This window comes from Aotus nancymaae, unplaced genomic scaffold (assembly GCF_030222135.1).
Source record: "Aotus nancymaae isolate 86718 unplaced genomic scaffold, 86718_ANA_hifiasm-v0.15.2.pri h1tg000033l, whole genome shotgun sequence".
NCBI classification, from domain to species: Eukaryota; Metazoa; Chordata; class Mammalia; order Primates; family Aotidae; genus Aotus; species Aotus nancymaae.
The window spans coordinates 45,101,002-45,173,090 of NW_026988447.1; the positions used below are offsets into that span (position 1 = coordinate 45,101,002).

At 37.4% G+C, this 72,089-nt stretch overlaps 1 protein-coding gene across 1 annotated transcript; it reads left to right on the top strand.

Moving 5' to 3' along the window:
* The first annotated feature begins 14,334 nt into the window (after positions 1-14,334).
* QRFPR (pyroglutamylated RFamide peptide receptor) lies at positions 14,335-55,686 on the top strand. The gene is made up of 6 exons (XM_012473081.3): positions 14,335-14,674; positions 44,333-44,491; positions 48,057-48,118; positions 51,781-52,016; positions 54,334-54,431; positions 55,149-55,686. Exons 1-6 carry the CDS (start codon positions 14,335-14,337, stop codon positions 55,547-55,549), a joined length of 1,296 nt encoding a protein of 431 aa, XP_012328504.2. The 3' UTR covers positions 55,550-55,686.
* The last annotated feature ends 16,403 nt before the right edge of the window (positions 55,687-72,089 follow it).

Consider the following 72,089-nt stretch of genomic DNA (forward strand, 5'->3'; position numbering starts at 1 on the left):
GTCCAGGTGTCTATACATAATACAGTCAGAAGGGAGTTTTTAATCTGAAACTTTGTGAAAATTTACTTAAGAAGCATTTCTATAGCTTCTTAAGTAAATTTAAGAGATTTAAATCTAGAAGAGATTCTTCTAAATGATTTACAAATATGAAGTTATTTAATCCTCATAGCACATTTTTGAGAGAAAGTGTTTTTATTGTCTCATTTTGCAGTTGAAGAAACTGTGTCCAAGAGGATGGTAGAGCCAGGATGAAACCCTGGGCATCTGAGTCAGTTGTACCATGACACCTCTGGCATGGATCTACTGAGTCTCACTGTAAATATAATCTGTGATGAGAATTACACACATTTAGTCATGCATGTGATATATAGAAGATAATTCAGTGGGTGTAAATCATCTCTACCTCCTTCACATTAAAGAACTGGTGATAGGCTTTAGCCAGTGTGGCTAAAATCTCTTCCCCATCCAATGCATTGGTTTCTTCTCACTTCAGAGTTTCTAATACAGGTTAGAGAAAATGCCTCTGCCTTTCCCTGTGGTTTCAAATTTGGTCTTCAAAGCATCATGCATTAAATTTCTTCAGAAAAGATTTCTTCCAAAAAGATTTCTTCCTACCAAAACACTGCATGAAATTCTGGCTGCCTGCCTTGCTCACTAATGTCAGGAACTCTGTACATCCCAACCCTCAAACCTGAACACCTTGTGTCTCCCTGTTATTTTGTGGCTGTGGTCTTTCTGCAATCATCAGATTGTTCCATGCTAATAGGCAAAACACTCCCTTTGGTGGAAGAACTATTTGCTATTCAGACTGAATTGGAAACTGATTTTCCATTCTATGGCTCTGGCATTTTCTGGAAAATGGAGCATTAGTAACTGTTTTTGTAACAGTCCCTCCCTAAGGGAGAATGTTTAAACTAGTGTTGTGTAGGCTACACTATCGTGGAAATATAAGTAATTATGTGTTACCCTCATTATGTTTATAATCTGCATGAGCCTTATTCTGCATGAGCACATGCACCATTCTAAGAAGGGCAGCCTTTTCTCCTCTGAGGCTCCCTTGACAAAACATCTGCTCAATCAGTCTCTTGCTCCATCTATTCAGTAATTATTTATTGGTTTGCACCATTTATTGGTTTGCACCTTCTTGCAAAAAATCCATAGAACAAGTATTATGGATTCAACACTGTCACCTCCCAAATTCAAGCCACAGAGCTGATTCTCTCCATTGGTTCTACATCTGTAGTTTGATTAGCTGCCCTTAGCGGATATATTAGATTCATTGTCTATTTTGTTATGAAAATTATCTGTTTAATTCAATAATAGTCTCTATTACTTAAAGCAAAGGAGTAGTTATTTATTATACATTAGCAGCTCTCAAACTTAATTACCCATTAGAGTCATCTGGGGATCTTTTACCATCTCTGATGCTCATACTACATTCAAATTTGTTACATTGCTATCTCACAGGTTGAGATTCAGATATTATACTTGTTGTAGTTCCCCAGACAATTCCAACATGGAGCTGAATTTTGGAACTACTGACTTACCGGGAGATTTTTTAAATGATCCTATTATTTAACAGGACATAATAGGAGTATTTGTTACATTATTCTACACTGGTCTATTACTATGTCTTCTTTTATCTGCAATATCTGCATTTTATCATCATTTTATGAATATAACCTCATTTAATCCTCACTATGACCCTATTGTTTTGTCCGTATTATAGTTGATGAAAATAAGGGGCAGAAATTAACTTATCTAAAGTTATCCATATTGTAAGTGACAGCCATGATTTTTGTTGTCCATACGACTCTTAACCCCTATGCTAGTCTGCTTCCTATTAAATTTTCCTATTGTTAAATAGAGTAGCTGTAGTAGCAGCAGCAGCTGGCATTCACAGAGCACTTACGGTGAATGAGCCACACTTCTAAGTGCTTTATGTGGAGGACAACATGAAACTTCCTGAATAAATGCCAACTCTTATTAGTAACTGCTTAATTTGATTCTATATTCTATTGTTCTGCACTCAGAAAAAACCTCCTTTCCTCTCACCCGCAGTTGCACTACCATGGAATTGGAAATTGCTCTCCAGTGTTTCTTCCCTGTGCTGCTGGCATTCCTTCCTCATGCTCACTGCCTTCCCGACATTCCTCATTTACCTCCCTCAGCTTTCTTGACACCCAGTTTCCACAAAGAAACAAACTGTTCATGAGCCCTCAAGACCAGAGGAAGAGTTTGCCTTTTTCTGGTGTGTGGTGGGAGGAAGAAAGGATTCTCCTAGCCATAGGCCCTGAGAAGGGCAACTTCGGATTGCCCCTCCTTCTTGGAATCTATTGCCACTCTGCCTTGTCATGACCAGCTGGGTTCCCTGACAGGAAACTCTTTTGAGGTCCTGCAGCTGGACCCACTTAATTGCACCTGGTGCCAGTGGATCACAGTGCGGGCCCAGGGACCATTCCTGTACCACAAAAGACACCAGAGTCACTCAGTATAAAGTGGGTGTACACATGCTCATTGATCACAGTCTGACCTTTAGCCCACCCTTGAGTACACTGTTGACTTATTTCTGTGGCCACACTCTATATCTTAGTATTAAGAATTGTGTCTGTTTTTCTCTTCACTCTCACCTCACATTCATGCCTCTGACCAGGCCCTGACCTGAGATAATGGCCTTGTCCTACTCCCTTAAGCTCCACTAAGGTCTGTCATCTAAGCCTCTAATTCCAGCCCCCAGCCTGGACTGGCCACCTGCCACAGAACTCCTTGACACCCAGTGCCTAGTCTTGCCCTCTGCCTATGGCCCCAGGTGCTCTGATTCCATTTACCAGTCTCTCCGGGTGTTTTGCATGTCATTACTTACTGTTGAGACTTGTCCTGTGACCTTCTCTACCCTGGGCTTCTGGTGTATTTCTGGTTATGAGTCTTTTCTAACATGACCTGTCCCAGTGCCATTTGAGCCTGAGTTTTGGCAGCCTTCTCTCCACTGGTGCTGGTGTTTGTGATGAATTATTTATATCCACATGGGAGCTTGTTTATTGCTGAGCTATGTCATAGGTTTCTAGCAGTTTTCCCCACCAGTCTCAGGATGGCTGGCACAGACTGCTCCTTTACTAAATGTCCAGGTTTTTTCAGTGAAAACATTTAAAAACTGTATTCAAACAGGACAAATCTGTATGCAGGCACACAATATTCCTTAGATCATCAATGGGCATCATCCCTTCCTACACATCCCACTTCCCTCATCTGTCTCCACGATCGCTGACGTCCTCCATCCCAGGCCCATCCTTCCCTGTAGCCCTGGGTGCCCCTCCTCATAGCCCTCATCTGTCAAGTTCAATATCCATTCAGCAAACATTCTGCAGGCTGTGGCTGCATATTGTGCCACCTGAATCACTTTTTAATTAAATTAGAATCTCTGCAGGTGGGTCCTCGGCATTGGCGGTGTTAAGACCTCCTCAGGTGATTCTAACGTGTCTCCAAGCCTGAGAACTTCTGACTTAGGAAAATTAGGCCTCAGTCTTTTATGTGAAATTGAAAGGCTCTGCCATCCAGGATTAAATTGCATCTACTTTATCATTTTATTCCTAATATGCAATATAGCATGTGGCATATCTTGGGAACAATGTGTGTTTGATTAATAAATAAATAGATATCCCAAAATGTGTTTATGACTTTTCTCTAAGGCTGGAAGCTAGGATTTCTGTCCACTAAACCCAGTTGACTGAAAGTTAAAAACAAATACATTCCAAGCACGTTCACATCCAACTATAAAAATTTTAAATTTTGACATTGTTGACCCCTCTACTTTTATTTAAAAGTTGCAAAATTATCTCGATTTATATATAACTTTATTGTAGGAAAAATAGAAAACACTTGTAACCAAAACAAAGAAACTAAAAAAATCTGTACTTATACCATCTAGAAATAAACTGATGTTAATCCTTTACTGTCTCTTCATTTACTATGCATATGTATTCTTGAATATATTACATTGAATCATCATCTTATTTACTCAGCAATATATCATATGAAATCTTAATCTTATTAATACATAACTTGTAGACAAGTCAGCTAACCATTAGGGAGGTGAAAACTTAAATGCAAAATCCCATAAAAAGACTGTGATATGGTTTGGCTGTGTCCTCACCCAAATTTCATCTTGAATTCCTGCATATTATGGAAAGGACCTGGTGGGAGGAAATTGAATCATGGGGGCAGGCCTTTTCTGTGCTGTTCTCATGGTAGTGAATAAGTCTGATGTTCTGTGCTGTTCTCATGGTAGTGAATGAGATCTGATGGTTTTATAAAAAGGAATTTCCCTGTACAAGCTCTCTTCTCTTGTCTGCTGCCTTGTGAGATGTGCCTTTCACCTTCTGCCATGATTGTGAGGCCTCCCCAGCCACATGAAACTGTAAGTTCAATAAATCTCTTTCTTTTGTAAATTGTCCAGTCTCAGGTATGACTTTATCAGCAGCATGAAAACAAACTGATATAAACTCTAAGAAGACCTTTCTAAAATTCAGCTACAGTATCTCTTTTGTGCTTCATTAATAATCAAATCCTTAAATAATATTTGTGTTTGAAAGAACAAACCTTAAGTCCGGTGAAATAAAGATATTCCCCAATAGAGGATAAGGAGGGAGCAAAAACAAGAATTTTAATAAAAATGAAAACACTAGGAGTTTTGAGTGTTAAAATTATAAAATTATTTTAAACTTATTGTTGCCTTTTGCTTTTTGCAAAAGAAATCATAATAGCTAATTTCCATCAACAACTTTTTGTTAGACATTGTGCTAAAATTTTACATTGATTATTTTGTTTACTTCTCAAAACAAACCATTGCATAGGTGTTACAATGCTCAGGTTTTGGTAGAGGAATTTGAGGCTCAGAGGTGAGGAAAGTCATTTGCCTCCTGAGGTTAATGTGACAGCTGGGACTCATGCGTAAACAGGTATCCCATTCTGCTGTTAGTCCAGCTACACTTAAAAAAATGTAGCTACTTTGGCAAAACTCGTTGTTACTAAAAACTTGTTTTGATAATCTCCCTCCCTTTATTAAGTCATTCTAGAAATCTACTAGAACGGGCTTCAAATTCACTGTTTAAAATCCCCACTTTCCTTCTTGGGGAAATTGAGAGTTTATCCGTGTCTAGTCTTCGATGTTTTTCTTGGACGTCTGATTTCCAAAAGATTTTTGGTGATGGTTCTTCAGACATGTTGGTTAAATTCTCTTCATGCCTTAGTTGTTGATCAGCAACACAGTCTGTTGCTGATCTCCATGGAGAATTGTAAGGATTCACTTGAACAGTGAAACAACACAGCTGAGCCCCTTAGCTTTCATAACGAATTCACTCACTGGAAGACACGTTATGTCCAAAGCACATGGATCTCTTTTTAATCAACAATAGAGACTACCTTATTTATCTCAATTTAGAACTATTTTCCATATGGCTCCTGTCCAAAGCCTAACAAAGATAATTGATGTTCAGGGGTGGTAGTTTATGAAATATGAAGGGTTAGCTAAGTTTCCTCTTATCAGGTCAAACCACTAGAAACTGAGATACTGTACCTGTGTTATCTTATTTGTCTTTCTATAGAAATCACTTTATAAACTATGACTTGAGTTATGCCTTCAGCTTGCATTAAGTTTGCTATTAGGAATGGCTGTTAGCAATTATACTTTTATAGAAAGCCCATGGTTATTAAAGATACCATCCATTATGTATTCTAGTGTTTCTTATACGAAGACTAATGTGGTAAATTTTTTCTCAGAGGTCAAAATCAGAAGAAAGTTGTTCTCTTTTGACAGTATGCTTCCTTTCTTTTTTAGATAATGAGGATTGCAATTCTCCCTTATATTTTTCTTTTGGCTGTGACTGCATAGCTGTCAGAAGCTGACAGCTAAGTCTTCTAATCCGTTACTGTAGTGCCCCATAATCTAGGTTTGCTGATATAATTATCTGCCTAGCTTTTATCATGACCAAACTCATGTCTCCTCCTTCTCCCTCTCCTTCTTTTTGTTCTGTTTTCATGGTTTATACTTTCTTCATTGGTAGTAAAGACAGTACGGACTTGAAGGTCTGACTGCCTGGAATTTTGAGAAACAAATTACCAGTTTTTAGCTGTGTGACCTTGACTAAGTTTCATTATATTCTCTATGCCTCACTTTTTCATTTATATAAAGAGGCTATAAAAGCACCTACCTCATGTGATTGTTATGAAAATTAAATAAAACAATGGAGACAAAGTATGGTTTAAAAGATACTACTTTTGCATATTTTTCTTTTTAAAAATTGTGATAACATGCACATAATATAAACAGGGTATACTGTACATTTACCATCTTAGCTATTTTTAAGCATTAAGTACTGTACATTTGTTGTTTAGCAAATCTCCAAAACCCTTTTCATCTGCAAAACCAAAACGTTATACTCCTTAAACGAGAACTTTCCATTCCACTCTCTTCTCAGTCTTTAGGAACCACCATTCCCTATGATTTTGACTATATATAAGTGGAATCATAGAGCATTTGTCCTTTTGTGATGGCTTATTTCACTTAGCATAACACCCTCAAGGTTCATCCATATTATAGAATGTCAGACTCCCCTTCCTTTAAAAGGTTGAATATTATTTCATGGTATATGTATACCTCATTTTGTTTATTCTCTAATCTGTCAATGAACACTTGAGTTGCTTCCACCTTTTGCCTGTTGGGAATAATGTAGCAATAAACATGGGTGTACAAATGTCTCTTCTAGATGCTGTTTTCAATTACTTTGGGTACTCTGAAGTAGAATTACTGAATTATATGATAATTCTATTTCTAATTTTTTGAGGAACGACCATACTATTTTCTGTAATGGTGCCCCCAATTTACATTCCCCCCAACAGTATACAGTGGTTCCCTTTTCTTCACATCCTTGCCAACACCTGCTATCTTTTGTCTTTTTGGTAATACCCATCCTAAGAGGTGTGAGGTGACATCTCATTCTGGTTTTGATTTGCATTTCCTTAATAATAAATAATGAGCCTCTTTTTGCGTGCTTATTGCCCATTTTTATATCTTATTCGGAGAAATGTCTATTCAAGTTCTTTGCTTATCTCTTAAGGGGATTGCTGTTGCTGTTGTTAAATTGTAGGAGTTATTCTTTATTTTGAGTATTAAAGCCTTATTAGATATGTGATTTACAAATTTTTTTCCATTCTATAGATTTCCTTTTCACTCTGTTGCTTGTGTTCTTTAAGGCATAAAAGTTTTAAATTTTTATATGATCCAAATGATCTATTTTTACTTTTGTTGCCTGTAGTTTTAGTGTCATATCCAAGAAAGTATTGTTATATCCAATGTCACGAAGGTTTTCCACTATGTTTTCTTCCAAGCATCTTATAGTTTTACCTCTTATGTTTAGGTCTTTGATTAATTTTGAGTTAATTTTTGTATGTAGAAGGTAAAGATTCAAATTCATTATTTTGCATATTAATATCCAGCTTTCCCAGCACCATTTGCTGAAAGACTGTCCTTTCCCCATTAAGTGGTCTTGGTACCATTATCAGAAACCATTTGACAATGTATGTGAGAGTTTATTTCTGGGGTCTCCACTTGATTCTCTTTGTCTATATGTCTATCTTTATGTCAGCATCATACTGTTTTGATTACTATAGCTCTGTGATGAGTTTTAAAACTGGGAAATGTGAGATCTCCAACATTGTTCTTTTTCAAGAATGTCTTGAATATCTTTTCACCCATGCAAAGAAAAAAAATTGTTTTGGTCATTCAGGGTCCCTTGAGATTCCATATAAACTTTAGCATAGGCTATTCTATTTCTGCAAAAAATGTAATTGGGATTTTGATAGGGATTATATTAAATATGTAGATTACTTTAGGTAGTGGTGCCATTTTAGCAACATTATGTTTTCCAATCTATGAACACTGAATATCTTTCCATTTATGTATGCATTTTTAAATTTCTTTCAGTAACATTTTGTAGTTTTCAGTATACAAGTTTTTTCCTCTTTGTAATGTATATTTTTAAGTATTTTATTGTTTCTGATACTATTGCAAATGAAATTGTTTTCTTAATTTCCTTTTCAGATTGTTCTTTTCAATGTATAGAAATGCAACTGATTTTTGTGTGTTGATTTTGTATCCTGTAACTTTGCTGGATTTGTTTATGAGTTCTAGTAGAATTTGCTTTTAGACTACTTATACCTTTAGCAAACATCTAGTTAACTCCCCATCTCTGACAATTTGGTAATCTTTTCTAAGGAAGGTTTGATCATTGTAACATCTCACTGACAAGATAAAGTATAGAACAGTCTCATAAAATTACTAGTTGCCTCTTCTTTTGTATTTATCCAGATACTTTCTTCCATGTTCTACCCTTGAGGGTAAAGAGCTCTTTGGTAATTCTCTTTCACCCTGTTAGCTTGTTTATTTTGGAAAATAGACCCTCTGTCACTGTTGTCTTCTAGTCATGAGAATTGCCAATAAGCATCAGAGGCCAATCCTGCCTTTCTGGCTTGCTCTATCCCTATCTCTAACATAACCATTTCTACTTCTGTGCCTTTGGAGAGGCTGCTCACTCAGTGTGAGATAAGTGACCTTTTCTTTTTCGTATATCCTTCCTTTGAGGCCTGATTCACACTCCACTTTCTCCACATAGCATGTTTGGATTTACCTTTGCTTGAATTTCCAGAACATGTCCTTTCTGTGTCTGCATATGGCACTTATCACCTTAATTGAGCTATGAATATTTCTGCCCATTCTGTCCCTCTAACAAGATGGGATTGGCAAACTGCTTCTACAAAGGGTCACGGAGTACTTATTTTCTGCTTTGAGAACCATACAGTCTCTACTACAAATATGCAACTGTGCCATAGTAGCATGAAAGCGGCCAAAGATGATACGTACATGAATGAGCATGGTGTGTTCCAGTAAAATGTTTTTATTTTTATAGGCACTGAAAGTTGAATTTCTTACAATTTTATGTGTCATGAAATATATTCTCTTTATGATTATATTTTAATGACTTGAAAATGTGAAAACTATTCCTTGCCCATGAGCTATACAAAAATAGGTAGTGAACCATGTTTAGCCCAGGCTATAGTTTATTGACCCTGAACTAGATAATGAACTACCCAAAGGCTGGGTTGTGTTGCGTGCCCTTGTGGGAGTTACCCCTTAAGGGTGGGTCTGTTTCTTCACCATACTATTGTTAATGATGAACACAGTGCCTGGCATTCGGCAGACATTCAAAAATGTTATTAAATAGAAGAATAAATATTCATTTACTTAGCTAGTTTTCAAACAATAAGCAGTTATTTCAAGAACTGGTCATGAAGAATTTCTAGGGGGAGAAGGAAAGGTCAGGGGTACTGGTAGTGTCTTGTGAGATTAGCCTAGGGTTATTTTAGTAGGGGCATTTTCACTGGATAGAGAATTGGATGAATGAGATGTGGGTGGCTGAGATGAAGTGGGTTGGGAGGTTGAAGAGATGAGGGTTGAAAAGGTGTAGACAAGTCGTGAAAATGAAGACTGGTGCAATATCAATGGAAGGAGGAAGACCCAAAAGAGTTTAAAACTTTAAAGGCAAATGTCATTTTTTTGTATACTTAGCTCCAATCAAACTTTAACTTCAATCATGCATTATTTCAAAGAACAATTCTCATAATCTGGCTCCATAGGCTTTTCAAATATCCTAGGGAGTCACTAAGAGAGTTGATCTTTGCTTTTCAGACTTCCCTATTTCCCCTATACTCCTTTACTTGTTTTGAAGAGTCCTGAGTAGAACTGGAAGAGTTCAACACTATTGCTGTCTGTAGTAATGTATATCCACATAAAGCATAAGGAATTGAATATAGTCATACAAGACCTGCTCTGGTCCTAAGAAAGTCCTGAGATTTCTTCTCTGGATCACCCAGGGCTAGAATCAGCCTGCAGATATGGTGCTGACCTTCTTTGATCCTAATACTAAGGACCAGGAAGAGGCACGGATGTCTTCCATCTATGTGGCTCCTACAGAGGGTTATGACTGGACATCTTCTCTTAGGTTTCTTTCAATAGTTACCATGTGAACACATTCTTTACAGATGCCCTTGGAGCATATACCAATATAGATAATATCCTTGGCCATAAAACAAACCTCAGCAAATTTAAAAGAATTGCAATTATAAAGAAAGTATTCTCTGGCCAAAAGGGAGTCAAACTAGAAAACAGAAAAATAGCAGAAAGATGTTAAAACACTTGGAAACTAAATAACACATTTCTGAATAACCCATGGGTCAAAAAAAAAACATGTAAAAGGAAATTAAAGAGTACACTGAGCTGAATGAAAATGTAAATACAACATATAAAACATGTGGGACACAGTTAATCCAATGCTGAGAGAGAAATTTATGGCACTAAATGCTTACATTAGGAAAGACGAAAAGTTCCAAGTCAATAATTAAAGTTTTTACCTCAAGAAACTAGAAAAAGAGTAGCAAAATAAACTGAAAGCAAGTAGAAGAAAATAATAAAGAGAAGAGCAGATAATCAATGAAACTCAAGAGAAAAAAATAGAGTGAAAATCAGTGAAGCCAAGAATTGATTCTTTGTGAGGTGCAATAAAATAGCCAAACCTCTAACTAGATGAAAAAATAGAGAGAGAAGGCAAAAATTATAAAATAAGGAATGAGACAGGGGATACCCTTCAGACATACAAAGGATATTAAAAGAATACTATTAGCAACTCTACACACATAAACTCAAAAGAAATTGATCAATTCTTAAAAAATAAACCTCACCCAATATGGAATAGAAAATTCGAATATCACTATACTATTAACAAAATTAAATCCAACATTTAGGAGCTTCTATAATGCTCACATGGCTTCATTAGAGAATTCTACCAAACATTTAAAGAAGAATTAATACCAATGCCATATCATCTTTTCCAAAAAATAGAAAAAGGGAGAATGCTTTATTACGTGAATGCCAAAATACAAAAAGAAAAGAAATTACAGACCAATAGCCCTCATGAAGATAGACATACAATTCTTTAAAATTTTAACAGAATTTAGCAATGTGCATAAAGAATTATATACCATGATTAAGTGGGGTTTATTTCAAATATTCAAGGCTGATTCAATATTCAAAAGTCAATCAATGCAATCCACCATTTTAACAGGCTGAAGAAAAATATCACGTGATCGTATTAATTGATGCAGAAAAATTATTTGACAAAATTTAACAACATTGATAGAATCTCTCAACAAGTTGAGAATAGAGAGTAACTTTCTCAAGTTGATAAAGAATATCTGCAACTAACATCATACTTAATGATGAAAGAAGACTGAATACGTCCTCATAAGATTAAGAACAAGACAAGGATGTCCACTCTCCATTGCCATTTAACATAGTAAGCTGTGTTCTCCAACCATTCCAGTAAGGCAAAAATAAAAATAAAAATAAAAAACAACCAAACAAAACAACTAAAACAGAAAACAAAGAGCATGCAGATCAGAAAGGAAGAAATAAAACTGCCTCTCTTCTCAGATAATATGATTGCTTATGTAGAAATTCCAAGAAATCTATCAAAAAAAGCTTCCGTATTAGTCCATTTTCACTCTGCTGATAAAGACATATCCAAGACTGGGCAATTTACAAAAGAAAGAGATTTGTTGGGCTTACAGTCCCACATGGCTGGGGAGGCCTCACAATAGGGGGGAGGCCTCACAATAGGCAGAAGGCAAAAAGAAGCAAGTCACATCTTACGTGGAAGGCAGCAGGCAAAGAGAGACCTTGTGCAGAGAAACTGCTGTTTTTAAAACCATCAGATCTCATGAGACCCATACACTATCATAAGAACGTCATAGAAAGACCCACCCCCATAATTCAGTCATCTCCCACTGGGTCCCTCCCACAACATATGGGAATCATGGGAAGAGCTACAATATGAGACTTGGGTGGGAACACAGAGCCAAACCGTATCAACCTTCTAAAATTCAGTGAATTCATCAACATTGTAGGAATCCAGATCGACATACAAAATAAAGTGGATTTCTGTATACTGGTAATGAACACATGGAACCAAAAGTTAGAAATTCAGTACAGCACCATTTACCAATGCTCCCCAAAAAGGAAATACTTGGGTGCAAATCCAAAAATATGCACAGGATTTATATGCTGAAAACTGTAAAATGCTATTGAAATAAGTCAAAGATCTAAATATATGGAAAGACATTCTGCTCATGGATTGAAAAACTCAACCTAGTAAATATAACAGTTCCTATCAAAATCCCAGCAAGGTTTTTTTGTAGACATAAACAAGTTGATTGTAAAATTTATATGAATAGGCACAGGTCCTAGAAAGGCTACAATAATTTTGGAAAATAAGAATAAAGTAGGAGAAATCACTCTACTTGATTTCAAAACTTATACATAGCTACAGTAGTCAAGAATGTGGGGGACAGATAGACACAGAGATCAATTCAACAGAATAGAGAGCCCAAAACATAAAATGTAAAACCATAACACTTTTAGAAAAATACCTAAGAGAAAGTTTTTGGGAAATAGGCTTTGGTGAAGTTGTTAGATTGAACACTTAAAGTTATCTATAAAAGAAAAAATTGATAAATATGACTTCACTAAAACTAAAAACTGTTCTGTGAAAGTCGCTACAGACTGGAAGAAAATGTTTGCAAACTACTTACTGACAAAGGACTTGTATGTAAAATATAAAAAGAACTTCCAACAACAAATAAAATAAACAATACAATTAAAAATGGAAAAAACACGTGGAAACACATTTCACCAGAAGGATGGCAAATAAGCACATGAGATGTTCAATATCACTTGCCATTAGGGAAATGTAAATTAAGGCCCTAAAGAGATATCACTACGCACCTGTTAGAACAGCTTAACAAAATAGCGACAAAACCAAATACTGGCAAGGATGTAGAGAAACGAAACTTCTCATGCATTGATGGTAGAAATGAAAAATTGTACAGCCACTCTGAAAAGTAGTCAGTCTCTTTAAAAATCAAATATACATATTACAGACTCAATAATCAAAATCTTTTGCCGTTTACCACAGAAAGGAAAACTATGTTCACACAAAAACCTGTACATGATTCTTTATAGCAGCTTTATTTGTAATAGCTTAAAATGGTAATCAAAATGTCATACCAGAGGTGGGTGGTTAAATAAACGGTGATACAGCCTCAGCAATAAAAAGAAACATTCATTAAAACATGCAACAACTTGCATGGATTTAAAGAGCCTTAGGCTAAGTGAAGAAAATTCAATATCAAAAGGAAGTATATTGTATGGTTTCCCTCATATAATGTTCTGATGAAAGTTGAGAGAGAACAGATTAGTGGTTGACAGGGCTTAGAGTCGGTGAAGAAAGGGGCTGGGTGTGAGTATAAAAAGCACCAGGGAGATTTTTGTGGTGATTGAAGAGTCTGTATACCGATTGGGGTGGTGGTTACAGGATTCTACACTTGAGATTAAAATATGCAAACACTGTATCTGTGTCAAATTCCTGGGTTTTGTATTGCTCGGTAGTTAAATAAGGTGTAATGAATGAAGGAAACTGGGTGAAGGGTGGGTACATAGGATATTTATGTATTATCTTTGCAATTTCCCATGTTCTATATATTAACTATTCTAATTATTTTTCAATTCAGAAAATGATTTCAAATAAATTTTATTTGCCTTGGGTAGCTGTGGCTCCCATTACTTCGCAAGAGGAGAAACCTGAAAATGTTGAATCCCGCAATACCCACATATAGGCATGCCCTGACTGAGGCCATGCGCTGAGAAAGGCGCTGGGTGGCAGCAAGGTGGGGAGCCAGGGAAGTCTTCCCCCGCCCTGAGGACGCGGCGAAGGTTGGCGCCACTGAGGGTCGGTGTGAGGGGGGCGTCGCCGAGTTCAGCCCCACCCTCTGCCGCTTCCCCAGCGGGTCCGGCGTTCGCTTCTCGTGGCCAGAAGGCGGGGAGCCAGAGGCGCTGGGGACCCTCGCGTGGCGCTCCAGCAGCCCGGACCATCGCGGCACCGCGCCTTAGGGAAGAGCAGGGAAGGAACTTTCTCTGAATCGCGAACATTTTTGGTAACTGAGATTGAGCCTTCCTGTCCTTTGGCTTCCCGCCTCTTTTGCGTTTGATCCGTGAGCTGCTTTCCTTTCCCGAACCGTCCGGAGTGCCGCCGAAAGCCCTCGCGCGCCAGAGTCCCTAGCAGAGGAAGGGAGGCGCGTACCTGCTGGTCCCCGCGAAGCCCTCGCCGCGCCGCGGACGCGGATGGCCGGGCAGTAGCGGGCGGTGGCCCCGCGTCCCAGGAGCGCACAGCAATGCAGGCGCTCAACATCACCCCGGAGCAGTTCTCCCGGCTGCTGCGGGAGCACAACCTGACGCGGGAGCAGTTCATCGCTCTTTACCGGCTGCGACCGCTCGTCTACACCCCCGAGCTGCCCGGGCGCGCCAAGCTGGCCTTCGTGCTCACCGGCGTACTCATCTTCGCCCTGGCGCTCTTTGGCAATGCTCTGGTGTTCTATGTGGTGACCCGCAACAAAGCCATGCGCACCGTCACCAACATCTTTATCTGCTCCTTGGCGCTCAGTGACCTGCTCATCACCTTCTTCTGCATCCCTGTCACCATGCTCCAGAACATTTCTGACAACTGGCTGGGGGGTAAGAGTCGCGCCCGCTCCTTCTCCCGTAACCCTCTGCCTTTGGGGGACTTCCTTACACTTCTCTGTCAAATGAATCTGGTGCTCTTTCTTAGAACTTCGCCACCTGTGTTCACTTGGACGTAATTTTTTTGCCGCCTCTGATTCCCGTCCGGCGCTTCCTCCTTGTGGCTTAGAGACAGAGGTTGGTGAAAGTCTTGGGAAAGGTCCCGAGCAGTGAGGTGGGAAGTCGCACCTCTCTCCTCTTATTTCAGCTCCCTTTTCCGTAATTACCAGGTTTTTCTCCCCTAGTTTTCTTACTAAAAGTAAGATAAAAATATTTCAAATAATTAAACAAACCAAAGTTAAAAATCTCATTTCATCATTCCCTAAACCTCCTTCCCAGTTGCTTCCAGACAGGTTCTTGTACTTATGAACATATACATGGACTTTATAACCTTCTAAAACAAATATAATTCATGTGTAGAAAAAATATTTAACTAGTCCTTTAAAAAATTGTATTAAGTGTCATGCAGGAAAAAGGAACACAAAACTGATGACCTCCTGACTATTAAAAAAGGAGAGTTGACATTCTCCTCTTTCTATATAATGGGAACAAAAATGATAGAGGAGAGGTGGAGTCACTGAGTTGAGAGCAGTGTGTGGAGGTTGGAAAACAAGACACCTTACTTCTTCGGATGGTCCAGCCTTTCCAAGGAGACACAGCTGGGGAATGCCCTGGAGTAAACCCATGAGCAGTAGTGTGTTGCATTCTCACCAGTGCCTATGGTGCACCGTGGGCCTCCTCATTTTCACGGTTGTGTGTATTCTTGTGGCCCCATCAAAATAGTTGGAAATGTAAGAGAAATTGATCATTATGCCTTCAATCTCTGCTATTTCTATCCCTTAAAATGGTTGGAAATGTAAGAGAAATTGATCATTGTGCCTTCAATCTCTACTATTTCTATCCCTATTACTAATTCCCTTAAACTTATGGAGGGTGTTTCATCCTATTCATCCTACCGTTACCAATTTGAGATAGTGAGCATTGCTTTTTTTCCCATTAACTTTTAAACCGAGTTTGCTGTTAGTGAGTCAGAATGCCAAAGTTTTCTATTCTTATCTCATCTATAATGTAAATATTTTGAAAAAAGCATTAAACATTGAATACAGAGCATTGACTTGAAAGTAATACACAATGTGGAAAGTAAGAAATTGATTTATGGATTAGAAACTTTCTTATGCACACTGATGCAGTCATTGTATTTGGGCATTTTAAAGTTGCTCAGTGAAACTAACTCCATAAAATTAATGGATATTTTTTGATTATCATACAGAACTTGGTTTTGGGGGAAAAAGCGCATGAGTTTTCATTTCTAAATGTTTATGAAACCAGATTTATGAAGCTGATTTGTACTGGGGATGATGATAGTTCTGTTATATATGTATATATATATAATATATAATTATGTAAAAACCTAAAATATGAATACCCCTCAAATTCCTCCAGGAGTAAGGTAGGAAACACAAACAAAGCCATGAAGAGCACCAGGAAGCAGCGGCGGCAAAAGGAAGGCTCTGCCTCCTCTGAAGGAGGCAGGATTGCAGCGTGAGGGAGCGGTGCCGGGATTATCACACCTTCTTTTGCTGTTGTTATTGCTTTCCGACCTCGCCTTCCGAAAAGCTGGGCATACAGATTTTTATGATGCTGGCTTCTAAGTCAAATACAAAAAGTAAAATGCAACTGGGTAAAAGGAAACATCTCTATGGGCGTGGTCACAAATAATTCATGGATTTCCAGTTTGTGACATCTCTACATTGCCTCTCAAATATTTCTGACAATGGTAAGGCTGTGAATGACTTCTCTTTCTTGCTGGGAACCAGCAGCACCTATTGAGTCAAAACGTGCATTTTAACAAGGTTTTCAGTTGTTTCACATGCACATTAAATTTTGATAAGCACTAGAGAAGTCAGCTCACTCAGGTCTTTAAAAGGAAAAAAAAAAAGTTTGTTAAGCACTACTTGAAGTAAGTAGTGGTTAGACCTGGCTACACAGAAAATCTCCTGAAGGGCTTTTGAAAATGGCCTGCGCCAGCCCCAGCCCAAACCAATTACACTTGACTCTGGAGCCAGCCGCACTGCCTTACAGAGCCAGGTGTGCATAACTCTACTCACGTCCCCTTTCAGGGACATGTTGTTAGCTTAAAATTGGTCGTGGCGGGAGTATTCACATCATGGAAATCAGCAGTTTCTAGTTAGGTCTGTTTTAAAAAGTGAGAAACAAAACAGAAATCAAACAGTTGTTTTCCAGCACACCTCTGAGCAAAGACATTGAGTTTTCTTTTGTACACTGATGGGACCGTGAATAATAGGTGAGGCAAAGTAGATCCACAAACATGTTTTTACATGAATTACACTAAAGTTGGAAAGAGATACAGCTGATCCTCTGCATCTACGTGTGCCCAGCATGGTGGCAAGCTGACATTCAATTCCTTTCATCCACCTTGCATTACCATCTATTGGCTTTCCTTTGATCTAACAGTTGACTGACTCTCTACTCCCCAGGAGCTAGCAGGAGTGAGGATTCTCTGCCCCTAAGTATTATAAACAGCATATGCTTATGAGTTTTTTATTACTCATATGAGGGTGGGGTTGTGCTTCCACGGCACTTTCCTTTAGGAGAGTTTTGTCGCTGTGCTCTTCTCTGATTTATTTGGTTAGACTGCAGCCATGGATTTGCCCATTGCCTTTTTAGGGCCACCAAATTTACCTATTCTTATCTGCAGCCTGTTCCTCCCCATTTTGTTTTTGTTTTTTTCCTCCTTTTTATCATTGGCTTCACAATGTCTTAATGTTCCTCCAAATTCACTCACTGAACATGTTCTGTTTCTTCCAGCTAAATGCAAAACAATTGATTTTGCCTGTGACCAGTGCTCCGGAACACCACTCTCTTCTCTAAGTTTCCATGAACTAGTCTTTGTTTGTCTTTCTTTCTTTCCTTTATGTCTCTATCTCTTTATGTTCTGCCTTTTGAGAATTCTCACACTTTCTCTTATTTTGCAAGTGATTGTTCACTGAAGCTTAGTATGCAATCTCTTTTCTTTCATCATCCATTTATGCATAGAGGCTATAGTCACCACTCTTACTTCTTTTCTGATGATTCTGAAATCAGTATCTAATCAATATCGTAAGCCATGGTCTTTCACCTGATCTGAAGACTTGGCACTTACACATGAATACCTTACCAGCATCCATCATTCTCTCATGGTGACTTGTTCCTCTGCCCAAAGTCTAAGTTATTATTAATGGCACTATGAGTTATTCTTCTATTCAGCATTTCTGGGTATTGCCTGTGTGCACTGGGATATTGCAGGTATTGAGAAAGCTGTGTTCTTGTGGAAAAGCTGTTTCCATTAGACTAAGAAGGGGCAGGAAGCATTCAAAGAAGTGATAGAGAATGCAGGGGATTTTGTTGATGTCAAGGTTCCAGGGCACACAGTGCAAGCATTGAGGAGTGGGGGGCTTAAATCAGATTAGGGGATGTTCACAGTCTGAAGAGTTTGAGTCCAAAGTTGAGGGATGGGCTGGGAGAGAATAGGACTCATGGTAGCTGAGGGAAATGAAAACTTAAGGCATAGGAATATTAATTCTGAACACTTCCCAGAAGGAGGTAGAAAATCAGTTCTAATGCTAGCCTACTTTATGACTCTAAGTGTTAATAAGATGAGATGGGAAGTGTTTGGGGTGTGCTTGGAGTAATGGCATTGCTAGGAGCCTGCTGGGCCCTGTACCCACTTTCATCCTGCTATGGATGCAGGCACAGCCAGGGGAAGGATGATCTCCCCAGGTGCACACACAGCTCTGCAGCTCTCCCCAAAATCCTGCTGAGGGCAGTGAAAAGAATTTTCTAGTGATGGCTGGCAAATTGACAAGAAGCAATTCCAAAAAAGGAGTTTGAAATATATTCTAAGTAATGGCAGCATCATTGGTGGAGGTACACATTCATGCACATTTACTACTTTTGAAGAGTACTAGGATAAGATAATACATATCAGTAGCTGATAGGAGAATTCCTCTTGGAGTGTTAGTGCTCAATCTTGCCAACGTGTAGGAATCATCTGGGAGTTTTTAAAAACACAGATGCCTGTTTCCTACCCCTGTAGATTCTGATTTAATTGGTCTGATTATGATCACTGGTATGGAGTTTTCAAAAGTTCCCCAAGTTAGAAAAGTTATAATTTGCAACTAAAGTTGAAAGCCACTGATGTAGTGTAAATGCTGACAGTACCAGGAGGCTCCCAAGTTAGAAAAGTTATAATTTGCAACTAAAGTTGAAAGCCACTGATGTAGTGTACATGCTGACAGCTCCAGAACTCAGGCTGATATGAAGAGTAAAAGAAATAATAGATGTAATTTTTTTTTTTAATTACAGTGCCTACCCCATGTATCAGCTCAATATAGCTATTATATATTTAAAAAATGACAGTGTCAGTCAGAATGCTTAGAAAATCCAAAAGTAAATTGTATTAGCTGGAGTCCAACAGGGAGCTCAGAGGCAATTTTTCCATTTTCTGCAGTCTATTGTATCTTTACTAAAGCCTTTAACATTTTTAGAGTCTTACAATATGAATTTGGAAAGGAGTCAAAAATGGTGAAAAGATTGGAAAATAAGACGTACAAAGAAATACAAGAAGACCTATACTCTTGCCCGGAGACTAGAACTTTAGTTATAAATTAGCACACCTCACAACAAAGGTTTTTCAGTCCGTTTTACCCAGGGCGACAGTGACGGATGTGGGCAGGTGATAGAGCGAGAGTAGGCGAGGCTCCAAGCTTCGTCGTAACAGCTCCTGTCTCTCTTTTTAAGAATTAGAGTTTTGCATGTGACTTTATATGAAAAATGAAAGGATTTAACTGGAAAGGAAAGAGGGAGAGAAAGAAAAGACTCACTGTACACAACATGAAATGTTAGGGTGTATTTTTAGAGGTTGAGAGCTGATGCATGATGAAATGAATTAAAGGAGGTTGCTGAACCTCATTTAGTGAAAAGGTGTTCATTTCGAGGGCCAGTTAAGAACAAACACACCAAGATCGTGCGGGACATGATCCGGGAGGTGTGTGGCTTTGCCCCGTACGAGCGGCGCGCCATGGAGTTGCTGAAGGTCTCCAAGGACAAACGGGCCCTCAAGTTCATCAAGAAAAGGGTGGGGACACACATCCGGGCCAAGAGGAAGCGGGAGGAGCTGAGCAATGTCTTGGCCGCCATGAGGAAAGCTGCTGCCAAGAAAGACTGAGCCCCCTCCCCTGCCGTCTCCCTGAAATAAACAGCTGCACCCACCCCCCCCAAAAAAAAAAACAAAACAGAGAGCTTAACCTGGAACTTCTTCAATTCCGTTTTATTATTTAACCAGTGATTAGAAAACATCAGTTACAGTTGTTATATAATATTTTTTTTCTTTTCTAGATTTCAGAAATGTTAGAGTTCCTGGAGATATTTACATATGGTAAAATTAATGTAAAATCTACCGTTTTGTGGAGGTGAAAAATCTTTCAACAGAAGTGATAAAAGCTGTTGATGAAGAATAGTCTTTTTTAAATAAGGAAGTATAAAAAAATAAAAGAAGTAAATTAAACAGAGGCCCAATAGCAACAGCAGTTTGTAAGTAAAGTCGGGAATTATGCCATGGACTAGCCTCTGATTGATCTTTCCTAGAATCAATTGTGTGTACGCTCTGAGATGAAAAGATGCTGTAGGTCACTAAATGTTCTTGGAAGGTGGGAGAGTGGTGGTAACAGCAATAGGATTTATATAAAAGATTCTCTCTACTTAGGACAAGAACAGTTTAACATTTAAAATAATGACAGGAAAGGATTTTGCAGTAAGAAAGTTTGAAACATTTCACTGTGCGCTTAGGAGGCATAAAATGAATGCCCTTTTTAGTTTGCTTTTCTAGAACATAGCTCTTCTTTGATCAGTGGTTGATTTATTAGGATTCTTGTTTGTAGGGAGAGAAGCCCAGCTTAAACTACCTTAAGAAAAAAAGGGAATATTCTACCTTTGCAACTGAAAAGCTCAGAGTTAGGACTGGTTTTAGGCATAACTGGATTTAGGTCTTCAACAATGATCATACTCCCGTTCTGTGGTCAGTTTCACTTTCCCCTATATTGTGGTTTCCTCCTCCTTCTTCTTCCTCTTCTTCTTCTCTCTTCTTTTCTTCTTCTTATTTTTTGAGATGGAGTCCCACTGTCTCTGAGACTGGAGTGCAGTGGCGTGATCTCGGCTCACTGCAACCTCCGCCTCCTGGGTTCAAGCAGTTCTACCTCAGCCTCCCCAGTAGCTGGGATTACAGGTGGGTGACAGCACACCTAGCTCATTTTGTATTTTTGTAGAGACAGGGTTTCTCCACATTGGCCAGGCTGGTCTCAAACTCCTGACATCAGATGATCCACCCACCTCAGCCTCCCAAAGTGCTGGGATTACAGGTGTGAGCCACCGCGCTGGGCCTGTGGTTTCATTCTCGAGCTGTCTTTTCCCCAAGTATGAAGGATGACCCCAGGAGCTATAAGCTTATGTTTTCTTTAAAACTGTCTGTCTCAACCCAAGCATCCATCAGCGGACAAATGGATATACAGAATATGCTCTGTATATACACAGTGGAATATTACTCAGCCATAGAAGGGAATGGAGTTCTGATACTACAGCATGGATGAACCTTGAAAGCATTATGCTCAGTGAACTAAACCGGACACAAAAGAACAAATATTGTGTGATTCTACTTACGTGAACTATTTACAATAGGCAAGGTCATAAAGACCGAAAAGATATTAGGGTTACTGGTGCTAGCAGGAGGGCAGAGTGGGGAGTTATTGCTTAATGCCTAAATTTGTTAGGGGTTATGAAAAAGTTTTGGAAACAGATAGTGGTGTTCACTGCCTGACACCATGAATGTGATTAATGCCACTGAATAATACACTTAAAAATGGCTACAAATATAAATTTTATGTTATATATATTTTACCACAATAAAAAATTCTCAAATAAAAAAAACCTTTTTATCTCAGGAGGTGAGAGAGAATATTTCCTGGTAGCTGCAGAAAATTCTGGAAGGATTCCAGCCAGTTTGGCCTTTCTCTCTTACTGATAGAACTAATCATGCACCCCAGGGAGAGCCATCATCACCCCTATTCAAACACCTGGAGATACCTCCTAGAGCAAAGGGAGAAACGCCTGTTGAGGAGCCACTGTGAGGCAGTTTCTTATCCCCGTCTTGTGGAAGGCTGACCGCCTCTCATCTGTCTCCCTTTTGGTTTCAGTTGAGTGTAAGACTTCCCACCTTGCTCCCACTTAAGGTTTAGCTACAGTCTTTTGTGTAAGTCTGTACAATTGCTTGGCTGTAGTTTAAAGGTTGCTCCTCCTCAGCAGTGACCCACTGCTCATGCTTTCAGTCATCTTGCCCTTCAAGGCTTGGTGTCTTCCTGTGCTGATCTTGCCTTTGCCATCTGTGCAAGTAATAAACTTCCTGAATTCATTGATGCTCATTGCCTCCTTACTGACGGAATCCATGGAAATGTGAGAAGCTAACAACTGCAGTAGTGACACTTGGGGCCCTGTTAGCCACCCGACCTCCTTGGAAGGGCTGACTGCTTAACACGAGCTTCTTCCATAGGAAGGCACTCAGCGTGGTTGGATGTGTTTAGCAGAGTTGGCCATGTATGTCTACTGGACTGAGTCAACTTATAGGGACTACAAGCTCCCTGTCCATATGTCTCCCCATAGGGCCAAGCCCTGCACTAGGTTTTTCAGGATCAAGCTGAACCAGTGTTTTGAATAACTCCTCCTTGTCTACCTTTTCTGGTTTGGGATGGGGTGCTGGCATCTCTATCTGCTGCTTCCATGTCATTTATTAATATATACTCCCCAGCGAACCAATTTCCAGGCCACCTATTCCTTCTAGTGATGGACATATGCCTTCTCCCTCTGCTAAGAAATTATTGAAAGGTCAGTGAATGGGATTCTGGAACTTGATCTTGACAGTTCTCTCTCAGTCTGTGGCTTTAAGAAAAATTCAGCAGAAGCTGTACTTTTTATTTCCTTTTATGTCTCAAAACTAAAGATTCTTAAGGATGAACTCCGAAGTCTCGGGTAAGTGCTTATTGTTTGTATCTGTCTTTGCAGAACTAAATTAGTCCTACCCGTAGCTTGGTTTTGGAGAAATACATTTACTGTCATATCAGAGAGATTGTAGGTTATTCAAGGTAATAGAAATCTTAAAAGACATCATGTTCCTACATCCTGAAAGAAATAGAAGGATAGGTAAACAGTTTGATGCTGTGAAAATGAATGTGGATTGTGGAATCAAACAGTATTGGGTTCTAATCCTGTTTCATTCTTTATTAGTGTTTGTATTAACTAGATTATAAGTTACATGGCCTGGCATTAAAACTTCCCCTATTAGAAGAGCAAGGAGAGAAGTTATAAAATAACGTTTCATGCTGCCCCCCAGTGGTTGATGTGCCCGCAGAAAATATGACAAAGATAAATGTTTTTAGATCAAGCTTTAACAAAAATATTAATGCGTATGTAGTTCTTCTTATTGTCCCATTTGATTTCTCTATGAAACATACAGTACTTACGTGTTTTCATTTATTCAATCTCATTTTAAGATCCTCTTTAATACACGTATAAAAATATGTTAACATTTTTAAAAATTTCCTTGTGGGATTGAGATGCATTTAAAATCTGCAAATGTTGTAGGTTGGGAAACATAGTGTTTGACTATGGTATAATTATTTAATTTCTTTTTGCTTTGGTGTCCTAATCTGTAAACTTAGGAAAACATATGCCCCCCTTACAGTGTTGCTGTGACAATGAATGACCCCAGGTGTCAAAAGGACCAGGCACCTAGAGGGTAGCCAAAGAAAGGAAGCTATAGTTGTTGTTCACAGATTCAAAATTCTGCCACTTAAAGTGTTAGCTACATTTTTGTGTAGAAGAGTTTTATATACAATAGGGATGTTAGTGAATTTTTTAAAAACGTGTTGCACTGCTAGTAATATCTCAAATGTATTTGACATGCACTTTTACAAAGCAGCTGTAAAAAGCAGGTCCCTTATAGTTTATTTATGTTAAAATACAATAAAGTAGTTATTTCACATAAATACAATTTACCTGAAAATAATTACTTTCATGCTCAAGCAATGAGGATTTAAACTAATCATTTGTACTCAGAAAACAGAAAAGAGTGCTGCTTTCATTTATTTCAGAAGCAGTAATACATCTCGAGAGGAGGATAAAGTGTTGGTAAAAAAAATTTGTTGGGACTAAAGCTGATTTTGTAGTTCCTTTTAAGGCTTATGTGTCTTTCCAGGCCACAGGCACACGTTGCAACACCAATGATCCTAGGAAGCTATCCCACTGTCTCCTGCCTGTCTTGTAATTGAAGGCAACTTTTCTCAACCCCTGTATACCTCACTCCCTATCCCACCCCAGGAGAACCTCCCTTGATTATGAACATGTGCAGCCAGTGACCTTGTTGACATTCTTGCTGTTTAGTTCATGGCCTGAAAAGGTACATGACGGCACCTCAATTTGGACACCAGGGTAAGAGTGACTGTGAAACAGTGATGTCACTTGTATGAATATTGTCTTTTGACTTTCCTGTGATGCTGGCACAGACTTGCTGAGATCTGGGCAATCCTGGGCACTAGAGTCTTGCTATGTACTTCAGAGAAGCAGAAGTGGGAATAATATGAAAATAGATATCAAAGTCTTAACATAGAGGTTACTATGTGCCAAATATAATTTTATTCTCATTTTACAGATGAGAAAATGGAGGTTTAGAGAGGTGTTAGTGTATTAATTAGCTATTCTGCAAAACAAACCACAAAAAATTTAGGTGATTAAAGAATCAGTCATGATTCTACAGGTAACAGTTTCAGGTTGGCTCTTCTGTTGGTTCTGCTGGCCTCACCTTGTTCACTCATGGCGCTACATTTATCTAGTGACCTCGTAGGGGCTCATTGTTTTAGGTGACCTCAGCAAGGGATAGGCCATCTCTGTCCCACATGGTTTCCTCCTTTAGCAGGATGCCCAGAATTCTTTATGTGGAGGCACCACATTCTGAGAGAGAGAGAATAAAAGCATCAGAATCTCTCAAGACCTAGGATTGAAAGTCACACAAATATTACTTCTGTGATGAAGCAAGTCACATCACTGGCCCCAGATTCAAAGAATAGGAAAACAGATTCCTTCGCTTGATGTGACAAGTGCCAAAATCATGGTTTGGAGAGCTTGCAGAAAGTGATGGAAGGTATTTGTAGCCTTTTAAAAAAAATCTTAATTTTTTATAGTAAGTAAAATGTCCAAGCTGATATGGACTAGAAATGCTGGTGCCAGGCTTTGACCCAACCAGTCTGCTTCAGTGCTGGGTTTTTAACCACGGTGGTTACACTGACAGAGGGAAGAATTTCACTTTCTGCGATGAATTACGCTTCACCACTTGCAGTGCTCTTGATCTTAGGGTGCCTCCTAATGCTGATAAGGCTGCAGTGACCACAGGCTTAGATCATGATACTCAGTCTCTTTTGAATATGTGGAAAGCCCTTTCAAGAATGATAGGTACAAACAAGCCCAGACCGTGAAAATTGGAATAAATGCTGAACTCTTCAATGCCCAGGCATTGACAAATGTTTACAAGCATCAGGAAAATATGACTTCATCAAACGGATTAAATAAGCTGTCAGTGACCAATCCTGGAGTGACGGAGAGTTGTGACCTTTCAAACAGGGAATTCAAAATAACTTTTCTGAGGAAGCTCAAAGAAGCTCAGATAACACAAAGAAGGAATTCAGAATTGTATCAGAGAAATTTAACAAAGAGATCGAAATAATTTTTTAAATATCAAGCAACATTGGAGCACCCAGATAAATAAATGTTATTAGAGCTAAAAACAGAGCTAGATAGACTGCAATACAGTAATAGCTGGGCACTTCAACACCCCACTTTCAATACTAAACAGATCATCTAAACAGAAAATCAACCAAAAATTGTCAGACCTAGTCTGCACTATAGACCAAATGAATCTAATATACATTTATGGAATGTTTCATTCAACAGCTGCAGCTACACATTCTTCTCCTCAGTACATGGAACATTCTCTAGGATATGCTACATGTTCCAGTACATGGAACATTTGTTCCAGGCAACAAAAGAAGTCTCAAAAAAAATTTTTTTTTTAATGAAATTATATGAATTATCTTCTCTGACCACCATGGAATCAAACTAGAAGTCAGTAACAGGAGAAACATTAGAAACTATAAAAACGTGGAAATTAAGCAGTATGCCCCTCAATGGCCAATAGGTCAATAAAGACATTTTTAAATTTTTTAAAAAATTTATTAAAACAAATGAAAATGGAAACACAACATAAAACTAAGGGGTATATATATCAAAAGCAGTGCTACGAGAGAAATTTAAAGTAATAAAATCCTACATCAAAAAAGTAGAAAAACTTCAAATAAACAATCTAATAATGTATCTCAAAGAACTGGAAGAGCAAGAACTAACCAACCACAAATTAGTAGAAGGTAGAAATAATAAAGATCAGAGCAGAAATGAATGAAATTAGGACTTTTAAAAAACACAAAAGATCAGTGAAATGAAAAGTTGTGTTCTTGAACAGATAAACAAAATCAACAAACCTTTAATCTGACTTAGAAAAGGAGAGCAACTCAAATAAATAAAACAAGAGATTAAAAGGGACACATAACAAGTGATACCACAGAAATTCAGATGATCATTAGAGACTGTTATGAGTAGCTGTATGACAATAAAATAGAAAACTAGAAGAAATGGATAAATTCCTAGCACCTATAACCTACCAAGATAAACCATGAAGAAATCTAAAAGCTGAATAGACAAGCAACAAATAATCAGATGAAAGCAGTAACTAAAAGTCTTTCATCAAAGAAAAGCCCAGGAGCTGAAGGCTTTGCTGCTGAATTCTACCAAACACTTAAAGAAGAGCTAATATCAATTCAATTATATTCAGACTGTTACAAAAAAATAAGAGAGGAAGGAATACTTCTGGACTCATACCTCAAGGCCAGTATAACCCCAAAACCAGAACCAGACAAAGACACAACAAAAAAAGAAAACTACAGGCTAATATCCCTGATTAGCATAGATGCAAAAACCTCTAACAAAATATTAGAAAACCAAATTCAACAACACATTAAAAAGATGATTCATTATGATCAAGTGGGATTTATTTCTGGGATACACGGATAGTTCAACATATGCAAATCAATCAATGTAATACATCATATCAACACCACAGAGGACAAAAACCTTATAATCATTTCAATAGATACCAAAAAGCATTTGATAAAGTGCAACATTATTTAATCATAAAAATTCTCAAAAAATTGAGTATAGAAGGAACATATCTCAACATGATAGAAGCCATATATGGCAAACTCATAGCCATATATGGCACTCACAAACATATCATACTGAATGAGGAAACTGAAAACCTTTCCTCTAAGATCTGAAGCAAGATAAAAATGCTCACTTTCACCTCTTTTTATTCAACATAGAAGTAGAAGTCCTAGACAGAGTGATTAGACAAGAGAAAGAAATAAATGACATCCAAATTGAAAAAGAAGAAGTCAAGTTATCCTTGTTTGCAGATGACATGATCTGAAATTTAAAAAAAATATCTAAAGACTCCACCAAAAAACTATCAGAACTGATAAACAAATTCAGTAAAACTACAGGATACAAAACCAACATACAAAAATCAGTAGCATTTCTATATGCCACCAGCAAACAATCTGAAAAAGAAATTAAGAAAGTAATCTCATTTACAGTAACTACAAATAAAGTAAAATACCTAGGAATAAACATAACCAATGAAGTGAAAGATTTCTACAATGAAAACTATAAAACATTGGTGAAAAAACTGAAGAGGACCCACGCAAAAAATGGAAAATATGCCAAGTTCATATGTCGGAAGAATAAATATTATTAAAAATGTTCATACTGCCCAAAACAATCTACAAATTAAATGCAATCTTTCTCACAATACCAATGACATTCTTCACAGAAGTAGGAAAAAAACCCTAAAATTTATGTGGAACCACAAAAGATCCAGAATTGCTGAAGCCATCTCAAGCAAAAAGAACAAAGGTGGAGAAACCACATTATCTGACTTCAAATTATACCGCAAAGCTACAGGAATCAAAACAGTAGGGTATTAGCATGAAAAACAGACACATAGATCAATTGTATGAATAAAGAACCCAACAATAAATTTATGCATTTGCAGTTAACTTATTTTGACAAAGATGCCATGAATATATATTAGAGAAAGAATAGTCTCTTCAATAAATGATGCTGTAAAACTGGTTATCTATGTGCAGAAGAATGAAATAGACCCCTAGCTCTTGCCATTATACATGAATCGAAAATGGATTAAAAACATAAATCCATTCCTAGAAGGAAACACTCGGCAAACGTTCAGAACACTAATCTTGGCAAAGATTTCTTGACTAAAACCTCAAAAGCACAGGCAGCCGAAGCAAGAATGGACAAATGGGATCACATCAAGCTAAAAAGCTTCTGCACAGCAAAGAACACAATCAACAGAGTGAACACATAATCCACAGAATGGGAGGAAATATTTGCATAATACCCATCTGACAAGGGATTAAAAACTAGAATATAGAAGGAACTCAAACAATTTAATAGGAAACAAACGATCTGGTTTAAAAATAGGCAAAAGATCTGAATAGATATTTCTCAGTAGAAGACACACAAGTGGCCAACAGTTATATATGAAAAAAATGCTCAACATCACTAATCATTGGAGAAATGCAAATGAAAACTACAATGTGGTAGCATCTTATCCCAGTTAAGATGGCTTTCATCCAAAAGAGAGACAATAATGAACACTGGCCAGGATGGGCAGAGAACAGAACACTCATGCACTGTTGGCAGAAATGTAAATTAGTGTAGCTACTATGGAAGACAGTGTGGAGGTTCTTCACAAAACTAACAATAAAACTACTATATGATCCAGCAGTCCCACTGCTGGATATACATCCAAAAGAAAGGAAGTCAATATATTGAAGAGATAACTGCATTCCCATGTTTATTGCAGCACTCTTCACAATAGCCAAGATATGGAATCAACCTAAATATCCATCAATGGATGAATGAATAAAGAATATGTGGTACATGCACTCAATGGAATATTATTCAGCCATAAAAAGGAATGAAGTTCTGTTACTCACAACAGCATGGATGGAACTGGAAGAAATTGTGTTAAGTGAAATACACCAGGCACAGAAGGACAAATATCACATGTTCTCACTCATATGTGGGAACAAAAATTTAAAAAGAACTTTTGGAGATAGAGTAGAATGATAGTTACCAGAGGAAAGGTAGTGTGAAAGAGTAATAAAGAGGGGATGGTTAATGGATGCAAAAACACAGATAGAATGAATAAAATGTAGTATTTGGTAGCACAATAGGATGACTATGTTTAACAATAATTTATTATATATTTTAAAATAACTAAAAGAGTGGAATTGGAATGTTCCTTACACAAAGAAATGATAAATGCTTAAGGTAACCCCAGTGACCATGATTTGATCATTACATATTGTATGCCTGTATCAAAACATCACATGTACCTGATAAATATGTATAACCATTATGTATTCATAATAATTAAAAATAACTTTAAAAAATTTAGCCCAGTGTTTTCATTTTAATTCCCCTTGTCAATGATGATTTTGGGGCATGTAATCCTTTCAGGCCATCAAGTCTCAGGTTTTCCTTACTTTTATGAAGGGCTTGAGAAAGTGTATACTTTGTTTTCTGCTTTGGTCTTTGAATCTTGTTTGAGATGCAGTGCTTGGAGATACTGCAGTCATCTTATTCGCCAAAGTGACAGATTAAGGACAAAAGCAAACCACACTGAGAAGGACAAAGTAATTCAGTGGAGAGAATTCGAAACTGTAGTGAAGTCATTCAGCTGTGGCATTTACGACCCTATTACTGCCCTACCTCTGAAATTATTTTTATGTTAGATAACACATTTCCCTTGTTTAAACCAGTTGAATTGAATTTTTTAACTCATAATCCAAAACATTCTAAAGAATGTATAGAACAAATACATGTAAAGAAAACAAAAAATATTTATTTTGACACCCAGAGGGGATTATGACAGTCACTTCAGTGCCTTACACTTAGTATATTTAGATTATTCCCACATACGTTTTTAGAAAAATAGAAACCTTTTAGTGTTTGTATATGTCTGTACATGAATATATTATTTGTTTACTGTTTAATTTCAGGTTTTTGGTTGTATCATTAAATATGTTTTGAAAGATTATTAATGATTGAATGATTTACATTATATTGGCATATCACAATTTATTTAACCATTCTGTTATTTTTAACATTAGTTTATACTAACTTGGAGTTACATCTTTGGTGAACAACTGAGTACATAAATTACGTGTGTTCCTAGCATTTTTTTAAGCATTTCTGAGGAAGTTCACTTTATAATGTGCCTTGTTGCCTGATTACCTTCACATTCAAGAAATTATTTCTAATGCTTAAGGTTTTTCCATTTATTTCCTAGTATACAAAAAGAGTCTATCTATTATTACTTCACAATGGGTTATTTTAACGTTTTGAACATAATGAAACTCCATTATTTCTGATTTCTGCTTTATTGTCCTAATGTTTAACCTGGGCTCATTTTATTCTATTATTTGAAAATCTAATTTTTGTCATTAGTGGAAAGTTAAGCAACTCAGTTACCTTTCTACATTTCTATAGTTGTATTTGTAGCTATTAAAATAATGAAAATTAGAAGAAAAATACCAAAAATACCAGTATAGACATAATTGTACACTAGGGAACTTGTTTTTACCGCAAATATACACACAAATGGTTCTTAAAAAGTAATCGAGGGAAGCATCTGAAGAGAATTAGAGAATTCCCATGAGCTGTGGCTCCACAAAGTAAAACCTCAAAGTCTGAAATTTGTGAGGTTCACAGTATCAAAACCCACTCATCCTAAGTCAAAGCTTTCCAGGGAACAGCTCCTACCTGTACACGGAGAAGCTAGTGGTTTTTCATGCTGCCCCATTCTCAAACATGTAAGAACAACCAAGGATTGTCAGACAGTTGAAGAAAGCTTTCCTTCTTTCTTTTTTTGTATGTGTGCAAAGTGTACAGGTTTGTTACACAGGTAAACATATGCCATGGTGGTTTGCTGCACAGATCAATCCATCACCTAGGTATTAAGCCCAAGAATGAAGGCAAACAAAACAAATATTCATTGTTTCAATGAAACCTGGAAGAAATAGTTAATCATAGAAGGGAATTTGGAAATAAATTCTAATTAGTATTTTTATACATACAGATACATCCAGAAGAATGTCTCCTCGTTTGACATTTTTCTAGTGGAACTGGTATTGGCTTATAAGTACCAAACTTCTACAATAAATATATCACTCAACAGCAACTTTTATATAGAACAAATACATGTAAAGAAAACAAAAAATATTTATTCCAAAAGCTAGACAGAATTATGATGATCACTTCAGTGCATTACGTATAGTATATTTAGGTTTTTCCCACATACATTTTTAGCAAAATAGAAACACTTTACTGTTTGTATATGTCTGTACATGAATATATTGTTTACTGTTTAATTTCAGTTTTTGATTGAATTGTTAAATATCTTTTGAAAGATTATTAATGATGGAATGATTTACACTATATTGGCATGCCACAGTTTAACCATTCTGCTATTTACAAATAACAATTTTGTATTTGTATTTACAAATACAAAAAAGAACTGATATTTATATAAGAAAAAATTAGGCTTCCAAACTCAATAATGTAATATTCTAAGCAAAACAATAGTAAGAAAAATCTCAAGCTACATTCCAAAAATAAAATATCTTTCAAATACATCAAAACCACAGGTAGTTGTTTTGAAAAGCATGTCTAGTGTTGACAGAGCTATGCGTGTATTGAATGTTGACAGTAAGAGTGGTATCATATCATTTTATTCAACATGAACCATTCTTTGCCATTGTTACCCTTGCAAAGAAGACTAGCTGTGAGATGAGGTCAAAAAAGATACTGAAGAATATTTTAAATGTCATGCTGAGAAATGAAGTACTGAACTTGTTCAGAATGTTAATCTAGAATAGTTGATCATAGTGATAATGTGGACAGCCTTCAATCAAACCACCAGACACCACTTGCTGAAAATAATATGAGGACTAAACAAATACGGTGATAAATATTATCCTTGAACTTGGTGGACTGTGAGTGCCTGACTCTTATGACACTGTGCAAAAAAATCTATAAAAATAAACTTAGAGTTAAGTAAAGCTTGATTCTGTAGTTTTTCATCCTAAAACGATACCTGCATTCCCAAGGTCCATTCATCATTTATAAGTCCCTAGCCCAGAATGAAAATGATAGTGAATCTCTTCCTGTTTCTGGCATGAAATTGCCCTTTTGTCATCCAGCTCACCCATGATGTCACTTTCCACAGGCGTCGATAATGACTGCATTTTCACCATCCTTCCCGTTCCACTTTCTTCAAGTTTCCAGTCTGCTTTTTTCTTCAGGAGTGATGGGTCATCCCAGATAATTGCCCTATCTTTATTCTAAATTTAATCTGCATTTTTCTAATGCATTTATTTATTGTTGTGTGCTGGTTGCTATGCCTTATTAGGAAAGAATATTTATGGTGTAACATGAAAACTGGGCATGTGACTGATACAGAGTAGCATGCATACAAACCATTTGATAACCATTCTAATTGCTTTGCAATCGGGGACCAATATGTCAAGATTTTATATTTTAAATGCTGATTTTCCTGTTTTAGTTATACTTAATGAAATCTGTTAGAAGTTTAATTTGGCCTTTTAAACAATAGGATATAGGTGACCAGGGCACATTTTCACATAGAATGTCTCATTTTCAGGAATGGGTTTCTGATATTAAATGGGGAGCATGTGTCTGGGTTTAAGATGAGACTGACTTCATAAATCAAGAACAAGCTTCTCTGCAAAGAAACATTTTAAGAGAAAGAAAAGCTTTTGAAAGTAAAAATATGATTGCTGAAATTATGCGTAAATTAGAAGGGTTGGAAGACAAAAACAAGAACGTCTCCATCATGTGGAGCAAATAGGCATATATATATATATGGTATAAACATAGGAGGATCAATCCAGGAATTCCAATATGTGATAATAGGAGTTATTTTTAAAAGGCACAAAGAAAAGCACAGAGGCAAAGGAGTGAGAGTTGCCAAATGTAAAATGCACACACAGGGCCATGGAGAAATAGTGAAAAAAAGACACATCGCCCTAACATTTCAGACTTCTAATTACAAAGAGATCAATAAAACCTTCCAAACAGTAACCAGGATATCTATAAGGGAGGAAAAATCAAGCTGACAATATAGACAGGTTAGCACCAACAGTGGACGCTGAAAGTCAATAAAGTAAGGTCTACAACATAATAAAGGCAGATGATGCTGGATTTAAGTCAAACTACAGCCATTTAAGATATATAAGAATGTAAAGAGCTTACTTTCCTTATTTTGAAGAAGTTATTTGAAAAATATTTATGCAAAACATGGGTAAAATACAAGAATGAGAAACCATGAAATTAAAGAAACCAGAGAAGGAATCATTGAAAATTAATTTAATGATGACAGCTGTAGAGTAGTCATTAAAAACAAAACAAAACACAAACTGCAGTCATGAAAATTGGAAGTCAGTGGTCTTCTAGAAGGAAGTCTTAAAATAGCAAACACTGGAATTGATTCCAAGCAGTATATTTGTGATATTACAAGTTGAAATGTAATAGTAAAAATAATGATGATAATGATGATAAGAATAGCTAATGCATTTTCACATAGTACTAGACACTGGCCTAAACACAGTAGGTTTGTTTACTCATTTAATCCTTCAAGACTGCTAAGAGGCAAGTACTGTTATTATCATCTACATTTTATAGATAAGAAAACCCAAGACACAGTGAAGTAAGATAAAATTTGCCTTAGGTTACAGTTAGCAAGTGATGGACCCATGATTCAAGCTCAGACACCTCAATTCTAGAGCCTATACTCTAAACTACTATACTGTGGTGAAGAAAATACATGTTTCTTCTTCCAACTGGAAAAAAGAAATACAACCCAAAACTCAAAAAAAAGTTATGTCCATGTAAAAAGCAGATTGAAATATGTATACTTTAGATCAATAAGTATATTCACAAGGATCTTTACTATGAAATCACTGACAGAGGGATGAGTTTAAAACATACACTTTGGCGTTGTAGTTAATAATAGTTATGTAATTAAAATGCTGTTTATGGTTTTAATATTTTATAATTAAAAAGTAGACCATGGGAAGAAGACTTAATATGGCTGTGGAACAGATTGAAAAGCTATCAGTCTTTATAGAGTAAATATAAAGGTATAGATAAAAGACATTTGGAGAAAGAAGAATGAGAGAAAAGGAGGGGAGGGGTACAGAGGTGAGGTATCATCATCTCACAAGTGGGGGGCAAGATAAACTGTTCAATGTTAATAGACTAATGAAGAGGGCATTAATATTATATTACTTTAGAAGTAGAAGGAACTACATGCTAGAATTTAAGAAATACATCCCCTAAAATGTTACCAAATAAGTTATTGAAGACAGTGTTATAAATGTAAGAAAATTAGAAGCTGTGAGAAGCAACAGTGGGAAATGATAAAAGTGTACCAATAGCCCATCTACCCAAGAAGGAAATCTGTATATCATCTGAAATCAATAAATCAAAAAGGAAAAGCTGTATAAGGCAATTTATTTAGAGATGGGAGGGCCTCCAGCAGTAGAATTTTTTTTAAAAAGTGGTTCTTGGGAAATAGGCAGAGACCTAGTCTATTTTATTGTAGCCCTTCTGATTTTAAACCACGTGCTCATAATTCTTTGACAAAAATATTTTTTAATGTAAGAGATTAAAGATTGAATTTGTAATTAAAAATCTCTCAAGAAAGAAATTTTCAAGCCCAGGTGATTTCACTGGATAATTCTGCCATTTAAAAATGAATTAACACCAATTTTACAGAAACTCTTCCAGAAAACAGAATTGGAAGAAATAATTCCCAACTTATTTTATGATGCCTTCATTATGCTGACAAGTAAACCAGAGAAAGATAGTTCAATAGAAAGAAAGCTGCAAACCAATAGCTCTCATGACCTTGGGCACAAAAAATATCAATATAATGCCAGTCAGAATCCAACAATATAGAAAAATATATATACATCATAATGAAGTAGGATTTACGGTAGGTATGCAAGGCTGGCTCAGATTCCAAAATCAGTGTAATCTACCATATCCATCAAGCTAAAGAAGAAAAATTGTAGGATTACTCCAATTAACACAGAAGAACACTTGACAAATTTCAACACCCATCTATGATAAAAATTCTTGGCAAGTTAGTAGTAATACAGAGGAGCTTTCTTAATTTGATAAGAGGGTTACCAGAAACCTACAGCTAACATCGTATTTCATGGTGAAAGACTGAATGCTTTTCTTCTAAGATTGAGAACAAGGCAAGATGTCTGCTCCTCACCACTGTTATGCAAAATTACACTTGAAGTACAAGCCACTAAGAGAAAGGACAGTAAGAGATACGCAGATTGGAAAGGAAGAAATAAAAGTATCTATATTTGCAGATGTCATTACTTTCTATGTAGAAAATTCCAAAGAATCTACAAAAACACCTAGAGGTAATAAGTGAGTTCAGCAAGGTCGCAGCATATAAGATAAAGACACAATCACATTTCCATGTATTAATGATACAGGAGGGGGCAGGAAAGTGCTGGGAAGGGAAGGGCGTGGTTCCTGGCCAGATCTCTACCCTCAGGCCTGTGCCTATGGACCTAGGTGAAGACAGGCATTTCTGTTTTCATGCCCAAATGTTGCATTTCCCAAGACCACCCTGGCCTGCCACGCCCTGATCCTGTGCCTATAAAATCCCTGAGACCCTAGCGGGCACAGAGGCAAACAGCTGGACCTCAAAAGGAACACAATAGTGGAAGAAGACACAAGCAGCTGGACGTTGAGAGGAACTCGGCGGCGTTAAGAGCACACTGACAGGCACTGGCAGATGCCAGCAGACCATCACCGGGGGAACAACGCAGAGTTTGTTCCGGGGCAATCAGATGACAGCCCGGCCGCTCAACTCCATGGGAAAACCACCTTCCTACTCCATCCCTGTTCTGGCCTCCCCATCCACCTTGCTGAGAGCTACCACTCAATAAAAAAAAACTTGCACTCATTCTCCAAGCCCACCTGTGATCTGTTTCTTCTGGTATACCAAGGCAAGAACCCCGGGATACAGAAAGCCCGCTGTCCTTGCGATAAGCCAGAGGGTCTAATTGAGCGGACTAACGCAAGCTGCCTACAAAGGGCAAAACTAAACAAGCACCCTGTAACACATGCCCAGCAGAGCTTCAGAACTGTAAACATTCATCCCAGACACTGCCATGGGGTCGGAGCCCCACAACCTGCCGGTCTGCCTGCTCCCTCTAGGGGTTATGAGCAGCGGTGCACTGAAGAAGCGTGACAGCCCCATCGCAGGCCCCATCGCGAGAGGGACAAGGGAAATTTTCTCATTTCATTTACAGGTGACAAGCAGAAACTGAAATGAACAATACAATATCACTCCAAAGAAAATAAAATATTTAGATACACACTTACCAAAACTTGTACAGATTCTGTATGCTAAGAATTTTTTTTTAAAGCTGATGAAAGAAATCAAAGAATACATAAATAAATGGAGAGACACTGTGTTTGTGGACTGGAAGATTCAACATATGAAAGAGGCTAGTTTTCCCAAAATTGATCTATAGGTTTAATGTAACTTCTCCTAAAACCTCAGCAAGGATTTTTGTAAATGTAGAGAAGCTTATTCTAAAATTTTTGTGAACAGACACAGATCCTAGAATAGCTAAAACAATGTTGATAAAGAAGAACGAAGTGAGAAGAATCACCCTACTCAATATTAAGGCTTATTATAAAATAAGATGATGTGGTGTTGGTGGAGGAATAGACATAGATCAATGGTACAGAATGGAGAGCCCAGAAATAGATCTACACAATATAATCAATTGATTTTTTGACAAAGGTGCAATTCAATGGAAGAAGGATAGCCTGCTCAACAAATGGTATTGGAGCACATACACATTCACAGGCAAAAAGAAACAAAAAACCTTAAAATAAATCTCACACCTTACACATTTTACTCAAAATGTATTATGTAGACTTACAGTAAATGTGACACTATAAGACTATTTAAAAAAAAATGAGAAAAGTTTAGGACTAGACACAGAGTTCTCAGAATTTTTAACTAACACCAAAAGCACAGTACATAAGAGGAACAATTGATTAATTGAAGAGATTATATGACTGACTAGCTACAGACTGAGAGAAAATATTTTAAAAGCACCTATCTGAAAAAGGACCAGTGTCTACCATATACAAAGAACTCTCAAAACTCAACAGTAAAAAGGCAGTCTAGTCAGAAAATAGAGAAAAGATGTGAAGAAATATTTCATTAAAGAGGATATAAAGATGGCAGATAAGCACATGAGAAGATGTTTGGCATTATTAATCATCAGGGAAATGTAAATTAAAATAAGCACATGAGAAGATGTTTGGCATTATTAATCATCAGGGAAATGCAAATTAAAACCACTGTGAGCTATCACTACATAGCTATCAGAATGATGAAAATAAAAATAGAGACAACACCAAATGCTGGTGAGGATGTAGAGAAACTGAACCAATTATATATTGTCTGCAAGAATATAAGATAATACTACTCTGGAAAAGAGTTTGGTAGTTTCTTCTAAAACAATATATGATTACTATACAACTCAAAAATTACATTCTTGGGCATTTATCCAAAGAAATGAAAATCCGTGTTCACACAAACAGTTGCTTTATTTGTAGGTCAAAAACTGGAATCAGCCCAGACATGTCCTCCAATGAATGAATGGTTAAACGAACTGTGGTACATACATAGAGTGGGATAAGTGGCCCCCTCAGGGCCAGTAGCATCCTCTGTCTCCTTCTATGAATCCAGAAAGAAACCTAGAGAAAAAATGGCTCATCTCCTTCACCGGAAAATTCCCCACTGCAGTCTCTTTACTGATCTTTCTCTTGGCACCTGGCAGCCATAGGACTTTTCTCCATTTCCCTTCACTCATCAGAAACTGAGGCTCCTTCTGCCCCTTCACATGTCTTCCACTTTTTCTTCCCCTGGATAAATTTTTTCCCTCTCTCCTGTTACACAGATAAGAGCATCAGTGGAAAGTTCTTGAGTCACAGGATAATCACTAGAGTACTTTGTAATGGTCTTACACCTAATAGGAATAATTACTGGGAGGGCTGAGATTTTAGAAGAGGCCAACCACAATCTGTTTTAAAAATATTTAGCAATTAAAGTTCTCATCTTTAGTTTTTACAGTTTAAATCAGCAGAATATTCCAGTGTATATTGGATGAGTCTACTTTGGGGTCTTATAAAATATTCCTTAAATTACAGATGCTTTAGATGCTGGAACCCCAGCAAATTACACTCCCTACAGTGGACCTGCTTTAGTTGAAGCAGGGCTGGAGCTTGGAGCCCCCTCTCCCTCTTCACATTGGGCCTGCCCCTCCCTGTAGGCAGCTCCTACAGCACCCCCATAGAAATACAGTGCTCCCTGGAACAGTGATGGAAACACCAGCCTGGATCTTCCCTGAGAGGGCTTTACAGTTGAGGAAGTCCATAGGTCTGTTCCTGTGTAGTTCTCAGCCACACTTGTACAACAGTTCTAATCTTAACTATATTTAACGTATTCCCTACTCTTCTACAACAGGATGTGGTTGAGGGGATTGAAATAGGATTCAGGATTTGGTAAATTCTCATTATCAGCTGCTTAATTATAAAACACATTAGACACAACTAGAAACCTGCAGGTTGTATTGGGACAAGGGTGCATAGGCTGTTTGAATATGATTTATTTACTTGGCACATGAAATTAAGGTAATTATATGCCAGATTGTTGTATAATCTGTTAGATCATTATTTCAAATAGTGGTTGCATCAAGTAACCTTTCCTTTATGAAACTGCAGTGTGTCTATTCACATTGTTTTTCACCAACCTTGGAACAAATTATTCACAGAGTAGTTATTATCATTAGATACGTTCATGTAATTATACGTCATTATACCATTTTCTAAATTAGTAATCTTTTAAATCTTCTCTACAGTTAAAGACTCTGGTTTCTTGCATTCTGTTCTTTCCATTCAGATCCTTTTGAAAGTTACTATTACACAATTAAGTGAATGCAAACACCGTTCAAATTGTTTTGAATTTTCAAGCGTCATGTTTAGAAATAATGTAGTCTTGCTTCTCTTTGAATTGAGACCTGCTCTGTGTAGTGGTGGCTGAGTGGATAGGAGAGTGAACACTCTTCTTAATGAGAACAAAAGGTTCATGTTTTGGGCAATAAAGTTGTATAAATGAGTTAAAGTTGCAGATGGAAGGCAGTAGATATTAAACCAAAGCAATTGTTTCTAATCCAGTAGGCAAAATAAAACAATTGTACCCTCTTTCTCAAGAGTGAGGCATAGTAGAAATGGAAGCAGCAGTGGAAGCAATCTGTGGTGGTAGGATTGGGGACTGTATAATCTTAGAGTTAACAATAGCCCATCGTATACTATATTTTAAAAAAACTACCTTTTCAAGAATAAGGTAGCAAAAGAGAAGTATGTCAAATAAGTCTACTTGGTTGCAAGCAAAGTTGACAGCTAAGTAGCTTAAGAGAAGGGAATGTATTGGAAGGACATCGAATGCTCACAGGATCAGTGTGAAGCTGAAAGAATGGACCTACAACAGAAAGCGACCAAAGGAGCTCAGAGGTCAGCAGCAATTTCTCAGCGGTGACCTATTAGCACTCATGATCTGGTGAGCATGTGACCACAACACCCCAAACTCTCTTCCATCTGCATTCAACTCTTTCAACACTAGAGAGGACCTCACCTATTACTGCTTTGTCCTCCTAAGTAGAAGCTCTTACCTAACCTGCCCACAGTAGGGGAGAGTTAATGTTCTAAAAGAGAATTGTATTGCCATTTGGAGAAGTGAGGTGGATGTTGGAAAATCAAAATATGAGAAATATCCATTCCAGGCCGAGTTTAAGAAACATAACTGTGATATTAACATCAGATAGTCCTATAAGGAAAAAAAAAAGCCATCCCAAGTAAACAGCAAGAAAACAGTGCCCTATGCAGGGAATGTAGGATTATTCCAGTTTAAAATTGCCATATTTATGGGAAGAAATGTCACAAAAGACACATTCTTGCAAATAATTTACACCTATACAATTCACATTGGGAAAGATAAAGGGTAGAATAAGCCAACTATAGAGCAATCAAAGAGATTATCAGAAGAAAAAGCTGAAAAAGAAGGGGAGGGTTGATGACAGAGGCTTAAAGAAGGGCAGAGAAAAACCAGAACTCTTCGATGTTTATTTTATTTTAGTCTTCTAGATCTTGAAAAGTGCTCTCCCAATTAAAAAGGGCAAAGATGGTTAGAATGAAAATAAATATCTAACATAAGTAGGTAGATAGCAAAAGAGCATGTACGTATTTTTAAAAGAATTCAAATCTACATCCTAGATAAATTACATGACAGAACATTGAAGAAACTTGGAAATGTGATCAAGGAAATGCTGTCAGTAATTTCTTAGAGAGCTGGTTGGAGAAATGTCAGAAGTAATGAATAATGCAAATTCTGTTCCAAATTTATTAAAATGGTAAGATGACAGATTATGGAACCACAGCTTGGTGTGAAATTCACAAGTGGGGTTATTAAACAGATAATTTATGAACAGGTAGACAAGAAAACTGCCACATAGCATGGGCACAATAAGATAAGTGAGGGTGACATAACAGAAGGAACTGGAGTCAGACAACCTGGACTCATTCTGTCAATAAATAGCTGTGTGGACATGAGCACATCATTTAACTTCTTTGAACTGCAATATCTTTATCTAGGAAATAAGGTTATAAACCTGTTCTTTAATGGTCAGGTTATCCACAGAGAACATGTCAGCCCCAAGTTTGTCAAATTTACCTTGATTCTTTCAATAGGGCTACCCAATGATAAAAGAGCTGCCATTTATTAAAGAATGTATCCCGTATTAGGTGTTTATGTCATTTTATGAAATACATCAGTCCTATGACAGATGGGTGTTATTAATCCCTTTTATCAAATCATGAACTTGAGGCTCAGAGTGGCTAAGAAACCAGATAAAGCAGAATCAGAATGTATCTTGATATCAATGAATCAATTGACAGATATCCTGTGCTATAATATACAAAGTGAATGTATTTAGGATGGATAACACTATAATGAGATAACACTACAATGAACGTGGCAAAAATTCTTTTTTGTTTGGTTAGTCGTATTTAAAATATATTTCTTGTCAACCAAATTGTTTATAAAATATTAAAAGGTACAAGGTTGTTTTCAATAGAAAAAGTTCTGATTAGATTTGCCAGAAAAGAGAAAATACCTAGGATAAATATGCAGATTAATAATTTATACTCATATTCATTTACTCAAGTATCACATCCAAACCAGGATTTGAGGTAAACTAATTTATTCACAGTATAGTAAGTATTCAAACACAGTGAAATTTATTAACATTGAAAGTACATTCCCGCAGTTGGCATCTAAATCATCTTTCCAAACAAAACTGGGCCTTAAGTTTGAACAGGATTTTGTCTTGGGAAACTGTAACAAGGAATAGGAGTGAGTGGATTTGGCTCTTGGGTTGCCATTTGCAGCTCCCCAAAAGGATTGGGAAGGGAGTATCTAGAGTTATATCTAAATACGTTTTTCCCCTTAGGCATCGGATAGGAGGTAAGGGAGTCTTGGGTTAACAAAATTTCTATTAAAGTGATCCAGTTCATTTCAAGTTGATTTCAACCATTTGAAAAATCTAGCACAGAAGGCTGATGTAAACTTCAGTTTCAGTCACAGAAGAGGGTGTTCAGACTTGGGAAGCCAAAACAGTCCCACAGTTTCTGCCTTGGCCAAGCCACATCCTGAACGTTGGTGGGTTCCCTTTTGCCTGGTCCATGGCCCATGGCCCATGGTCCATGGGGATTCCCTTCTCCATTCACCTTTTTGAAAGTTCTGAAAATCATAGCAAATGAGAAACAACTGAGACAACTAGGAAAGATGTGTGACATGAAGGCTTCTTTCAAATATATGTGGAGACACTGTTTGGAAAAGATGGTTGGTTCTGAGACTCTGAGAACAAAGCTAGAAATGGGTGGAACTGAAAAGCACTTTTTCCAATTAGAGCCTTTCTAAAATGGAATGGGATGCCTTTAGGAGTGATAAGGCTTCTACTCATTTGTTCTTTTCAATTCAGTGAATATTTATTAAAGGCCTACTGTGTTGCCATTCTTGATGCTGAGAATACATCAGTTAAAAAGATAGGCAAAAATTCTTGCTCTTGCATTATCTATGTTTTAGTAGGGGTAAATAAATAAAATAGTTAAAAAATAAAAAACAAATTAGCAGCGTATATATTATATATCAGTATGTTAAAATGTGAAAGAGTTATGGGAAAGACTAGAATAAAAGAGATGAGGAATGAGAGGAGACAGAGAATGGGACAGGCGTAATTACAAATATGGTTGTTAGAGTAGGACAGCCTCACTGAGAAGGTGACTATATTAGTCAGGGTTCTACAGAGAAACAAAACCAATAGGATGTTTAGAGATATTTAGGAGAGATTAATTATGAGGGATTGGCTCACTCAATTGCAGACACTGAGAAGTTCCATGACCTACTATCTGCCACCTAGAGGCCCAGGAAAGCCAGTGGCGGAGACCAGTTCAAGCTTGCAGGCCTGAGAACCCAGGGAGCTGTTAGTGTAGGTCCCCGTCTGAGTCAGAAGGCGTGGGAACCAGGAGCACTGATGTCAAAAGGCAGGAAAAGATGCAAGTTCCACTTTCAGCAGAGAGCAAATTCACCCTTCCTGTGCCTTTATGTTCTATTTAGGCCTTCAGTGGATTAGATGCTGCCCACTCACACTGGGAAGGGAGGTTCTTCTCCACTCATCTACTGATTCAAATACTCATCTCTTCCAGAAACACCCTCGCAGACACACTCAGAAATAAGTTTTGCTAGCTATCTGGGTATTCCTTAAGCCAGGTAACTGGACACATAGAATTAACCATCACAGTGATATTTGAGCAGATTTCAGGGAAGGATGTGGGGGAGTGATCTCAGGGAAGAGCATTCCAAGGAGCAGGAAAAGCCATGCAAAGACCTGAGGTGGGTCTGTGAAAGCAAGAAGACTTCCCATGTATTACTTCTCTGAAATGCTTGAGACCAGAGGTGTTTCAGATTTCAGATTTTGGGGGTTGTTGAAATATTTGTATAGACATAATGAGATATCTTGGCAATGAGACTGAAGTCTACACATGAGATTCATTTATGTTTCTTACATACCTTATACACATAGTCTTAAGATATTTACATACAATATATTAAATAATTTTGTATGTTTTGACTGAGACTTGTCACATGAGAGAAGATGTGGAATTTTCTATGTGTGGTGTCATATCAGCACTCAAAAAAGCTTTGGGTTTCAGATCATTTCCGATTTTAGATTTTGGGATTAAAAATGCTCAACCTGTATTTAAGCAGAGTTTGGCAGAGCATTTTGGAGAGAAGTCGAAGAGAGAATTTCTGCTTTTGGTAGAAACTAGGGCTAGAGAACCTGTGATGAGTCTTCCAACTTGATATTCCCTGAGTGTATGATTCTCTGGTAGCTGGGAATTGTGAATTTGGTAGCAGCAAGCAGCATGGGTTAAGACCAGAGGTGCCAGACCAAGGCTCACAAATCCAAATGGTGAAGGGGTCAGACAAATAGTACAAACATTTTAAAAGATTGACAATACATTCAAGATTTTAAATTATTCTGAAAACCAAATGAAGCATGTTTTCAGGCCAAATCTTGCCTAGTGGCCACCAGTTTGAGACCGTTGCATTGCAGAAAGTAAAATCAGGAGTGTAATGGTGTAATACATATGTAAAGTCTTAGACAGGAAGTCAAAGGAGAATAAATGATAAAAGAAGAAATCTGAGAGTCTTTGATGAGAACTATTCCTTTGTTGTGACTTGACAGGAAGCCCAAAGAAAAGAGAGAATCAAAGATTACTCTATAGCATAGAGCCCAGGAGACCAATTCACAATGACTTTGCTCTTCCCCAAGCGAAGGTCATATTGCTTATTTTCCACTATTATCAATGGCTAGATACTGATTTGTCCTCTCATTGTCTATTTATACATAATTGCATAGCATTTAGGAACTTAGAATTTAGTTAGAGGGAGAAAGGTAAGCCAGTGCAACCTTTTTCAATTATTTTGTGTCTACCGTGTAATTGCAATTATGAAATTTTTTGGCAGAGGCTCAGAAATAACTGACTGCGATAATTACAAAAAGACTGATGAAGCCCTCATTCTTTTTGTTTTGATGTATGACTTGCCCTATTTCCTTGCTGCAGGTGCTTTCGTTTGCAAGATGGTGCCATTTGTCCAGTCTACTGCTGTTGTGACAGAAATCCTCACTATGACCTGTATTGCTGTGGAAAGGCACCAGGGACTTGTGCATCCTTTTAAAATGAAGTGGCAATATACCAACCGAAGGGCTTTCACAATGCTAGGTGAGGCCACTGGATGTGCCAATGGCAGTGTGAATGACATTCTTCATTACCGAACAAAGAGAACCATATTTTTAAACTAGAAGAATAGCTTCTTATCTAATTTGATCTCAGTAGGCATTGGAATACAATTTGAGAGTCTCAGTGCTCTCCCTGTTTGCTTCCAACTCGCCACCATCTCTCTTTTAGGTCAACCTCAGCACTGAAAATGTATCATTTTGGATATACTTTTTCAGCTTACATCCTAAATGTTTAAGCACTACGCTCAGCTAATCCAGGATAACCCCATCAGTGGCATTGCCATATTAACATTCATTAGATCGGGAGCTGTCATCTTTTGCTTGTTTGTTTTGTTTTTTAAAGACAGAGTGTCAACTATGTCGCCTAGGCTGGTCTCAAATGTCTGGGCTGAAGTGATCCCCCCGCCTCAGCCTCCCAGAGTGCTGTGATTACAGGTATGAGCCACTACGCCCGGCTGGGAATTATTATCTTCCGATAAGAGGACTCTAAGCTAAAATAACAAGGGCAGTCCGATTTTTTTTTTCTTTTTTAGACAGGGTCTCATTCTGTCAGCCAGGCGGCAGTGCAGTGGTGCGATTACAGCTCATTGCAGCCTCAACCTCGAGCTCAGTGATCTGATCCTCCCACCTCAGACTCCCAAGTAGCTGGGACCACAGGTGGATGCCACCGTGCCCAGCTAATTTTTTAAATTTTTGGTAGAAACGGGATCTCTCTGTTTCACAGGCTGGTCTTGAATTTCTGGGCTCAAGCCATTCCCCCTTGGCCTCTCCTTGTGCTCCTGTACTCTCCCTGTACTCCTTGGTCTTCCAAACTACTAGGATTACAGGTGTGAGCCACTGCACCTGGCCAGGCAGGTTGATATTGACAGGGAGCAGGAAATGCGTTTTTAGAAAAGTAGAGAACAGGGGTGCTGCCCTTGTGGTGAGAACAGAAGGGTAGAAGGTGACAGAGTACATGAAAACAGTGGGTGCTGAGTGCTGGGGATGCCTGACAAAGGCATATTCCACCCACTTTATACTTTTGCTTTAGGCATTTCTGGATTGTCAGCTTGCTGTAACTATTCCTGAGTCAGCAAGTCACAATGAACACATACCTCATGATAAATTGTAAACTTGAAAAAATGTCCTAAAGTCTAACACAGTAAAATGGAAGCATTTCTCTATTCAGTAATTATAATTGAACCATTTAAAACCTTAATGTGCTTCACGGTGGTTTGAATTTAATAAAGGTAATGATGAGAGGTGTAGCAAGCAACTAATGTGATAATCAAAGAAAGCAATTTTTACTAATAGCTCACTTGAGAAGAATGAGTAAACATTTATTTCTGCTGTAAGAATTTAGCCAGTATTGGGCTGTGGAATTACAGAAAAAAGCCTTGCAGGCTTTGCAATGCCAAAGTCATTTTAAATAGCTTGAAGGTAATAGCTAAATCATTAGGGGAGAAAGATGTTGGTTTTAGTTAGTTTTAATTTTATGCCACATCTTTCCTACTAAGAATTCCAAGATTTCTGGGCTTTTAATAATTGACATCCTTCCAATATCAGAACACTTGAAAACAGCATGTGGGGATGGAAAGCGAGTAAGGAAAGGATCCCATGGAGGAGGGGAGTTATTAAAAAGGAAAGCGAAGTGGCAGGAGTGACAACATCTCAAAGCATAGTTGGTAGTAGGTCAAGGTAGTTCCTACTCAAAAGAGACATAGAAGCCAAGAAGGTTTTAAAATCAAATAGACCAATCTCGCCACAGGGGCTTTTGTAGACTGTTGTCTAATGTCACACTGTGACCCAGCTTTGTCAGTCACTATTTGTCTGTCACGTCCCATCCCTCCTTCCAGCTGAGATTGCCTAGACCTAGACAGGGGGTCTCCAATCTTTTGGCTTCCCTGGGCCATAATGGAAGAAGAAGAATTGTCTTGAGCTACACATAAAATACACTAACACTAACAATAGCGGATGACTTTAAAAAAATACTGCAAAAAACTCTAATCGTAAAGAAAGTTTACAGATTTGTATTGGGCCACATTCAAAGCCTTCCTGGGCCACATGCTGATTGGACAAGCTTGGCCTAAACCATCTAGGCTTTCTTGCCCAGATGTGGTCACTGAATCAGTATTGTTCGTCTAACTCTACCCCTTCTATCTCAGAACCATCCAGGGATCCAGGAAGGTAGGCAATGAGCTACGCCAGTTAGACTCAATTCCTCCAGAATTTGTTCTAAAGACCAGAAAAATGATTGGTCATAAGATAACTACATGTGATTAAACTATAACAGATGTGTATGGTAATATGGAGACCGAAAAGAGAGAGAGTGAGAAATAGAGACGTCCAGACAGACAGGCAGACTTGTGAGTCCCACAGATGCCTGGCATCATTGGATCATGATGAATTTCTATAGGCAGTACCAGATTATGTGTTTCTTTATAATAAACCCCAATTATGGCTTAAGTGAGTTACTGAAACCCAAAGCAATGAACTGTTTTCTTAACGTTCCACCCAATATAGACAGAACAAGCAGAGTTCGAGCTGGAAACTTTTCCCCCAAATCAAAGTTGGGGATCTTGGTTCTGTCCTCTTCCATGTCTGTTAAGACACATGAGTTGAAATTGTTCTTGGTAGTTAATCCTTTTTTTTTATTATTATTATTTTCTAAGAGGACATTATTAAAGCAATTCCTTTCAACAAGTTCGTGGAGGACAGGGAATTTGGAAAGAGCATTCTGGTTTCTGAAGTTAGCGTTTGTTTCCTAAATAAGAAAATCATGCCCATGTTATGGTACTTAAGATAAATGTGCATTTGATTTTAAAAAGAGGTGATAGAGGGTGTTGTATGTCATGTTTAAAAAGTTATTCATCCATTCAGCAAATATGGATCAGCCCCTACAGAGGGCCAGGAATTTTCCTAGGACTCTCATTTGAAGAAACACAAAAATAAATGGTATTGTGTTTGCTTTCAAGGAGTTGGAGGAAATTGAGAAGTGAGTAAGGGCAACCAAGACACTGCACTAGAGAGCATGAGGAGACAACAAGAAATTAATAGTCAGTTTATTTGGAAATAGTGGTGGCCTTCAAAGCTTCTCTGGAGAAGGTGATTTCTGAGTCAAGTCCTGGAAAATGAATACAGATAGACACTGGGAATAGGGTGGCCAGGGAGTGGCACGATGCATTCTGGGATACGGGAACTGAAATCAGCGCTGCAGCCTCCCCAGTAGGGGACTGCGGTGTGAAGAGCGAGCATGGACTGAAATGAAAGAAAAGAGACAGGCAATGGAGATGGTCGAGAACCTAATGGGCCATGCTAAGGAAACTGGGTTTTATCTTGTAGGCAATGGAATGCTATTAAACATTTAAAGCTTGTTTTATGAATTTTATTCCAGCAGCAGTTTTGAGGGTGGTGAAAGAGGGGAAGCGTGAACCTTGGGGGAGACCATGGCACTGCCCTAGGGCAGAGAACAGCTGCTCTCCTATAGGGGACCTTGATGGTTAGAGAATTATGCATGGATGTGTTTTCCTCAACTGAGTCATACTCTGATGACTTCATCACTTCTACAGGTGTGGTCTGGCTGGTGGCAGTCATCGTAGGATCACCCATGTGGCATGTGCAACAACTTGAGGTAGACTCCAGCTGGGATTGATAATCATATGTTGAATAGTTTTCTCACCCGTCTTCATTGTAATTATTTTCATTCCTGCAGGAGCAATACAGCAAATTTTTATGACCTCAAGTATTTCACTGGAGGTCTTTCAAGTAGAATAAAACAATTTTTAAGGTTCATTTTCTCTGTTTTATCTAGCTCTTCTTGATATATTGTTAGGACTATAATGCTTAAAATACAAATTTTAAAAAATACACGGGTCACTTTCTACATTTTCCTGCAAGCCAAGCATGCTTTTCCCAGTGTCCCCAAATGTTTTGTTACATTTTAAGAATTAAATGATTGCTCTAGATTTTTCTTTTAGTTTTCAATCACGTAAAAAAATTGTAATAAATTGTCTACCTAGTTGACTCTCCTTCAGAAGTCCTTTCTTACCTGCCTCCTATTCATTGACACATTGAAATTCTAATTGGAAACATGTCAGGAGATCATCTTATTCAGCCTGTCTCCTTTCCCCACATCTTTGTCTGACAGGCCCAGCCGTGCGTGGGGATTCACAGGAAGGAGAGCACTGAGCTGGTTTTAGGCAGGCCAGCCTGTCTGTTAGGGTGGACTTTAACATGTCTTGGATAGGTGATCTACCCAGACAGCACTCTTCAAAGACAGCAGGGGGTTGCTCGCATACCCTCTAAGATAATTTTTAAATGATTTATCCCTTTGTATCTCTTAAAATAGAGATAAGCAAATGTGAAACTTTACTGTCCATGTCATGTCATCCACAAGAATAACAAATGAGCCTAAGGTAAGATAGCATTTAAAAAGTAGCCTGATTTTTTTTCATGTAACTGATTTATTGAATGAGCTGAACTCCATAGGTGAGAGCAGAAAGTAACTTTATTTTATACCTTGCTACCTGTAAAAATGCATCTAAGGACTTTTTTAGTCCTCTTGGTGAAATATCATGGATGAAAAAATCTTGAGCAACTCTTCCAGTCAGATAATAAAATTTCTCTGCTCACTTTCACTCACAAGAATAGTGTGAGTTCTGTTATTAAACTGTCCTGTTCAGTACCACAATTACATAAATCCATACTCTTATTTAATCAGTTTACAATTTTCCCTTTCCTCAGTGTGGATAGTTTTCTGGCCCAGAAATGTGAAGGAGTTATGACCAGCTTCTTCTCTGTTTCCTCTCCTTGTGTTTATTTTCCTCTCCCCTGCCCCACCCCTCTCCCCGCCCCCTGTGCTATTGTCCGCCTCTCCCTCCTCAGAAGCTAATGAGGAGAACGGGGAGAGGAAGGGACAGATGTCACTGGAATCAGTGCCCTCTAGATGTGGTGGTATTGCCCGTGACTGATTATTTGCTTCAGGACTTCTCAAAGATAACAGCACTGAGACCTCCAGCCGGCTGGCAAGGAATCATGCCAGCTCCCTTCTGCGGAGGCAGCCCTTATCTTCAACATGAAGCCCAGACCGGTGGAGCCATTTTATAAATGACTCACTCTAGTCCCAAATGCTGTGGTCCATTTCTAGCCCATAGAAAACAAACAAATATATCCATTTTTAAATAAAATAAAAGTGTTTTATTTTATTTAATACAGAAAAAGTATTTTTATATATTTAAAAAATACTCTAAATATTTTTTAAATATATAGTTCCTTATGTTTATAGAAAATGCATGTCATGTCATTGGCAAAGCCAGACCTCACTGTCAAATAGATCAGCCCAGTCAAAGTTGCTTCCTGTCAGGAAAAAGTCTGATTAAACAAATGTATTAATATGCATCCCATGGCCACCCTCTCAGTCCTAAACTCTATTAGAAAAAGCAAAGACTTCCTGAGGGTATGGTCAGATGTTTTTATGGAAAATTTCAGATCTTCACTCTTCAATTTCAGATTTTCTATTCTCAAACACAAACTTCTTGAAATTTCCACTGCCTAATACCGTCCTGAGCTTGCAGAGAGTCTGAACTTATCACTGGGATGGTACAAAGCACCCTGCCTTCAGCATTTCTCACCACTGCTCTCTGCTTCACTTGCACTGGGCTCTCTTTCATGAGTGATGTATTTTGTCAATTTTCAGGAGATAGAAGCAACAAGATGGTTGAGTTAAAATTGTCATTGCTCCTCCCTCCTTACTGTAAGAAAAATGCGAGTTCACAACTTCGCAACACCAGTCAAATACCTTTTTTCTCTGCCAGGCTTTACCCTGAATAGAAATATATTTAAGAGAGAGAGAAGCACAAAGCCCTGCCATGGGTTTATGATGCCTTAATCAATGTGGCTTCACTGACATCAGTCATTTGAATTATATCTTTCTTTCGTGCCCCGGGGTAAGATTCAGCTTGGGTGAGAGATGTGACTTCTGGATGTTGGGAGAAGGGTGATTACAAAAGAGGACCCAGCATGGCACTTCAACCTTGGGGACAATATTAGGCAGTGGAATTTTAGAGAAGTGTATGTAAAAAGAAAATCTGAAATTGAAGATTAAAGATCTGAAATTTTCCATAAAACCATCTGAGCATGCCCTCAAGAAGTCTTTGCTTGTCCCTAGGGCTATGTGAATCTGATCCAAGACTCCCAGTCCAGCATGCTCTTAGATATGTCAGTCCGTGGCTCCCTGGTCATTGGCCCTTGCAGGCTTTGCTTCCATGGAGTCAGAATGAATGTATTTAACATTCTATTTCAAGAGAGTTTGAATCTTGAGATTATTTTGCAGTAAGTGTTATTCCCAGTTGCATTTGTAAGTAACTCCTAGGTCAGAACTTGAATTTTCTTACCTTTGAAGAGTAACTAAAAAGCTGCTTTTCCACATTCAATTCACGCTGAAGATTGGTGATAAAATTTTCTGGGAATGTAGGCAGAAATACATCTGAGACCTAAGGATTCACCTCCATAGTGAGTAAAATAACAATAGTTTTGGTGACTTCTCTCGTTTTCATTCCTGTTACCCAAAAACGCAACTTTTGAATAGACTTTAAATATTTAGTTTGTTCTCGAAGTAGCCTTTAAAGCATTATCTATTATTTATCATTGTTATTAATAAAACTTCTGAGTTTCTAAGGTGAGTCTACTAGAAATAGTATTAATAAACCAGAAGATACAATCTGAATATTTGTATATTGACAATAGTTTGGATCCCAATTTCTAATTCATCTCAGGATAAAAGCTGCCAGTTGCCTTTTTAATAACTTTCCAAGCAATCTTATCATTGCAATATATGAAGTAGCAGTAACAAAATACAGCTTTCAGTTTTTCAGTTGAAAAATGTCTCACGCCTTGTCAAAAATCTATCTCAACAACTGAAGGAGCAAAATAATTTAATAACAAACTAGCTAGCATGTACTGCAAAATATTTTTCAATATATACTTTGGCGATGTAATGCTCTTTCAGTCAATTGAAAAACTTTTCAAGTTTTCAATTGAAAGATAAAAAATGAAAGTAAACAGGCTGTGAACCTGAATTCCATTTAAAATAGAAATGATGGTATAAAACTCTTAAGAGCTTAAGCAGTGAAGTGGAAAACAACATAAGAACAATGAAAAATGTACATTTAAAATATGTACTGGGGACAAATTTGAAAGAGCTTACAAAATGTTGTATTACTGTAATACTTGGCTGATTTCTGTTCTTTTGATGCTGACTACTGCTTCTTTTAACAAATTATTCTTATTATAAAGATCAAGTATGACTTCCTATATGAAAAAGAACACATCTGCTGCTTAGAAGAGTGGACCAGCCCTGTGCACCAGAAGATCTACACCACCTTCATCCTTGTCATCCTCTTCCTCCTGCCTCTTATGGTGATGCTTATTCTGTACAGTAAAATTGGTTATGAACTTTGGATAAAGAAAAGAGTGGGGGATGGTTCAGTGCTTCGAACTATCCATGGAAAAGAAATGTCTAAAATAGCCAGGTCTGTTTAATGAAATATTCACCTCTTTAAAATATTTTTAATTAGTTGTGCTGGAAGGGATGGTTGCCAGGGCTCTCAGAACCCCTAGGTAATTTAGTCAAAGCAACCTTTGTAATTCAAATTTAGGGCATGGACTGACTTTAAACTCTTGAAGTTTTACATGTGGCAGAAAGAAAGAACAAGATTACCAGCTCGCAAAGCAACCTGGAAGTTACAGCTGTATGTAAAACAGACTTGGAATTTAGAGCATATATGGTGTGGTAGGAAGACTGTGGGCTGGTGTCAGAACTCTGTGGTCCTATGGGTACTCTCTCTGTCACTCACCAGCCATGAGATAGACATCAGTCTCACTCCCGAGGCTCTGCTTTCCTCATATGTACAAGGAGCATAATAACATCCATTCTTACTTAATCCCACCCAAGGATGATGCTAAAAGACATGAGATTGATCTGTATGAAAATCCTTTGGAAACCGAAGCATGTTATTTATTTTAAATTATTATTATTGATTTATTTTTACCTAGGGGCTTTGCTTTCTGATTTTATTCATTAACAGAAATTTTAAAACACGACTTACTGCTATGGTACTTGTAGTCCATATCATTTATTTAATAATCTACACTGAATGATTATTAGAAACAAGGCAAACGAAACCTTAAATGGAGGAGTCTGGTGATTTGGTGGGATTTTATCATCTTTCCAAGTGTGCAGTGATCCCTAGTGCTCTAGTGCTTAGTTTGAATGAAGAAATCCTTCCTCTCAATGAACAGGGGCCCCTAGACTGTTCAGCACCTTGGGACCTATTGCTAAGTTGTTTCCTCTCATTTCCTTGGAAGAAAGAGCTGTCATTGAAATAAAAGATAATGGGCCAGACCTGGTGGCTCATGCCTGTAATCCCAGCACTTTGGAAGGCTGAAGTGGGTGGATCACCTGAGGTCAGGCGTTCAAGACCAACCTGGCCAACATGGTGAAACCCCATCTCTACTGAAAATACAAAAATTAGCCGGGCATGGTGGTGGGTGCCTGTAATCTCAGCTACTTGGGAGGCTGAGGCAAGAGAATTGTTTGAACCCAAGAGATGGAGGTTGCAGTAAGGTGTGGAGGTTGCAGTAAGCTCTGGAGGTTTCAGTAAGCTGAGATCATGCCACTGCACTCCAGTCTGAATGACAGAGCGAGATTCTATTTCAAATAATAATAATAATAATGAGATAATAAGTATGAGGTTTTATAAACTTAAAGCACCACGCAGATGTATAGAGCTCTTGCAGATGTAAATCCTCTTTACAGATGTCACGGAGAAAATTAGTTTGAAGCCCTGGTTAGTCATATTGTTAAGATATATCAGGCTGGGTGTGGTGTCTCACACCTGGAATCCCAGCACTTTGGGAGGCTGAGGTGGGAGGATTGCCTGAGCCCAGGAGTTTGAGACAAGCCTGGACAACAAAGCGAGACCCCATCTCTACAAAACATTTAAAACTTAACTGGGTGTAGTGGCATGTACGTGTGGTCCAAGCTACATGGGAGGCTGAGGCGGGAGGATCATTTGAGCCCAGATTGAGACTGCAGTGAGCTATGATTGCACCACTCCTATACAGCCTGGGCAACAGAGTAAAACTCTGTCTCAAAAAAATCAAGATATATCATATAGATGTGCATTTTAATTTTATCCCTGGAGCTTCTCATATTTCATAATTTTTTTTTTTTTGGTAGAGCTGGAGGTTTGCCATGTTGTCCACGCTGGTGTCAAACTCCTGGATTCACACAATTCACCTGCCTTGTTTTCCCAAAGAGCTGGGATTACTGGCGTGAGTCACTGCACCAGACCCATATTTTATAAATGTTGATATTTTACTACCACAAGCATGAATGCTCTTTAATATAAAGTAAGAAGTTTATATTGAAGTCGCGGAAGTTAGACTTCCTAAATTCACATCCAAAATACAGCCCTTACTAACCATCCAACTCTGCAAGTTAATTAACCTTCTGTGTGTCTCAGTTTCTGCATCTATCAAATGGCTTATTGGGAAAAGTAATGACAAATTAATTATCCCATGCATCTAGCAGAGTGCCGGATTCATAATGAGCAGATAGTCAAAGAACATTTATGATATGGAAAATATTAGGATGGGAGTAATGTCAATAGGAAAAGATGATAATCATCCCACAAATATGATAATCGTCCCACAAATAACCTATCATGAACTTAATTTAAAAATTACGTTTGAGTGGACTAGGCTCAGACTTCAATAACTTTGCTATCAATTTGGCACATTTGCCAAGGAGAAGTTAACTAATATAGTGTTTCTTTGTGGGGTTAGGAAGAAGAAACGAGCTGTCATTATGATGGTGACAGTGGTGGCTCTCTTTGCTGTGTGCTGGGCACCATTTCATGTCGTCCATATGATGATTGAATACAGTGAGTGTTTGTCATTCTCATTTGACAGACATTCTCATTCATTCCTTACTAGAATAGACAATGAATCCTAGAAATGTGTCACTGTTCACTTGGATAATGAAATACCTAACATTTCGTATGTTTCTTTCATGTCTTCGAGATCACAAGGTTATTTTGTATGTGGTAGGTCATTATGTATAATATGACTAAATCTTTAATAATGACAGAAGATAAAGAAAATTTGGAGATTCCTCTCCCATGTTACTCCTTCTGTTCTCCCTAAGCTATTTAAACTTTGGGAAAGGAGTGATATTCTATGAGCATTCCCTATTTAGAACCCTGACTTGAACAGTCAGACCTGCAGTATATTCCCTTTGATAACCCAGGACTTACTATGGTTCTTAATATGATTTTGTTTCTGTAAGGCCAGTGAACATTTAAAGGGTTACTGCTGCTTCCAGTTTACATGAAGCTTGGAGTTATCAAGCTGCAATGCTATGAGCCCCCTACTATGTGCTGGACACCAGGCTATGCTTGTAAGCCTAGATTCTCTAAGTGAACACTTATCAGAAAGGTTATTTTTATTCGGATATCAGATGCCTCTCCCAAAATGACCTTGAGAACTTTTGACACCTTTAACTACTTATACAAGTGTAAGTCTTTGACAGATGACAAACAGAAGTTTTATTTAATGCTCATTAAAATACATGTACATTCTAAAATATTACTTTATTTCAGGTAATTTTGAAAAGGAATATGATGATGTCACAATCAAGATGATTTTTGCTATAGTGCAAATTATTGGATTTTCCAACTCCATCTGTAATCCCATTATCTACGCATTTATGAATGAAAACTTCAAAAAAAATGTTTTGTCTGCAGTTTGCTATTGCATAGTAAACAAAACCTTCTCTCCAGGACAAAGGCATGGAAATTCAGGAATTATGATGATGCAGAAGAAAGCAAAATTTTCCCTGAGAGAGAACCCAGTAGAGGAGACCAAAGGAGAAGCATTCAGTGATGGCAACATTGAAGTCAAGTTGTGTGAACGGCCAGAGGAGAAAAAAAAGCTCAAGCGACATCTTTCCCTCTTTAGGTCTGAACTGGCTGAGAATTCTACTTTAAACAGTGGGCATTAGTCATAACAATATCTCATAATTAATGCCCTTCAGATTGTAACCTGAAGAGAAAATTATTTTGAGCAAATGTCAAATACTTATTTTATTCTTGAGATGTTGACGAGGAGGAAGTAAATCATGTTTCCATTAAAAAATGACGCGAGGCTAGTCCAAGTGCAGTGATGTTTACAACCAACTGATCACAACCACTTAACAGATTTCTGTGTTCCTTCTCCACTCCCACGGCTTCACTTAACTAGCCTTAAAAAAGCGACATAGAAATACAATTTTGAAAGATTGGTAAACCATACTTTTAAGATTATTTCAGTGGATTTTAAAAAAATCTTGTACAGAAATCAATGTTTTTAGCTAGCAGTTTTTCTCCCACACAGTCACTGTAATGTGACTTTCTAGGTATTACTAGATTGGATACAAAAATAACTTAAAATTATATGTTCTTTCTTGAAAATTAAGTTAATAGTTCAAGGCTGTAATGTAATTTTTAGTGCACTGTTGAAATTAGGCGATACAGTCTCTTGGAGATAAGGTCTGTGCCTCATCATAGTCAAAGCAAAGGGAGAAGCAGCCAAGTGACGGATGAACGAGACTTAGAGGAAGATGCCTGTACTGGAGCTTTGTATAGTTCTGCCAGTTACCTGGCTGCCTTGCTGTGATGACTGGCAAATCACCTACCCTTTTTAAGCCTTCGTGTTTTCCTGCATAAACTGGAGGTGATACCTCCTCCACTTCACGGAGTTGTTGTGAGAACAAAATGAGATTTGAGCAAACAAGCCCTTTGTACTCTAAAGCAGCCTCAAGCTCTGATGCATTATCATAACTCCCCATGTCTCAGGTCTCCCCTTTCTGTTCTCTTTTCCTTTCGATACTTTCCCCGACCCCTGCCCAACTTTCCCTTCATGCCTGTATTGTAACTGGTTTCTCTAACCAAAACAAGAAAGTTTGGGGAGCCTCATTTCTGTGATATATTTAGGCAAAACTGTCTCATATGGTTATCTTTTTAAGCCCCTTATTTTCACCAATGGGATTTCTTATATAAAAGGAATTTTCTGTGTAGTTAGTAGATGAGGGTGTGAATCAACTCCAACCCCAGGTTAGGTTGTAATCAAAGCAACCCTGCCATTTGAAACATATGAATTAGAAGATCCAATAATGTAGGCTGTAGTAGGAGAAAAGCCTGTTACTTGGATCATATGATTCATAAAATTCCGTAGTACTAAGGCATCTGTGTTAAATAAAGATGCAATGTGGAGCATCTGACAGGTCCCAGTTCAGAAGTTATAGTCCTTATCACTGTGTTTCTGAAGCAAGCCCATGGTACTTGCAGTAAATTATTTACCATCAAAAGGTAGTGCCTGAAATGCTACTGGCCCCTGTAGAGACCAAGTGAGTTACTATTCAGTGACTGTGTAGCCATAACTTCCTATCATATGTTTCGTACTGTCTTACCCAACAAGTGTTAAGCATGGGCAGTCTCAGAAATAATTAATTCATAATAAAATGGAAGTAGTACATCCAGAATCACACAGATCAGGAGGGCACAGATAAGCTGCACAAGCAGGTGGAACATTGCTCCACATCACTCAGCACTCCTGCGTCTGTGGTCCCTCGTTTGCCTGCATTGTCACATACTGAGAGAGGTGTGTTAAAGTCTTCTACTACGCCTTATATTGGCTTATCTCTCCTTTTAAAGATGCCAGCTTTTGCTAGTGTGTTAAGGCTATGTTATCAGGTACATGGACATATAAGATTCTCAGATCTTCCTTTACGATTGGACATTTTGTCATTATGAATTGTTCTTTCTTATCTTTTAGCAATTGGGAAGTTTTGCAAGAATGCATTATCAAAAGTCCTCTAGATGTATTGAATAAATTATTAAAAACTATGTGTTCTGTTGTTCATAATAGAAACAATAATTCAACAGTAGAAAAAAATTCCTAGTGCCTGCCAGTAGAGGAGTGGCCAAATAAAGCATTTTACATTCTCAATATTTTCAAGGAATGTTTATTGCCACATGTGGCAGGTGAAGTCCTGCTAATAAAATGTGAAAACTACACATTCAGAAAGTTACTCCTAATGCTTAACGTGGTCTACTCCATGCCCATATAGTCTATAAAAATAAAATTCCTTTATTTATCATTCCATAAAGTTTTACATTCTCAGCTTGCCAAAGCAGGCTTATGATGATTTTCTGCTTTATTGCCCTAAAGTTTAACCTGAAGCCATTTAATTCAATTATCTGTAAGACTAGCATTCTCTTTAAATACAATGTTTAAAATGTTATTGCTATTAGTAGAGTAAAAAGCAGTTCACCTACTTTTCAAATGCCACATTTGTAGGTTTTGTGGAGAGTACAGGAGTCCTTTACATGTTAAAAAACAAACACCATACCCATTCATTAAAAAGCATAAACTGATAGTATCTTGTTCTCATTGACTTATTAAACAAATATTTTTGGAGCTCCTGCTGTGTGTCAGACCTATACACCCTCTTTCCCTCTCAATATCAAGAAAATCCTTTCTACTCTGAACTGTAAAAGATTAAAAAGAATTGACTAGCAAAAGTCATAAAAAACAGATGATTGATAGCTTTAAAAACAGACATGGCTTTACTGACTTAGATCTCAGGCCCCTTTCTGCTTTTGTTCACAAAAATTTTTGTTTTCCAGAACTGAGATTATGATGTATCTAAAAAAGAAAAAAGTTAAAAGCAAATGAAGTAAGATGACAAAAAATTACCTTATTTGAATCATTAAAATTACCAGAGGACAGAAGTGAATAAACTCCTGTGTTCTGAGTCCTGTGGCTTCTGTCACTATGCCAGAATCTTTGGCTGCTGCTGTGTTTACAAAATCATTTTAAAAACTTATATATAAATAAGTTATTTTTAAAATTAATTTTTAATGGACTGGCAAAGGTGATTTTTAATGTAGGAGTTTCAAGGAAAAGGAGCATCTTTGAAGCACCCAGTTATATCTCTTCTGCCGGGAGGAGGCATTTCAAGTATAACAGATGTTCTCTAATCTCCGATAGCCTGAGTGGGTTCAAAAATAATTAAGGAATTATTTCTTACTTAAAATCGCAGACTATGTAAACATATTTATTTCTTCTCCCTACTGAGATCCTATCAAAATGATACCAAAGAAATAGCAAATGTACAGACCCACAAAAAAAATGATGAAAAAGAGAGGGTAGCCATAGTGAATACAAATTTTCAGTGAGTATCTTAATAAAACCTGCATGTTGATTATAGCATTGAAATCATGAAGAAAAACAGAGAAAGTCGCAGGCTATGTCCAGAGCAGACCACAGTAGTGGAAGAATTCATTAATGTTTTGGTCAGCTTCACATTTCTGCACTCTTAAAGGATCATTGATATTTTAGAAAACCCTGAAAAATGAAAGGAAAAAACTAAGATGAAGAGATAGAAAACTAACTAGAATAATCAAATAATTTAAGGTGACAAAAAATTAGAAAGAAACTTTATTTGGTATTCTTATAGAGATTTGATAAGATATTTCCTGTATAAAACCACGAATAAAGCATGCTACAAAAGGAAGAATTGAATTAATAAAGCTTTTAGAAATTGAAAATAGATTGCTGAAATTAAAAACAGATTATTTGCTCATCCTTATGGCCCACATGTTTAATAGAAACCTTCACAAAACTTTCTTCAAAAGTGTTTTCTAATGTATGCTTATGTGACAAACCTCTTGAGGCTATGTTTATCATTCAGGCTGCTGTCTAAAAATAGATGACACATTCAATCTGAGTAAACGTTACAAAGGCTTGAGTAGGATACAGAAAAGCAAAAGGATTCATGTGCCTAGTTGCTAATAACAACAAAACACACTTTCCACTCCTAAGCCTGAAGGGGAGGCAAGAAGAGGATGGCAGAGAAAGAGAAGGAGGAGGAGGAAGAGAAAAAAAATAGGAGAGAGAGAGAGAGAGAGAGAAACAGAGACACACAGAGAGAGAGAGAGTTGTGTGGAAAGGACTGCTTGTAAGTGCTATTGCCTTGGGTGGAAAAATGCTGCCAGCCCTTGCTACCCCTCCTGGAGAGTGTCATAAACATAAATATGCTGACCTAAGGCCTTCCTCCCTCTGATCTGCTAGCAGGTTTCATTCCTCAAACGCAATCAAAAGACAAAGGAGTCTTTTGATTCAGACATGGAGCACAGTGGTGCAGAATGGGTGGGCAAACAGAAAATATCCAGTACATGTGTGCCTGAACATATGTTAGTTGCGGTTATGCCCTCATATTTCCATGGTGGTTTAGTTGCATATAAAAGTATAAGTTTTAAGTTCATTTCCTTCAATACATTTAAATATGTAATATTTTGCCTTTTGACACCAACATGTCTATTTAGAGCTCTGATATCAGTCTGAAATCTTCTCTTTGATATCTTTTAAAACTTACTGTTTGTCTTAGAGTCAATATTTTTTCTGATTTATTTATTTTTGATTGATAAATAATAATTGTGTATATTTATGGGGTAAAATGTATACTCGTAGAAAGCTTCAATAAAGCTGCTTAACATATCTATTGCCTCACCAATTTATTTATTTATTTGTGGTGAAAATGTTAAAAATCTATTTTTAAAGCAAATTTGAAATACTGTAGTCCTCCTTTATCCATGGGGGATACATTTCAAGGCCCCCAGTGGATTCCTAAAACCATAGATAGTACCAAACCCTATATATAGATATCATGCTTTTTCTTATGCATATATTCTTATGATAAAGCTTAATTTATAAATTAGGCAGAGTAAGAAATTAACAACTATTAATAAAATTAAAAAATTAAAAATAAATTTATACATACGTTTAAATAGAACAATTTCAAATGTATGAATTATTTACATTTGGTATTTTTCGTTAATATTTTTGGACCACAGTAACTGAAACTGGAAAGCAAAACAGCGGATACGGGGGGATTACTGTATTCGGTACATTATTATTAACTGTTGACACCATGCAGTGCAATAGATCACGGAAACTTATTCCTTTTGTCTAACTGAGACTTTGTACACCCTTTAATTAACACTTTCCTTTCCTCATCAGTTTCCCTCTTCACCAGCCTTTGGTAATTCCCTTTCACTCTCTGTTTCTGTGACATCAACTTTTAAAAAGTCCACATATAAGTAAAATCCTGCAGTATTTGTCTTTCTGTGCCTGGCTTATTTCAGTTAGCATAATGTCTTCCAGTCTCATCTATGTTGTTGTGAATAACAAAATGTCCTTTTTAAAGGTTACATAGTATTCCATTGCATATATATATATATATATACACACACCATTTTTTTAATCCGTGTCTCTGTTGATAGACACTTAGGTTGCTTCCATATCTTGACTATTGTGAATAATGCTGAAATGAATTTGGAAGCACAGATGTATTTTCCACATACTGGACATACTCCATTCCAGTAGTGAGATTGCTGGGTTGTATGGTAGTTCGTCTTATTTTTTTAGGAACCTCCATACTGTTTTCCAAAATGTCTGTACTAATTTACATTTACATCAACAGTGTACAAGGGTTCCCTTTTCTCCACATCCTCACCAATACTTTTGTCTTTTGATAATAGCCATTCTGACTTTCTCACTGTAGTTTTAATTTGCATTTCCCTGATGATTAAAGATGTTGAACACTTTTTAATGTATCTGCTGACCATTTGTATCCTCTCTTTTAAAAAATGTCTGTCAGATTGTTTGCCCATTTTTAATCAAGTTATTTGTTTTCTTACTATTGAGTTGTATCCAATATATGTTTGTTTCTAGCCTCTTATCAAATGTATGGTTTATAAATATATTCTCCTAATCTGTGGGTTGTCTCTTCATTGTTAATTGTTTCCTTTACTCTGCAGAAGCTTCTTAGCTTGATGCAATCCCATTTGTCTATATTTGCTTTTGTTGTTGTGCTATCCAAGAGTCCTACAGGCAGGACCCAGAGTCCCAAGAGGGAGAAACATTCTCCTCTCCTCTGTCAGGGATGATGAGGATAAGGTGGTGTTTAGAGTCCTATCCAAGGAATCATTGCCTCTTCAGCTGAGCTAAGCCCAGAAATGAAAAAAAAAAAAAATGAAAAGAAAGAAATACTGCCCAGACCAATGTCATGGAACTTTTCCCCTGTTTTCTTCTAGTAGCTTTACAGTTTCATGTCTTACACTGAAGTCTTTTTTCCATTTTGAGTTGATTTTTGTATATGATGTGAGATAAGGGTCCAATTTCATTTTTCTGCACGCAAATATTCAGTTTTCTCAACATCAGTTATTAAAGAGGTTGTCTTTTCCATATGTGTTCTTGGCACATTTGTTGAAAATCAATTGACAGTAAATATGTCAATTATCTGTGCTTTCTATCCTGTTCCATTGATCAGTATGTTTATTTTTATGCCAGTACAAAGCTGTGTTGATTACAATAGTTTATAATATATTTGAAATTAGGGAGTGTGATGCCTGCAGCTTTGTTCTTTTTGCTCGAGATTGCTTTAGCTATTCTCAGTTGTTTCTAAGTCAATACAAATTTTAGGATTGTGTTTTGTATTTCTGCAGAAAATGACATTAGATTTTTGAAAGAAATTGCATTGACTCTGCAGATTCTATAAAATCTTACTAACGTGTTTAGGTGTTTTGTTGTTGTTGCTGTTTTGTTTTTTGTTTTTGTTTTGTTTTTTACCCCGTTGGTATTCTGTAAGAACTGTTAGTCTGAGATTTTTGATTTTTATTTTTGGAAATTTTTACCATTTATTCAAATATTTTCTTTCCTTTAATTATATTTATCTTTCTTTCTGGAATTTTTGTTAAATGAGCTTGATATTTCTCTCCCTTTTACTTAATTTTTCATTATGTTTTTCATCTTTTTAAACTTGTTTCTGGGAAAGTTTGCTTTTTATTTTATTACTTTTTATTTTTGTTCTGTTTTGTGTTTGTATGTATGTGTATAGATATATGAAATCAAAAAAGCTGAAGAATTTTTATTTTGTCTCTTCTAGGAGAGTTTTAAAATACAACGTTCTTGCTCAGTAATTTGGTTTTTTGTATCCACTCTGTCTTTTCATCCCAATTTATAATATTTTCCTTTCAAATTTTATATTCTTTATATCAAAACTTTTTATATATATATAACTTTCAGTTTCCTCTTCATGTCACCAAAATCTCCCTTAAAATTTCTTGGAGGATATTTGTTATGTTTCTTTTAAATTTTTAAAAGACAATTAATACTAGGAAGCAAAGTATAAGTATAAGAGTTACAAATATTACTATGAATTAATCAAGTCAAGGAGACATTAAGGAGATGATAACTTTGAAAGAACTAGACCAGTTGTGGAGTTGGATTGGTCTGAGGAAGAAAGAATATTCCAGGTAAGGAAAATGGTGTAAAAAAGATCTTTGGAGGTAGTAGGGAGTATTTTTATAAAAATTCAAGAGAGATTGTTTTAAGCAACATCATCTACTGTGAGTAAGGATAGTATTTAGAAAGTTAGATTGTGCAGAAATGGTCCTGAACAGTCAACTATAGGGAATGTGTCAATAAAGGATGATTGAGAGAGTATGTGAGTGTACAGCTGGGCCAGATTAAAGTAAGATTTCACAAGTTAGTGGTCAACCGAAGTACATACTCTTAATAAAATTTTCGGACAATACCAAAGAGTAAATGGGCTTGTCTGGGAAATATAGTCAGCAGAGAAGCTGAACACAAAAAGAACACTGAAATAAGAGGTGCTGTCCAGAAAATGTGACAGCTGTTCTGTTTTTAATAATGGGAAAAATGATGAGAAAACAGGAGGAGACAGATAGTGGGGAAGATGAGAATAAATTTGGAAAGAAATGAGTAAATACGATGGATTAATCTATGTTGTGAGGTATAGATAATAGGGCGCAGGACACAGTAGGAGCTTAGTAAGTATGAGATGCCTCACAGAACACATTGGTAGGGCAGGCGTTTACAAATAGATGAGCTTGAGGGGCCTCTGATATCACTGTCCCAGTTGAAAATTTGGTGTGGCTGAGCTTCTAGACACCACCTTATCCTCATCATCCCTGACAGAGGAGAGGAGAATGTTTCTCCCTCTTGGGACTCTGGGTCTTGCCTGTAGTAAAGTCCTCTGAGAATGCAAACTCACTGGGGCTTTCAAAATACAGGAGGAGAAATGTTAGAGCCTAAAATTGCTCAAGAACTGATTAAAGCTTTGTGTTTCCATGGTTATAGATAACATCCTTGTCCTCACTGCATCTTTCATAAATACACGACTATGTCAAAAGACGGATAGGGTAAAAATATATAGTTGAATCACTTCAAGATGTTACTATTTACTGGAGAGAGAAAAGTAAGTAAAAACACATATTTTTATGTTTCCTGCGTCATCTTCCTATATGAAGGACACAACATTATTGCCTGTGTTTCTTCCTGAAGAGCTGGACCTGAACTGACTTCTCACCAAAGTCCTAAGGCTCTTTGTACTGATTGCATTGCCTGGCAATTAGTCCTGCTCTGTCTTCTGTTGTTGTCTTAGACCTTGTTAGTTTTTGTGTCCTCCTACAGCATGTGTTTATACCGGCAGATTTCTGTCAAAATGACAGGGTGGATGGGCTACTGACTTTATGTTGCCTACTCTGGATACCAGAATCTGAATAACCATAAATATATGAATATATGTGGCAGCAATATTTTTAGAAAAGCATCATATTTTCATTAGTTGATGGTAATCTTATCCATCGTGGGTAAAGAAACAAGATTCTGTGCTGTGCAATGTTGCTCTTGGTTCATTGTCTTGTCCACTGAAGCTTCCTGTTCTGATTCTGAGGCCCTTATTAGTAGATCTTAGGCTTCGTTTTATCTTTTTCATTCTAAATATTGAGTTGTATATTTTAATACCCCTATCTTAACACTGCTACCTGGACCACTGAAGGGCTGTTGGATATGCTACAGTTCATTTCTCTTATCTGACTACACTATTTCTGTAAGCTTTTCTGTAAATATCAGACCTTTAATGGCTTTCAACAATAATCAAAAGTCATCAAAGGTCTGTAGAGGGCAATTTTGGTTTGTTGTTTTGTAACATACTGATAATATCTATCCTTTTTATGATAAAAAATAATTACCTTCTGAAAATCACCCCTTCCCCAACTTAGACTATAGTATTTGACTAGGAGTGTTCCTGCTTCCAGCTCCAGGAATCTTCCATGATTAGTGTAAACCATAGTGATTAGCTGAGGGTTAAAGACATGGCCCAATTCTGGCCAATGAGAATTAATCTCAGGATGGTTTTGACACCTTTGGGATAGAAAAGCTTTCACCTTCCTGATGGACTCTGGGTAAGTGCTGATGCAGCCATCTTATGAATACTGCCAACTGGTGACAACAGTAAGGCTCCTGATGACAAAGTGAGGCACAGAAGGGAGAAAAAGCAAGCTGGTCCTAGATCAAGGTTTACTCTGAGAACATTGAAATTCCCAAGAGATCCCAAAAAGCCAGCTGAATATATTGCTAAAAGCATTAAATATTTTCCTTACCAAATGGCTTAGGAAAATGTTGTTTAATTATTGTATGTTCAATATTGGGTTAGTTGCATTTATGTCTTATCTTGACAACTAATCTTTAAAGGAAAAGAGTATAAGTATATTCATATATACCTATGAAAGAGAGAGATACAAAAAAGCACAGTGCCTTGGACACCACAGTGGTACAACATTTGTTTATTTGAATGGACATGTATCCTAATTCTTTCCACAAGGGTCACTTAGTCTATCCTTATTCTCTATTTATAAAGAATGTAAGTCATATAGCTTAGTGGAAATACAGCAGCTCTAAAATTCATGCAATACTTACTAAAGCTTTGTTAAAGAATGCTGTGTAGGAAAACAAAATTGTACGTATATATAAACTGGGATTTGGAATCATTGCTTTTAAGAACTTTTAATAAGTTCTCAACTTGCCTAACATTTTAGATCTTATTATCATGAAATTCTTGAAAATTTGGATAGAAGGCTTCCATTACTGAAACATTTGTAGTAGTGAGAGTAGGAAGATGGAATAGAGGATTAACAAAAGGTCTGGGTTAGAATATGAACACTGTTGTCCAACATGGTGTGTGGGAAGAACTGAAGGATGAAAAAGCCCTGATTAATTCACTGGTTATCATGAAGGTTTTATCCAGGGATGATAATTATTTGAGCACTTATTCCAAGAAGGCAGAACTTGCTCATCTGGGTGGAGGGATGTTCACAATGGCCTGGAATACTTTCCCTGTGCCCCTTCCATTCCCTATTTAGTTAGTCATTCACAGAGTAGTGGTGGATATAATACTTTCCCTGTGCCCCTCCCATTCCATATTTAGTTAGTCATTCACAGAGTAGTGGATATAACACCAGCTATGGTCGTATTCTGGGTTCAAGCTCCCATCTCTGCTGCTTGTTTGCTGAATTGGCTAGGACAAGTCACTTCATCTATTTGAATCTTACATTTTTTATTTATAGAACGAGGTTATAATATAAAGGTTCAATAAGATGGTGGTGGTTAAATGTTTAAAACCTAAAACTCACAGAAGTAAAGCATACTATATTACTTTATTTGCCTTTAATTAAACTTAAAAATTAATGAAAGTAAATCTAACCATTGAGTGCCCATTGTACCAAGTTGGTAGGAAGTTTTTAAACATGGAATCACTCATTGCTTTTACTACCAGTATCTATTTATTTATATCTTGCTGGTATGAAAATTTATACCTTGTATCGGTTTAATTTAAATGTCTTCTCAATTTGAACTAGATTTTCCTGGGAGCATCAACATTTTTTTAAAAAGACAGATTAGACACATAATTGAATAAAGATAAAAGAGACAAATTATAAACTTCTTTGGACTAAAAGAATTGAAAGTTGGGCTACATTTTTGTAGATTTTTAAGAATTCTTTGGAATTTCCTATATATAATATAATGCCGTCTGTGGATAGTTTTACTTCTTCCTTTCCAATCTGGATGGCTTTTATTTATTTTTCTTGCCTAATTGCCCTGGCTAGACCTCTAGCGCAATGTTGAATAGAAGTGGTAAGAATGAAAAATTTGTCTTGTTTCTGACCTTGGAGGAAAGCTTTCAGTCTTTTACCATTAAGTGTGATATTTGCTGTGGGTTCTTCAAAATTGTCTTTTATCAGGTTGGATACATACCCTTATATTTATGTAACATCTACTGAGATGTTCATGTGGTTTTTGTCCTTTATTTAATTAATATGTATTACATTGGTTAATTTTCATGTGTTGTACAAATCTTGCATTCCTGGAATAAATCCCACTTGGTGTGTTATATAGTCCTTGTCTGCTGCTGGATTCAGTTTTCTGGTATCTTGTTGAAGATATTTGCATCTGTATTCATAAGGAATATTGGTCTGTAGTTTCCTTTTTTGTAATATCTTTGTCTGGTTTTAATGCCAGAATAATGCTGGCCTCATAAATTTCATTAAGAAACATTCCCTTCTTGTGTTTGTTTGGTTTCTGGAAGAATTTGCAAATGTGTTTTCTTCTTTAAGTACTTAGTAGTATTCACTCATAATGCCATCTGGGCCTGAGCTTTTTTTTGTGGATGTTTTTTGATTACTAATTCAGTTTATTCAATAATCATATACCTATTCAGATTTTTCATTTCTTCTTCAGGTAGTTTCAGTAGTTTGTGTCTTTCTAGGAATTTGTTAATTCCATCCAAGTTATCTGATTTGCTGTATATTATATACAATTGTTTATAGTATTCCCTCATTATGCTTTATTTATTTATTTATCTCTGCAAATTCAGAGTAATGGCCATTTTACTGCATAGAAATAGAGAACTAAATGTAGTAATATTTTCTTTAGTTTCTCAGCATTAGGCAAGGGTCTACTCAGACATTCAAAGCACATGGTTGTTGATTTTATACTCAATCTCTGAAAATGGGATGCAATTCTTCCTCAAACACTTTTTTTTATAGCTATTCACAGTTTTCATTATTAATCTGTGTTTTCACTCTCTTATCCTGCATTAGTTAACGTTCAGTTCACTGCAACAGAACACATAGACTCTAGCCCAGTGTGTTCAAGCAAAACAGGCTTTAAAAAAAAAAATAAATTCCAGCTAGTCAGTATCCAACATTGATGGGTGGGGAATTAAGAGCCAATCCCCACAGCTGGCTCCAGGACCAGATCACTTCTGCCATGATCCACGTCAGAAGAATGGATATCCCATGTTCTGCTGTTCAACACCGGAGAATGAGGAAGCCAGTCCTGGGACCGCAGCTACAGCTGTTGTGGAAAAGCCAAATGCTTTCCATAACTGTCTTTTTTTTTTTTTTTTGAGTCTCACTTTGTCACCCAGGCTGGAGTGCAGTGGGGCGTTCTCAGCTCACTGCAACTTCCGCCTCCTGGTTCAAGTGATTCTTCTGCCTCAGCCTGCCAGTTAGCTGGGATTGCAGGCACCCACAACCACTCTCAGCTAATTTTTGTATTTTTAGTAAAGACAGGGTTTCACCATGTTGGTCAGGCTGGTCTTGAACTTCTGACCTCAAGTGATCCACCCACCCCAGTCTCCCAAAGCGCTGGGATTACAGGCTTGAGCCACCGCATCCAGCCTCCATGACTGTCTTTACTGGCAAAATCCAAGTTTTTACCCACTCTAGCTTTATTCATTTCAAAACAATACTGCGGGGGCACACTCCAATTTACTAATTTTAGAATTAGAATTTATTTTAGTTACAATGACTTGAGCCACCTAGAAATGTAAACAAACTTTGAGAGTAATTTTCTTTTTGGATGAAAACATTTGGCTCTGAGACATTAAAATATGTTTCTTATTTCTTTCAGTTTTTATGGTTTTAGAGACTTTATATTATATTCTTCTTCACACAGCTCATGTTGTATGACTGCTAGTATTTGCGTGTTTTGATCTTTGATTTAAAAATCACTTCAACCCCCTCTCTACACCATCGCCGCGTATTTCTGAGATAAAAAGTGCTTACATTTTCCAAGCATTTTAAAGGATACCTACATTTAAAATGACTGTAATTATGATCATATATTACAAAAATAAATATTTACTTGAAGACAAGCAGAAAAGAAATACACTATATGACAAAGGAAAAACTATAATCTTTACTCAAATCAGTGGGTTAAATAGTCAACTGAGAACCCTGACTAAAGTGCAATTTTCAACAATTGCACATTTTTCTCTTTTGACTTAAATTCATTTGTATTATAGTGCAAAATAAAAAGCTCTTGGATTTGAATAAAATATACGCTGTGCCAAGACTCCCAGGGCACAGTTGTATAAATCTTTTCCTTTTCTCTTCATTCTACCTGGATACCTACTCTACATTCATTCCCATTCTTTTCTGGAATATATTTGTCTCTAGCTTAACCCATCTCATTGTGTCCCAGGTTTATCTTAATAAAATCTCTTTGCAGTTTACATTTTTTATTGCAAACCTTTTATTGGAGTATAACATACAGAGAAAAAAGTATACAAATTACAAGCATAGAACTGAAACAATGAAAGGGGTTTTAGCATTTTTTATACTGATGCCAATGTTGGCTTTATTGTATCAGCTACACCCCACATTTTCATACTTCACATACCATTGAAAACAATGATCAACAGCATACCTTTAAATGTCTCAAAACTTGATCATCTTTGAACTTCCAGAGAAGCCAATGACTATATTAGAACCTTTGAAAAATAGAAAATACTTACCAGTTTATTATCTTCAGAGTCACTGGCTGACTGAGGAGGCAATTTTATTCTTAATTTGTGGAGGGGGAGGGTGAAACTTGGCGAGGATAATAGAGATGCAGCATCTAAACTCAGACCTGTCTCTAAGGACTGCCCTCTCCCCATGCCCCTAGGTGCTCAGCAGTGGCAGCTGAACATCTTGTTTTTATTTTAATTTATATATATATATATATATATATGTATATTTTATTGTGCTTTAGGTTCTGGGGTATATGTGCAGAACATGTCGGATTGTTGCATAGGTACATACATGGCAATGTGGTTTGCTGCCTCCATCCCCCCATCTCCTATATCTGGCATTTCTCCCCATGTTATCCCTTCCCACCTCCCTCCCCTCCGCTGTCCCTCCCCTATTCCCCCCAACAGACCCCAGTGTGTGATGCTCTCCTCCCTGTGTTCTTGTGTTCTCATTGTTCAATACTCACCTATGAGTGAGAACATGCAGTGTTTGATTTTCTGTTCTTGTGTCAGTTTGCTGAGAATGATGCTTTCCAGATTCATCTATGTCCCTACAAAGGACACAAACTCATCGTTTTTTATGGCTGCATAGTATTCCATGGTGTATATGTGCCACATTTTCCTTGTCCAGTCTGTCATCAATGGGCATTTGGGTTGGTTCCAGGTCTTTGCTATTGTAAACAGGGCTGCAATGAACATACGTGTGCATGTGTCTTTATAATAGAATGATGTATAATCCTTTGGATATATACCCAATAATGGGATTGCTGGGTCAAATGATATTTCTAGTTCCAGATCTTTGAGGAATTGCCACACTGTCTTCCACAATGGTTGAACTAATTTACCCTCCCACCAACAGTGGAAAAGTGTTCTTATTTCTCCACATCCTCTCCAGCATCTGTTAACTCCAGATTTCTTAATGATGGCCATTCTAACTGGCATGAGATGATATCTCAATGTGGTTTTGATTTGCATTTCTCTAGTGACCAGTGATGATGGGCATTTTTTTCATATGTTTGTTGGCCTCATATATGTCTTCCTTTGAAAAGTGTCTGTTCATGTCCTTCACCCACTTTTGAATGGGTTTGTTTGCTTTTTTCTTGAAAATCTGTTTTAGTTCTTTGTAGATTCTGGATATTAACCCTTTGTCAGATGGGTAGATTGCAAACACTTTTTCCCATTCTGTTGGTTGCCAGTTCACTCTAATGATTGTTTCTTTTGCTGTACAGAAGCTCTGGAGTTTAATTAGATCCCATTTGTCCATTTTGGCTTTTGTTGCCAATGCTTTTGGTGTTTTAGTCATGAAGTCCTTGCCTATGCCTAAGTTCTGAATGGTTTTGCCTAGGTTTTCTTCTAGGGTTTTTATGGTGTTAGGTCTTATGTTTAAGTCTTTAATCCATCTGGAGTTAATTTTAGTGTAAGGTGTCAGGAAAGGGTCCAGTTTCTGCTTTCTGCACATGGCTATCCAGTTTTCCCAACACCATTTATTAAACAGGGAATCCTTTCCCCATTGCTTGTTTTTGTCAGGTTTGTCACAGATCAGATGGTTGTAGATGTGTGGTGTTGCCTCCAAGGCCTCTGTTGTGTTCCATAACATCTTACAAATATTAGGCTTGGCTGTGATATAAGAATGACTGAAGTTTGCAATACCCTGTACGCCAGTGGTCCCCAACATTTTTGGCGCCACGGACTGGTTTCTTGAAAGACAATTTTTCCATTGATAAGCATGTGGTGGTGGGGCTTGGGGGATGGTTTTGGTATGAAACTATCCACCTCAAATAATCAGGTATTAGTTGGATTCTTATAAGAAGCAAGCATCCTAGGTCCCTTGCATGTGCAGTTCACAATAGAGTTTGAACTCCTATACCTAATGCTGCTGCTGATCTGGCAGGAGATGGAGCTCAGCGCTTACCTCCTGCTGTGCAGCCCAGTTCCTAACAGGCCACGGACAGGTACTGGTCCACAGCCCAGGGACCCCTGCTGTACACTACCAGCTTCCCTTACTAAACCAACTGTCTCTGAAATGAAAGGGGAGTTTAGTGAACTACAGAAAGGACTTACAGGCTGAAGGCATGTGAGGCCAATACTGAAGTCTGGCTCTCTACCACTGAGAGAGCCAAAATGGAAGCTAAAGACTACATTTCCCAGATGCCTTCAGAGATCTGGCTCCACTGCAGGATCTAGCACTGGCTTGGGATCTAGGAGGCACACTCATACGTTCTAATGTAGGTTAGCTGTCACTGTTTAAATCTTTTTAAGAACATAAATGAAACTTACAGAGGAGGAGGCCCCTCTTCTGCGGCTTGTGCTGCCTCTGAAGGCAAGTGGGCCCTGGAAGGCATGTGGTTTTCTGTGGCAGCTATAGCAAAGACCCCCTTGACTCATGTCTGAATTCCATCAGTAACCTATTTCATTAATGTGTCATCATATAGAGTCAGGGTTAGGTTGAAGGCAACAGATTATCCTCTAGTCAGTTCATGTAAAAAGAGGCTAATTAGCAGTTTGGAGGTGACTCATCACATTTTTAAAAGGACTGGAGAAGCAGTCTCTGGGAGAAGCAAAGTCATGAATTTGCATGAATTACCCTCATGAGTTGTAACTGGCCTGATACGAAACCACTTCCTCTGCCACAATCTGGAAGATGGAGGCATCAAGCAGCTGCCACCACAATTGCTGGTCTTAGGATCCTATATAGGTTATCATGACCCATGCACTACATAAATTGTGATTTGTTAATTCCAAATTTATTATCCTCTCTAGGTTTTGTTTGTTCGTTTGTTTGTTTTTGAGATGGAGTCTCACTCTGTTGCCCAGGCTGGAGTGCAGTAGCGCAATCTCA

Coding starts and splice junctions, on each gene's coding strand:
- QRFPR (XM_012473081.3), top strand. CDS start 14,335: ATGCAGGCGCTCAACATCACCCCGGAGCAGTTCTCCCGGCTGCTGCGG. Junction 14,675..44,332: donor TTCTGACAACTGGCTGGGGG/GTAAGAGTCGCG, acceptor TCCTTGCTGCAG/GTGCTTTCGTTTGCAAGATG. Junction 48,119..51,780: donor GGCATGTGCAACAACTTGAG/GTAGACTCCAGC, acceptor CTTATTATAAAG/ATCAAGTATGACTTCCTATA.